The sequence below is a fragment of the Athene noctua genome, chromosome 1, assembly GCF_965140245.1.
Source record: "Athene noctua chromosome 1, bAthNoc1.hap1.1, whole genome shotgun sequence".
Classification (NCBI taxonomy): domain Eukaryota; kingdom Metazoa; phylum Chordata; class Aves; order Strigiformes; family Strigidae; genus Athene; species Athene noctua.
Window position 1 is genome coordinate 1,521,853 of NC_134037.1, and position 68,445 is coordinate 1,590,297.

At 59.9% G+C, this 68,445-nt stretch overlaps 3 protein-coding genes across 5 annotated transcripts; 1 reads left to right on the forward strand and 2 right to left on the reverse strand.

The window, feature by feature from the left end:
• Window positions 1-494: 494 nt before the first annotated feature.
• On the forward strand, window positions 495-6,166 carry CLU (clusterin). Of its 3 annotated transcripts, XM_074895394.1 has the most exons (9): window positions 495-530; window positions 1,588-1,677; window positions 2,404-2,552; window positions 3,453-3,623; window positions 3,719-4,136; window positions 4,711-4,824; window positions 5,199-5,425; window positions 5,669-5,850; window positions 5,949-6,166. In XM_074895394.1, exons 2-9 carry the CDS (start codon window positions 1,596-1,598, stop codon window positions 5,956-5,958), a joined length of 1,353 nt encoding a protein of 450 aa, XP_074751495.1. In that variant the 5' UTR covers window positions 495-530; window positions 1,588-1,595; the 3' UTR covers window positions 5,959-6,166. The 3 variants fall into 3 exon arrangements, with proteins under 3 accessions (XP_074751495.1, XP_074751493.1, XP_074751494.1); XM_074895392.1 differs by lacking the exon at window positions 495-530; XM_074895393.1 differs by lacking the exon at window positions 495-530 and having other exon boundaries at window positions 5,952-6,166.
• A 334-nt stretch (window positions 6,167-6,500) lies between these two features.
• SLC35F6 (solute carrier family 35 member F6) lies at window positions 6,501-11,707 on the reverse strand. Its single transcript, XM_074920733.1, has 6 exons — window positions 11,560-11,707; window positions 9,762-9,834; window positions 9,507-9,678; window positions 8,160-8,372; window positions 7,670-7,780; window positions 6,501-7,271 (listed from the first exon to the last, which is right to left on the reverse strand). The coding sequence occupies exons 1-6, from the start codon at window positions 11,634-11,636 to the stop codon at window positions 6,811-6,813; spliced, it is 1,107 nt and encodes a 368-aa protein (XP_074776834.1). The 5' UTR covers window positions 11,637-11,707; the 3' UTR covers window positions 6,501-6,810.
• Window positions 11,708-16,754: 5,047 nt separating this feature from the next.
• Window positions 16,755-31,753, reverse strand: KCNK3 (potassium two pore domain channel subfamily K member 3). The gene is made up of 2 exons (XM_074895395.1): window positions 31,344-31,753; window positions 16,755-19,357 (listed from the first exon to the last, which is right to left on the reverse strand). The coding sequence occupies exons 1-2, from the start codon at window positions 31,624-31,626 to the stop codon at window positions 18,468-18,470; spliced, it is 1,173 nt and encodes a 390-aa protein (XP_074751496.1). The 5' UTR covers window positions 31,627-31,753; the 3' UTR covers window positions 16,755-18,467.
• Between the last annotated feature and the right edge of the window lie 36,692 nt (window positions 31,754-68,445).

The window sequence follows — 68,445 nt, forward strand, 5'->3', positions numbered from 1 at the left end:
CGGGCACGAAGCCACTTTTTGGGCACAAATCCGCTTTTTGGGCACAAATCCGCTTTTCGGATAACAGTCCCACGCAGCCCCCCATCCCCCCGGGGGGGGGGGGGGGGTAGGGAATAAAGGCCCCCCCCCCTCCCGTGGGGGGGGTGCGCAGTGTCCGGCGAGATCTTACCCCCCAACATTGCAGCCCCCGGATTTTAGGTGACATCCCCCTCCCCTGCCCAACTCCCCCCAACCCCCCCCGAGCTGTTTTGGGAGGGCGATGCCCACCCGCGGAGTTGGGGGGGGATGCGCTGCCCAGCGGCTCCGCGCCCGTCCCCGCGGCCTCGGGGCGCCGCGCACCGGCGGGACGGGACGGGACGGGCCGGGGGCGGCACCGGCAAGGGGAGGGAACGGCGGGGGGGGCCGGGCCGCGGCCGGTCCCGCCGGTTCCAGAAAGCTCCGGGGCCGGAGCGGGGCGGGTCCGCGGCGGAGCGGCCGATAAATAGGGGCGGGCGGGGGCTGGCGGGCGCGGCGGAGCTGGCGGGGTGCAGGTACGGGGTAGATGTAAATGTATATATCCCTTCCCTTCCCTTCCCTTCCCTTCCCTTCCCTTCCCTTCCCTTCCCTTCCCTTCCCTTCCCTTCCCTTCCCTTCCCTTCCCTTCCCTTCCCTTCCCTTCCCTTCCCTTCCCTTCCCTTCCCTTCCCTTCCCTTCCCTTCCCTTCCCTTCCCTTCCCTTCCCTTCCCTTCCCCCGGGGGGGGGGACACACACTCTGCATCCCGGGCTGCCCCCCCCCGAGGCGATGTACAGCGGATGCTCATCCCGTTGCAAGGAGTTTCCCACAATGCCCCTGGACTGGCGGGATGGAGCTGCGCCGGGCTGGGGGGGTTTATTTGGGGGGCAGCACTTAGGGCAGGGGAGGGGGGGCAGCCCTGGGAGGGGGGGCCAACAGTGCGGGGGGGCTGCAGCGGGTCTGCGGGGCACTGGGCCAGCGCTGCGGGGCGGGGGGCAGAGCCATGCTGGGCTGTTGCACAATCTCACAAATTTTTTTTGTCTTTTTGGACGGGGGGGGCGCTGGGGGGACCAGAGCTGTGTCCCTTGGGCATGTCACTCTTCTCGGGGGGGGGCAGGGGAGCCAGCACTGCCTACCCCTGCCCATCCCTGCCTGCAGCCCGACTTTGCACACACCCCCCCCACCTCCCCAGCCCCTCTCCATCCCCCCGGGGGGGCCCGAGGATGAAAAAAAGCAGCCGGCGGGGGTGGTTGCCGGGGGGGGGGAAAATCCGTGCCCCGTCACCGTCTTGGCCGCCGGCCCCGCTTGGCCCCGGGCCTGGGGCTTGTTTGTCCCGCAGGAAGGCCGGGGGGGGGGGGGGGGGCACACACACACACAGGGACATACACGTCGCCCCCCCTCAGGCAGGGGATTCGAGAGGGACCCCCCCCTCCCTTGGGACCGGCCCCCCCGTCCGCCAGGGCATCATGTCATCGCTGTGACCCCCAAATTGTCCTGGGGGGGGGGGGGGGGGGCGGGGCTGGTCCCGGCTGCTGACTCAGAGCCCCGTGTTCACGGCGGGGGGGCGGCTCTGACACACAACCCCCCCCGCACAGGCAGGACCATGGCGGTGCTGCTCCCGCTGCTCGGCCTCCTGCTGGCCTCGGGGGGGGGGCAGGCCCTCGTCCCCCCCAGCGAGCTCAAGCGTGAGTGGGGGCTGTGTGAGACTGCGGGGGGGGAGCACAGTCTGGGTGGGTGCCGTGGGGTGGGGGGGTCCCAGGGGAGCTCTGGGTGGGGGACCCATGGCGGGGGGGGGGCACAGGTTTTTAGTTGGGGGGGAGGGGGGGGTCCCTGCATGCTGGAGGGGGCAAATGGGATGGTTGTGAGGTGGGGGGAGAGCTGTGCACATGGGGGTGGGGTGGATGGGGGGGCACAGGGTGTTGTCCGGGGGGTGCTGGATGGGTGGGGGGGCACAGGGCATGATTCTGAGAGAGCTGGATGGGGGGGGCCATGGAGCATCATCCTGGGGAGGTGAGGCAAGATGGGGGGGCACAGGGTGTTATTCTGGGGGGGATGGATGGCGGGGGGACATGGAGCATTATCCTGGGGGGGCACAGGGTGTTGTTCCAGGGGGGGTGGATGGGGGGGGTGACACACAGAGCATCACCCAGGGACTCAGGGGCAGCGCTGCCCAAATATCGGGGGTGTCAGGCGAGGAGACGCCCCCCCAACCCGGGTGAAATTTTGGGTCCTTTTTCTTGGGTTCTGCTCACTGGGCCGGGGCTGTGGGCGAGCAAACAGGACTCTGCACCCGCAAATATTTGCGTGCCCTGGGGGGGGGGGGTGGTCCCACTGCTGCCTTGGGTGCGACCAGCTGAGAGATGCTCTTCCTCCCCCCCATCCTGTGTGTGTGTGTCCCCTCCCCTCCCCAGAGATGTCAGCAGCCGGCAGCAAATACATCGACACCGAGGTGGAAAACGCCATCAACGGGGTGAAGCAGATGAAGACCCTCATGGACAAGACGAGTAAGGACCACCAAGCCATCCTGCACACCCTGGAGGAGACCAAGAGGAGGAAGGAGGTGAGTGAGGATGAGGAGGGGCGGCTACTCCCACCCTCCCAGCCGGGTTGGGCGCATCTGAAGGGCTCTGGGAGGTCGGGGGATTGTCTTGGTATTGTGGGAATTCAACCAGGGCAAGTGCCGGGTCCTGCCCTTGGGCCACAACCACCCCCTGCATGGCTACAGGCTCGGGGAGGGGTGGCTGGAGCTGTCTGGGAGAGAAGGGTCTGGGGGTTCTCACTGACAGGCAGCTGAACAGGAGCCAGCAGCGTGCCCGGGGGCCAAGAAAGCCAACGGCCTCCTGGCTTGGATTGGAACTGGTGTGAGCAGCAGGAGCAGGGAGGTGACAGTCCCCCTGTGCTCGGCACTGGTGAGGCCACACCTGGAGGTTGTGTCCAGGTTTGGGCACCTCAATCCCAGAGAGATCTGGAGGGGCTGGAGCGAGGGCAGAGGAGGGCAACGAGGCTGGGGAAGGGCTGGAGAATCAATCCTGTGAGGAGGCAGGGCAGGAGCTGGGAGTGTTCAGGGTGAGGAGGAGGAGGCTGAGGGGAGCCCTCATCCCTCTCTGCAGCTCCTGACAGGACATTGCAGAGAGGCTGGGGCTGGGCTCTGCTCCCAGGGGATCAGGGACAGGACAAGAGGGAACTGCTGGAAACTGCCCCAGGGGAGGCTCAGGCTGGGCAGGAGGAGAAAATGTTTCCCAGCAAGAGTGGTCTGAGAGTGGCACAGGCTGCCCAGGGAGGGGGCAGTCCCCATCCCTGGGGGGGTTTCAGGGCCGTTGGGATGAGCTGTGGGGGATGTGGGGTAGGGGAGAACTTTGTAGAGTCGGGCTGAGGGTTGGACTCGGTGATCCCGAGGGGCTTTTCCAGCCTGAGTGACTCTGGCATCCTGTGACTGGGGGTGGGTGCGGGTGCCTTGCAGGAAGCGGTGCAGCTGGCCCGGGAGAAGGAGCAGGAGCTGGCGGCGAGGCAGGATGTGTGCAACGAGACGATGCTGGCGCTGTGGGAGGAGTGCAAGCCCTGCCTCAAACAAACCTGCATGCGCTTCTACTCCCGCACGTGCCACAGCGGCTCGGGGCTGGTGGGGCGTCAGGTGAGTGGTCCCACAGCCCCCCGTGATGCTGAGGTGGTGGCGGGGGGGTGTAGGGGGTTGGATTTAGGTCTCATCCTGCTCCCCTGCCCCGGCAGCTGGAGGAATTTCTCAACCATTCCTCACCCTTCTCCATCTGGGTGAACGGCGAGCGCATCGACTCGCTGCTGGAGCGGGACCAGCGGCAGGAGCGGCAGTTGGAAGATTTGGAAGAAGGTTTTGGGTTGCTGGAGGATGGGGTGGACGACATCTTCCAGGGCAGCACCCAAGTCTCCGGCCGCATGTATCCCTTCTTCCGAGCCCCTTTCAGAGGTTTCCGCGAGGCTTTTCACCGCCCCGTCCAGCACGTCCGCCTCCCCCTGCGCAGCGGGAGGGTTTCCCGGGAGCTGCACCCTTTCTTCCAGCCTCCCCACCACGGCTTCCACCGCCTCTTCCAGCCGCTCTTCGAGATGACGCAGCGGATGCTGGAGGAAGCGCAGGGCGGCTGGGAGCACCCGCTGGGTGGCTTCCCCTCAGGTAGGGTGCTCACCACGGGCTGGGTGCTCCAGATTTCCCAGTTTGCCTGGAAACAGCAGATTTACAAGCAGCATTCCCAGCAATCCCCCCCCACCTCTGCTCCCCCTCATTACGGGGTGACTAACTTAAAAGAATGAGCTCAACCTTAATACAACACAGCAGCGAATCCCCACGGGAGCCCAGGCATCACAAGCTCCACTGTTTGCAGAGCTGGGCTGGGTTTTTCCCCCCCTCTGCTACCTCTTGCCTAATCTTGGCTGCACTGTCCCAAAAAGGTGTTTGTTTTGGGCAGCAGCGCAGGTTGTAGCCCAGCTGCTGGTGCCGTCACCGTCTGCCACCGCGGCCCCGCCTGGGAAAAGGGCGATTTCCAACCGGAGGTTGGCAAGAAACACTTTATTTTGGGGAAAAAACAGCAGGGGGGGGGCAAAATTCCCTGGAAAAAGCACTTTTACGTCCCCTCACAGCGCCCTGGGGTGTTGGCCCTGCAGCTCTGGGGTGGGGGGGTCTGTGGTGCTGCCCCCCCCTCCATCCTGCGGTGTTTTGGGGTGCTGAGGCCGTGCTGGGCTCTCTGCAGAGCCCCGTAACTCCAGCGACGAGCGCATGGTGTGTCGGGAGATCCGGCGTAACTCGGCCGGCTGCCTGCGGATGCGGGATGAGTGCGAGAAGTGCCGGGAGATCCTCTCCGTGGGTGAGCCGGGATGGGGACTGGGACTGGGGATGGGGACTGGGGACAGGGACCAGGGACTGTGGACAGGGGACCAGGGATGGGGACCAGGGATTAGGGCCATGGACCAGGATCAGGAACGGGAACTGGCACCAGGGCCAGGGACTGGGAATGGGGACTGAGGCCAGGAACCAGGATCCAGGGCCTGGGGACGGGGACTGGGGCCTGCGCTCAGGGAGGACGGGAGGGACACACATAGCGGACGAGACGTGCTGGGGGGGGCACAGGCACAGCAGGAGGGGGCTGATGGGATGTGACTCCGCTGGGGTGCGTACACCAGGGCTGGGGGTGAGCCCTGGCACCCCTAAACCTCCCCGCCAATTCCCCTTTCCCCGCAGACTGCGGGCAGACAGACCCAGCCCAGAGCCTGCTGCGGGAGCAGCTGGAGGACGCGCTGCGCTTGGCCGAGCGCTTCACCCACCGCTACGACACCCTCCTCCGCACCTTCCAGGCCGAGATGCTCAACACCACCAGTCTCCTGGAGCAGCTCAGCCGCCAGTTCGGCTGGGTCTCGCGTCTGGCCAACGTAACCCAGGGCACCGACGGCTTCCTCCAGGTCACCACGGTGAGGCCCGTCAGCACCCCGGCATGGCTAGAGGGCTCGAGCCCCCCCATTTTACCCCCCTACACCCACCCCAGCGGGGCTGGCGGCTGCGGAAAGTGGGTCAGGGGGAGAAAGAAGCGATTGTGTGCTCTGGGCACAGCAACTGGCCACGGGGCCCGGTGCCAGGGCAAGGGGCCGGCGCGGGGGCTAGCCTGGTTTTCCTAAATTTCTGTCTCCCCCTCGCCCCTGCGCTTCTTTCTCCAGGTCCTCTCCAAGGCTCCCAACCTCGAGGACCCCTCAGCCCCCCCCGACACGCAGGTGACGGTTCAGCTTTTCGATTCGGAGCCGCTGTCGCTCACGGTGCCCGGGGACATCTCGTGGGACGACCCCCGCTTCATGGAGATCGTGGCCAACCAGGCGCTTCAGCACTACAAGCAAAATGTCATGTGAGTGTGGGGAACTGCCACCCCCAAAATCCCCAGGGCTGGGGGTGACTGGGGGGGGGGTCAGACCACGGCTGACCCCCCCCCCATCCTTTCTCCAGCAGCGAGTAGGCAGACGACGCTCCCCAATCTCCCATCACGTCCCCTCTGTCCCCCCATACCAGGGAGTTGAACGTTGCTGCACCCCCCAACCCCACCCTGCCGCTGCTGGGGTCCCCCCCTCAATGCTGGGGGTCCCCAAACCAACAGAAAATAAAAGTAGAGTCGAACACCCCCCGCCTGCGCTCTCCACTGAGCAAATAAACGTTGCAGAAAAGCAGCCGCATGTGCCTGGGGCTGATCGTGGGGTGGGGTGAATTTGGGGGGGGGGCAGAGGGAAGTCAAGGATCTGCCCCCCCACACTCCCTGGGGAGGGGCAGGAGCCTCCCCCTCCCTCTACCAACCCACTGGGAAAGGGGTCAGGGTGCCAGTGTCCCTCCCTTGGGGACCCTGAGGATCACAGCCACCCCCCTGAGGAGAAGATTGGGGTTTGAGGGGGGGGTGACACATCCCTCTGCCACCCTCTTGGGGACAGCAGGACCACTGGGGGGGCCGCCCAGCCCTGCTGAACCCCCTTCCCCCCCCCCAGCCATGGAGGGAGCAAGCTGTGAGCAAATGGACTTTATTTTGGGGGGAGACAGAGGTTGGGGAGCAGCGGGGCCAGCCCCACCCCCAGACGCCCTTAGGAACCAATCTCCCCCCAACCAGCGGGCTGGAGGGGGGGGGTCAGGGGGCCACTGCCCCCCAGAAAGGACAGGCCCAGCCTTGCCCTCCCCTTGTGGCAAGGGGGGAGGTTTATCCGGCCAACAACAGCAAGACAGCAGCCGCCATCAGCTCCCCCCCTCCCGGTGGGGGGAGCAGAAAGGAGCCCCACAAATAATAAATTGTGAGGCCAGAGGGGTGCAGGGAGGAGGAGGGGGGGGCTCAGCTCTCCCCGTTAATGGCCGCGCTCTCCCCGCGCAGCAAAGCCTCCCGTTCGTCCCGGGGCCCGCGGCGGGGCAGGCGGGCGAGGAGGGGTCGGTGGAGGCCGTTGTACAGAGCAGCGCCCGTCAGCAGCACCCCGAACCCCAAAATCTCCAGCCCGTGGAAGGTTTCCCAGCCCAGGGCCAGGCTGACGGCCCAGATGACGAGGGTGCGGAGGCTGTCCAGCACCATGCGGGTGGTGGCACTGATCTCCTTGGTGACGCTGATGCCGGCGAAGTTGAAGAAGGCGATGCTGCTGATGTTGCCCAGCAGGGCCAGCGCGATCAGGGGCTGGTGGCCGATTTGGCAGAAAGCGTCGAGGGCGTCTTCCAGCATCCGGCGGGGGGGCGAGCCGAAGCTGCCCGCTGGGATGTAGTACATGGGCACCAGGAGCAGGGCCAGGATGAGGAAACCGAAGAAACCTGGGTGTGAGGGGCAGCAAGAGGGGTGTCAGGGGTATGAGAGGCATCAGGAGGGGGGTCAGAGGGGTGCGAGGGGGTGTTAGGGGCAGCAACAGGGGTGTCAGAGGGCGTCGGATGGGTGCAGGGGGGTGTCAGAGGGCATCAAGGGGATGTCAGAGGGGTGCAGCGAGGTGTCAGGGGGGTGCTGGCTCCAAGCACCATTCAGGGCTGCCTGTTCCCCCCCATCCAACCCTCCCTGCACCACGGGACCCAAACCCCCCCAGCAGCACCCCCTTTGCACCCTGCGATCCACGCCCCCCCACCAAGCTGCCCTCCCCAGGCTGGGTTTGTGGGATCCAGCACCCCTCGAGTGCTCAGCGCCCCCCCCCCCCCCCGCCCCAGCCGACATCGTGACAGACCCTCGGTGCCGACGGCCCGCAGCGGGTGCACGTCGTGCTTGTAGACAAATTTTTCCTCCAGCACCATCTGGATGGCGACGATCACCTGCGCCATGATGATGAGCAGGTCACCTGTGGGGAGAGGACGAGGATGAGGAGAGGGAGGACGAGGATGAGGAGAGGGAGGACGAGGATGAGGAGAGGGAGGACGAGGATGAGGAGAGGGAGGACGAGGATGAGGAGAGGGAGGACGAGGATGAGGAGAGGGAGGACGAGGATGAGGAGAGGGAGGACGAGGATGAGGAGAGGGAGGACGAGGATGAGGAGAGGGAGGACGAGGAGGAAGGGAGAGAGGGTGAGGAAGTGGGCAGATGAGGAAAGTGACGCTGAGCCCCCATCTCCCCGCCCACCCACAGGCAGTGCAGCAGAGCCCTGTGGGGAGATATTCGCCCCCACCTGCCATCCCCCCACCCCCGTGGCCACCCCACCTCCCCCGGGGGCCACCACGTACCAGTTATGACCTCGCTGAGCTTGTGCTTCTGGGTGGGGGAGCTGCGGAGGTCGGCCAGTCCCACCAGCACCAGCCCCCCGATGGTGACCAGGATGCCCAGCCACTGGCTCAGCTCCAGCTTCCGGCCCAGGAAGGCGACCGAGAGGAGCCCGGTGAAGATGATGACGGATCCTCGCAGCATCTGGAAGCTGGAGGCACTGGTCATGTTCAAGGCTACGTGGGGAAGAGACAGACCCATGAGTTGTGTGTGCTGCTGGAGCCGCCCCTCTGCTTAATGGTCTGCTGGTGATTAAGAGATCAGTGATGAATGAACGGGAGGAAGAGGCAGCAACACTGTCCTCCCCGCTCCTGCTTGGGGCTGTAGTGGAGAGGCTCGCGCCAAGACACAGCCCCACGCTGCCCCCTGTAAAAGGAACAGGCATTTAGAAGACTTTTTATTAGGATATTATTATGTGTAGAGAATAATTGATAAATAGTCTCATAGGTTTAATTAATAGGATACAGGTGCTCAAAGAACAACACTGACAGTGCAATGCCAACGCTGCTCATTCGCCCCCTGTGCAGCCCTCGCCATGGCCGGCTTAAAACCCAGTCAAGCTGAATTAACAAAAATCAATCTTAGGTGTTCAAGTTTTAGACCTAACAAAAGACAAGAAATGAGTGATTAATTTAGAGGGAGCAATTTAGAAGGGTTAGGCCTTTAAAGTCAGACAGAGATGAAGTACGTGTTAAACAGCACATCTGGAGCTTTGTCTCAGGACTCTAAAGGTGAATGATGATGAAGATTGTTTGAGAAGTAACTGTGGAGACCAAAGACTGCACCAGTGAGCAGCACCTTCAAAAGAGGAATTGGAATGAATGACGAGAATTAGCTGACACTGAGGGAATTAATGAACTTTGGAAATTGATGAAGAATTGGGAACTGAGAGTTTGTGCCAAACCGCCACAGACTCGTGTATTGTACAGCGTCATGTAAACTGTCTGTACAGAAGGTGCTTTTTGTTAGTCCCTGCCACTCACTTTGGTGCTGGCCCAACGCTGAGTTGTTAATAAATCCAGCCTAGAGGTACCCCCAGTCTGGCAAAATCCTTTAACAGCCGCCCCGTGCTGAACACGGCTCACTGAGCCCTGCCACAACTCGCTGCATGAGTGGGGCACGTTTGCTCAGACCCCTCTAACTGGTTTCGGGGTTATTTCCTGCCCCCCCCCCCCCCCCCCCAAAAAAAAACAAAACAAAACAAAACACCTGAATGCACCGTGGGGTTTGAGTTGAGCCCTAGGGATGGCCAGAACCCCGCAGGAAAGGGTGGGGGACGGAGGTGACCCCCCCCCATCCCCAGCACTTACCCACGTACATGATACTGGTCCCAGTCATGTCGCAGAGGGCGGGGGGCAGGAAGAGCAGCGGGCTGAAGGGCTGCGACGGGGCCATGCTGGGCTCCGGCCTCCACCGATCCCTCCACACCAGCAGATAAAACACCGCCAGGCAGGAAAATTCCCCCAGGAACATGCCCACGGCCTGTGAGAGAGGTGGGTGAGGCGAAAGGGGGGCGGCTGGCGCTGCTGGTAAGGCCCATGCGGCCCCGGGTGTGGGGGGCTCACCTGCAGGAAGGGGTGCTGGAAGCTGTGCTCCTCCGTCCCGCCGCAGCCGGCCGCGCTGAAGTTATCAGCCCACCTACGAGGCAGAGAGGGGGGGTGGTTAGAGCAGGAGGCGTGGGGGGCCAGAGCGCACGCCAAGAGCCAGCCCAGGGCTGTGTTCTGGGCCACCAGCCCCCCCCGAGGTGATAGCTCTGGGGTCAGGATGTCTACAGGGAAGGAGACGCCGTCACGGCAGCTCCTGGCTCAGCTCCCGGCCCTGAGTGACAGGCAGGGAAAGGGACACCGCGGTGTCACACAGCCCCGCGATCCGGTGTCAGGCAGCACCGGGACAGCACCGTGGGGGAGTCACCCCGGCCCTTTCCCTCCTCCCTCTGTCACCAACCTTGAAGATTTGGGGGCCCCATAAAAGATGCTGCACTGCAAGCTGGGGGGGGCAGCAGCCCCCACCACTCTCAGTCAGAGTTTTGGGGCACAACCCCCCTCTTTTGGGTATTTTAAGCAGTGCTGGATAAACACAGGATGGGGCACAGGCCCCCACGGCCCGTTTTGGAGGTCTCCTCACCACCCACATCAGGAGGGGACCGCAGCCCCTTGGTGACGGGTTACCTGCTCCCAGAACACCCCCAGTGTGGCAGCGCACCCCAACACAGGCACCCAGCTCCCCTCTGGCTCCTTTTTGCTGATGCCAAGTGGCCACAGACCTGCTGAGCTTGGGGAAAAGGGGTGCGAGCAGACGCCGGGGCAATCCGCAGCCCGAGTGGCAAAGGGTTTTTCAGCCAGGCCAGCAAGATTTTTGGCATGAGTCAGCCCTGGCTGACAGGCCACAGCCCCTCCGCCACGGGCCAGCTCGGGGCTGAGTTTCGCAAGAGGCTTTGTCGGGCCACACACGGGTCTCGTGAGCTGGCTGAGCGCTGGGTGCTGCCTCCCAGCTCTGCTCTACCCCCCGCGGGGATTTCGTGCCTCAGTTTCCCCATCCAGGGACCTTGGTCCCCCCAGCAGAGCCAGCTAGAGCTTGGCCACCCAGTCAAACCCTGCTGGCACTCACACGTCTGCCCAGCAGCACCGGGACGAGCCAGCCTGGCAGGTCTGCCTTGCTCAGCCAGCTCTTGGAAACACCATCCTCATCCTCACTGCCAGGGTCCAGAGCACCCCAGGGGGCTTTGGGGGGTTCCCCCCAGGAGGGGGCTCAATCCAGACCCTGCTCGGCCTTTGGGGCACTCACACGGCTCCTCCCCATCACCCCGGGGCCAGGTGCCCTGCACCCCACAGGAGCACCCTCAAGAGGGCTGGAGACCCCCAGTTCTCTTGGCCATGCAACCCCCGCCCCCCTTTCCTCCCCCAGCACCAAGAGCTGAGCCTCAAGCAGCAGCCCCTGTCCCTATGGGGCACCCCACAGCCCAGGCTTAACCCCCCCCAGTGCAACGGCAGCCCCCCCCCCGCGAGTCGAGGGGGACAGGGCAATTGCTTGGGGCTCGGGCTGGGGCAGCCCCAGGGGCCACCAGTCCCTGCGTGGGGCTGGGGGGGGCCAGGGGGAGGAGGCCCGAGGGGACCCCAAGCCCACCCCGGGCTGTGACACCCCCGGAGCTTGCGGAAGGGCCAACCCTGGGATGGAAGGAGGGGACCGGGGGCCTGAAGACCGGGCTCCAACCCCCCCGCCCCGGCGGGAAAGCACAGGGCCTTGCGGGGGGGGGGAGCGGGCCAGGCCGCCCTGAGGCCCAGGAGGGCCCCGAGCAGGACAGTGGGCCCGGGGCTGGGGGAGGCCGCGGCCGCTGCCCCGGGGGTCCCCGCCGGGAGGACTCACTTGGCCGCCAGCGTGTTGATGGAGCCGGTGACCAGCATGAGGGCGGCCAGGCCCAGCTGGTACCGGGACCAGGCCATGGCCCCGCCGCCGCCGCCGCCCGCCGCCTCCCGCCCTGCACCGGGGCCGCCGCCGCCACAGCCACGCCCCCTTCGCCCGCATGGCCACGCCCCCTCACTGGTCACAGTCACGCCCCGCGCCGGCCAAGACACGCCTCCATCCGCTCTGCCACGCCCCCTTGAAGGGCACCGTCCGCCCCGCGGCGCCTAACCACGCCCACAAAACACAAGTGACCTGCTCCTCATAGCGCGTAGCCACGCCCACAGACACACGCGACACACCCCACAGCGTCTAACCACGCCCACCTGCACGCACGACTCCGCCCCGCAACCTCTAACCACGCCCATAGACGTACCTTGCCACGCCCAGAACGCCTAACCACGCCCGCAGCCAGGCATGGCCACGCCCCCTCCGCCGCGCCGCGCCGCCGGTGGGTCCCGTCCCGGTGCTGCCGTGGCTGCAGACCGCGGCCCCCACGCTGCGGCCCCCGTGTCGCTGTTCCCCGTACCCTGCCCCCGGTACCCGCCGGTACCCCCCGATGTGCCCCGGTGTCCCCCGGTGTCCCCTCGGGGTGTTACCCCCCCGGTTTCCCGGGGCCGCTGTGCCCGGTCCCGCGTGTCCCCGCCGCGGCGGTGCCGGCAGATGGCGCCGGTGGTGCAGGGTTGGGCTCCCGCCGCTCCCGGGGCTCGGGCCCCGACGGCCTGACCGGGCCCCGCGGGAGCGACCGGCCGCCACCCCGGCGGGGTTACTGGCCCTGGGCTAATCCTGCCCTGCCCGGGCTAGACCCTGCCTGGCCTGGGCTAACCCTGCCTGGGCTAAACCCCGCCTGGTCTGGGCTAAACCTAACTGCGTTTAGCCCTGCTTGGGCTAAACCTGCCTTGGTTAACCCTGCCCTGCCTAGGCTAACCCTGCCCGTGCTAAACCCCTCCTGGGTTAATCCTGCCTGTGCTAAACCTCACCTGGCCTGGGCTAAACCTGACTGCTCTTAACCCTGCCCGGGCTAAGCCCTGCCCAGACTAACCCTGCCTGGTCTATCTGGTCTAACCCTGCTTGGACTAAACCCTGCCTGGTCTAACCCTTGCCGGGGTGGGTGGGGGTGCTCTCCCCGGGGTACCCCAGGGTATCAGGGCCCTTGTTCACAGACACAGCTCCAGGGCAGCCCCCCCCTCCCCCCCCAGTCCTCCCAGTCCCTCCAGCTCCCTGGGACTGGTTCGGGGGGGGCAGTTCCCCCCTCAGCCCCACTGGGGGCCAGCCCTGGCCTCGGGGGGAGGGCGTCTCACCACCCACTGCCCCAACCGAGGGGTACCGAGGGGGGCAGGGGGGGGCCCTCCCAACCTGGCAGTGGGCTCCGCCGCTGTCCCCCCCCCTCCTTGCCGTCCCCCCCCCGGGCCTCCCCGCCAGCCGGAGATAAATTGTTTTTCCATCCGACGTCAGCCCCGGCGGCTGACCCGTGGGAGGCTGCGGAAAGGGGGGGGGGGCGCAGGGGGGGGGCATAAAACCCACTCCAGGGGCCTTTGCCAAGGCTGCCTGCGCCGGCAGTTAACCCTTCCCGCGGCGGGGGGGGGCACGGGGGGCACAGGGCAGGTGTGGGCAGCACCTCCTGCCCTTGCTGCCCCCCAGGGATGATGTGGGGGGGGGGGACTAAAATGTGGCCGGGGGGGGACCCCAAACGTGTCCCTGGGGAGGGGGGTGATGGGAGGGGACTGAAATGTGGCCTTGGGGAGGGGGAGTGATGAGGGGGGGCACCCAAACGTGTCCCCGGGAAGGGATTGGGGGGGGGGAGCGAGCACTGGCTCTGGTGCCTTCATGGCGGGGGCCAGGGCTGGGGCAAAGCCACTCCCCCACACCCAGCTGCCATCGTCTGGGCCGTGGAGCTGCCCCCGGCCCCCCCCGGTGACCCCCGCAGCACCCCAAGCGCACCCCAACCCCCCGGCCCCGGCAGAGACCCCTCAGCACCCACTCGGCCACAGCCTCAGGGAGGGGGTGAAGGGCACGGGATGCGGCCGCCTCCTTCCTCCGGGCCCCCCCGACTTCTTTGGTGCAGGGCAAACCCCCCCCGTCCCCCCTCGTCCCTCCCCACAGCCTTCACCCATGGAAAATTCTGGAAGGTAAGATGGCGGCAGGCATGGGGCGCGGGGGGGGGGGGGAAGGCGGCCTCCCGTCACATGTGGCACCGTGTCACTCGCCGCTGTCACCCTGCGCTGGGCCAGGGAGGATGGGCCAGCTGGGTATGGTCCCCCGTGCCCCCCCGCCCCGTGCTGGCCCCCTCCTCCAGCCCCGGGATGGGTGAGTGGCCCAAGGACACGTGGGTGAGCGGTGGCAGAGCCGCTGACTTCCAAAGTCCCCTCCGTGATGCGCGACACGCGCCCACCCTCCCACGGTAGCACCAGCCCTGCACAGACACCCGCGTGGGGCCACCCGGGGGGTCCCCAAGGCCAGGGGGGGGGAGACGGGACACCGGGGACACCCAGCACCCCAGGACACCCCGCAGCCGGGAACCAGCGGGGACAGGCTAGCGGGTGGGGACGGCGGCATGTCCTGCCCACACACGTGTATCCCTGCAGGTCAGCGCACAGGCACCCCCCCTCACCCACAGAGCCCCCCCCACCCCGTGGCCTCACATAATTAATGAGGCCGCAAGACCCTCCCCTCATTAACACAGCGCTTAATTTTTCCATCTCCCAGGCTCCGCTCCCGTTCCCTGGGCTCAGGGCTGCAGCCAGAGCGTTCCCATCCCTCCCTGTTCAGCTCTTTCCTGGGGGGCTTTGGTCCCCTCCACCTGCCCCAGGTCCCCCCAGAAATATTTAATGAGACTTTTTTTTAAAAAAAATAAACCCTGTTTACTGAAAACGGCTTTAGAAACCAAACCAGAATGAGTTTGGGTTTCTTTTTCTTTTTTCCGCCATGAAACTCCCCAGTTTCCCCATTGTCTACCTGCTGCCCACCCCCTACCTGGCCCCTTTTCAGCCACAGTAAAGGGCCTTCGCTCCCCGCCCCTTCTCCTCCTCTTCCTCATGGCTTGGAGGAGCCTCAAGATGGGTCCCGGCCGCCCGGGGCTGAGCTTCCCCTCCGGTCGTGAACGAGCGGCCGCGCTGCTTAATACCGGGGAGGAATTTTACTGTCCAGCAGACAGTAAATATTTGGCCTATGGCTGACAAGGAAAATTTAGATGCTTTGAACGGGAGAGGAAAAAAAAAAAATTACCTGGGATGAGGCGGGTGGCTCAGGCACTCCTAAACCCCTTGGGATCTGCCCAGAGGGTCCTCGGCAGGGGACACCTCTCAGCCCCCTGCCAGGGGGGTGTCCGAGCTCCATCCCCTGCAGACGACAAGGACCATCCTCTTCCTCGTTGGGTTTTTACAGCCATGGTGAGACCCCCCTGAGCCTTCTCTGCTCCCCAGCTCCCTCTGCCTTTCCTCCTAGGAGAGATGCCCCACACCACCATCATCACGGCCTTTCACTGGACTCTCTCCAGTATATCCATGTCTCTCTTGTACTTGGGAGCCCAGAACTGGATCCAGTCCTCACCAGTGCTGAGCAGAGGGGACGGATCCCTGCCTCGACCCGCTGGCAATACTTTGCCTAATGAAACTCAAAATACCCTCAGCCTTCCTTGCAGCAAGGGCATCTTGTTGGCTCATGGTCAACCTGTTGGCTCATGGTCAACCTGTTGGCTCATGGTCAACCTATTGGCTCATGGTCAACCTGTTGGCTCATGGTCAACCTGCTGTTGGCTCATGGTCAGCCTGTTGTTGGCTCATGGTCAGCCTGTTGGCCCATGGTCTGCCCACCAGCACCCCCAGGTCCTCCTCTTCTGAGGTGCTTCCAAGTTGGGTGACCACTGCGACAGGGGCTCGTTCCTCCCCAGGGGCAGGACTTTGCTGCACTTCTCCTTGTTGAACTTCATGAGGTTCCTCCCTGACGGCTCCTCCATCCTCTCCAGGTCCCTCTGGCACTTCCACCACTCCCAGCCCTGTATCACCAGCAGCCTCCCAGCAGGTCCACCCCAACCCATCGATGGCTTGTTCCCCAGCTGCCCCGGAGCTGCTGGCAGAGGGCTGGGAGTTTGGGGGACCAGTTACACCCCAGGAATGGTCATACTGGGTCAGACCAAAGCTCCAGCTGAGAAGCACTGGAGGCAGAGGACAGGGGGATGCTTCCACCCCCTCCAGCTGCACCCCAGGGGCAGGAGGGAAGGATAACAGAGGGACCCAATGCCGGGGGAAGCACCCAGCCCCCCCGGTGCTCCCGCATCCCCATGGGCGCACCCTCAGGCAGGGCTGAAGCTGCTGCTCGGATGAGCCACTCGCTCCATCAGGTGCCACCAAGACTGATCTGCTCTTGGCAGGCTTAGCTTTATTAGATGAGCTGGTGGCTCCCACCTGGCTTTGGAGGGAGCAGGTTTTAGCCACTTAAAGGCAGGAAAGCAGCCCAGAGCTCCGCTGGTGGCCCCAGCCATGGAGGCGGCATGTCCCGCCTTATCCATCTTGATGCATCCTGACCATCAGCGATGCCCAAATCCTCTCAGAGGTTTGGATCCAGATGCCCAACACTGTTCAAGGCACCCCCAGCTCTCCTCTTTGTGCGTCTCCTGTGCCTCAGTTTCCCCACGCAGCCCAAGATGGAGGGGCTCAGCCCTTTCCCCCCTGATTCACACAGGACATCAGGACTGCTCGCAATCGTTGGATGCTTCTTGGCTGAGGCACGGAGCAGAGGGAGGTCTCCAGCCTGAGCGAAGGCTGCAGAGATGCTGCTATGGGCAAGAGCAGGAGGGATAAAGCTCTGCTGGGTTTTGGCGGTCCCCTCCAGCCTTGGATCAGTGGGTGATGGTGGGTTGGAAGAGGTCGGGGAGCCCTGAGGGGCTCTGCCCTCCCCAGAAACCCAAGACGCTTCTCCCACTGTGCCCACCAAAGGATGCTGCAGCCCTGGCAGAGCTCGAAGCTGAGCGTCTCCTTTCCTCCTCTCCTCTCCCTCATCCACGGGAAAAGTCAGGAGAGGAGCAGAGGCTTATCCCGAGGAAATTCTCATACTTCCCGGTCTCTGCAGTGCAAAGGCAGTGGCATGGGAAGGTCCCAGGGGTCCGGGACCCTTCTTTCCCAGCCCCTCGTCCTCACCAGGGAAGGAGCCGAGGTGGTGCCGAGGTTTGAACCAGCCTTTATTTCTCTCTCTAAGGAAAGTAACTCAGTGGTACAAATATACTTTGGCATGAGAACCAGAGAAACCTTGCCTGGGGGGAGTGTGGTTCCCCACGGGTGCCCTAGGATGAGGAAGATGCAGACACCCCGGAGTCATCAATAAATTTCCCCCCATGACTCCTTTCCGATAGATATTTATAGATTTCTATAGATATGATGATAGCGTCATTTATAATAAATATCCTCTCTGGTATCTAACAGTATGTACAGGTCGTCAAGTATTAGAAATACATTGGTTTTCTGTTAAAAGGTGAGAAAAGAAACAGGCGGGCTGGGTACCTCAGCTGTCCCCGGAGACCCCCCTGGCACCCCTGGGGCTCGGAGAGGGGCCAGTGCATGTCACGGTGTCCCCCAGTGTCCCTGCTGGCGAGGGGACAGTCTGTCCTTTGGGTGCTGGCAGGGGGGATCGTGGTCCTGGGGGCAATGGGGGGGCTCCCCATGGGGCTGGAGGGGTGCAAGGAAAGAAGTTTTCAGCCCCTTCTTGCTGTGATGGGGGTGGCCGTGCCGGAGGTGAAGCCCCGGGGATGTCCTGGGTCTCAGACAGGAGCGTGCCCTGCTCTGGGCTCAAGGTGTTGGGGTGAGACGGGGCGCAGGTCGAAAGGAGCAACCCAGGAATGTGAAGGAGAAGGGTCAAAAAGTCTTATAATGACCCAGGTTGTCCCCCAAAAAAAGCTCCCCAAGCGTAACGGCTCTGACCTCAGAGTGGCCGAGGCGGGGGGAGGATGGAGATGGGGGTCCCAGGGGACCGCAGTGCCGCTGCCCCTCATCCTGCCTCCCGGGGGTGGCTCCGAGCGTCCTGCTGCCTCCCCCGGGCCCGCCCAGCTTTGCCCATCTGAAAAGGGTTAAAATAACCCCCCGAAAGCTGGCGGAGAGCTGCCCACCGAGTCGCGGCAGGCGTTTTTTGGCGGCCTACGTGACTCACAGCTTGTTTTCTCGGCCGCAGGGGCAGGCTGATGTGCGCAGTGATCGAAAATGCTCCGTCTAAGCCCCTCTTAGCCTGATTTACCCGCTGATGCGTGCTCGCCTTGGCGGAGGCATCCCTCGCTGCCTTCCCTCCGGGGCGGCCCCGTGGCCGGAGGAGGCAGAGGACGGAGGGGACCGACTGGGACCCCCGCGGTGGGTGCTGGGAGCCCCACGTCCTCCTCTCCCCACGTCCCACGCGGCCTCCGGTGCACACACGGTCACTCCGTCCAGCTCACGGCCACGGCATGGGCTGCTGTGGGGCTGCCCCTGGGGCCGTGGGGGGGGTCCCCAGCTGCTTGCACAGAGGTATAACGGTGGGAGATGTAGGTCTACCTACCCCCCCACCCCATCAGGTTAAAACACTCTCCAGCTCTTCAAGTTTCACATTTTTGAGGAGTGGTTTTGCAAAATAAAATAAAATAAAATTAATTTAAATTAGAATAAAATAAACCCAGCAGCTCCCTTCTTCCTGTTTCAGAGAGGACCGGGGCAGCCTCACTGCTGCTCCTACATCCCTCCAGAGTCCCGACAGAGGACCACGTCCCCCGGCCCCCCTCGGGGGTCCCAGCTCAATGCCTCCCCCTCCACAGCCAGCCCCCCGGGGTCGTTTCCTCCTGCCGTGACCAAGAAAAGTCCTTGGCCACGGGGCTAAAGGGGGGGGTCTGAGGGGGCGCGGGTGAGGATGGAGAGGGGCTACACGGAGCTGCGGCGCTTCATGAGCCCCTGGAAAGCCGCCAGGCTGTGGAGACCGGTGGAGACGGAGCTGATGGCCGACCGGCGGGCGTTGCAGAAGCATCTGTTGGAGGGGGTCTCCGGACAGCGGCCGGGCGAGGAGTGACTCTGCTCCACGCAGGTGTCCGAGGTGGAGAGGTCCCTGGGGATGATCATAGGGATGGAGTACTGCAGCTTCTCCCGGCTCTTGTACCACAGGCACGAGCACATGGATTGGAAGTGGAGAACCTCAGCGTAGACGTTTCGGAAGCCGCCGCCGCCACCCCCCCCGCCCCCCGGTGCCACCGGCGCGGCCGAGGCGGTGTCGGCGGTGTGGATGCTGCTGGCTTGCCCGTTGCGGGTGAGCAGTGCCCGGTGCTCGGCATCCCGCTTCTCATCCTCGGCGTTCATGGTCATGAAACGCAGCACCACCAGGTTGAGGAAAGCCCCGATGACCGTCAACCCCGTCAGGATGTAGACGAAGCTGAAGGCCACGTACTGGGGCTTGTTCTGGAGGGCTTCGTCCTTCTGCAGGGCCACGTAGTCCCCGAAGCCAATGGTGGTGAGGGTGATGAAGCAGTAGTAGTAGGCATGGAAGAAGCTCCAGTGCTCGTAGTAGGAGAAGGCGGCTGCCCCGATGCAGAGGGTGCTGATGCAGGAGAAGAACCCGATGGTGACCATGTTGGCCATGGAGACCTCCGCCCGCCTCATGCCAAGGCACTTCTTGATGCGGTGGAGGAGGTACTTGACGAAGGTGTTGATCCTCTCGCCCAAGCTCTGGAACATGACGAGGGTGAGGGGGATCCCCAGAAGGGCGTAGACCATGCAGAAGACCTTCCCCCCGTCTGTGCTGGGGGCTGCATGGCCGTAACCTGGGGAGCAAAGCCACAGAGCGGGATCAGCTTGGTGTCTGAGGGGGCTGCACCTCAAACCGCTTCCCCAGCTGAGTCACCGGTGGGGGACCCCAACCCTGGCCGGTGCTGTCCTCACCCCCAGGCACGAGGAGTGACCGCAGATGCTTCTGTGGACTGGGGGGATAATGGGCTCTCCAGATGAAAATGAAGGGGAGGGGGCGGGAGCGTTAATTTTCCTTATTTTCATTTTCCTTTCTCTTTCCTTTTCCTTTCTACTTTTTCCTTTTCCACCCACTTTCCTCTCTTATTTTTTCTTTTCCCTTTTCCTTTCTCTTTTTTCCTTTACTCCTTTTCCTCTTTTCCTTTTCCTTTTCCTTTTCCTTTTCCTTTTCCTTTTCCTTTTCCTTCTCCTTCTCCTTCTCCTCTCCCTTTCCTCTTCCTTTTCCTCCCCCTTTTTTTCCTTTCCCCTTTCCTTTTCCCTTTTCCTCCTCCCCCTCACCAGCACCACACACCAAGGATGAGCCCCAGAGTGGGGCCTGCCAAGGGCTTTACCTCCAGTGACCAAAGCCCCTGGGCCAGGGCCCCAGGAGCAGACAGGGGCTGGGGCACAGACTGCCCTTGGCCCAGAGCAGGCAGGAGCAGTGGGCAGGAGGTGAAAACAAAGATGGTCAGATCCTCCAAGGAGCTGGTGGGACGTGTCCCAGCCACCAGCACTGCCAGCTCAGGCTGCGGCCACAGAGGCCAGAGAGAATCCCAGAATCATCTGGGTTGGAAAAGCCCTTGCAGCTCCCCCAGCCCAACCATGACCCTCCCCCTGACCGTTCCCAACTCCCCCAGATCCCTCAGCGCTGGCTCAGCCCGACTCTTCAACCCCTCCAGGGATCCCGGGGACTCCCCCCTGCCCTGGGCAGCCCATTCCAACGCCCCACAGCCCCTTCTGCACAGAAATCCTTCCTCAGAGCCAGCCTGACCCTGCCCTGGGCAGCTTGAGGCCATTCCCTCGGGGCCTGGCGCTGGGGCCTTGGCTCCAGAGACTCATCCCCCCTCTCTGCCCCCTCCTGGCAGGGAGTTGCAGAGGGCCAGGAGGTCTCCCCTCAGCCTCCTCTGCTCCAGACCGAACCCCCCCAGTTCCCCCAGCCGCTCCCCAGCAGACCTGTGCTCCAGACCCTGCCCCAGCTCCGTTGCCCTTCTCTGGCCACGCTCGAGTCATTCAATGGCCTTTTTGGGGTGAGGGGCCCAAAACTGAACCCAGGAATCGAGGGGCGGCCTCCCCAGTGCTGAGCCCAGGGCTCAGATCCCTTCCCTGGCCCTGCTGGCCACGCCAGTGCTGACACAAGCCAGGATGCCATTGCCCTCCTTGGCTACCTGGGCATAGAACCACCAGAGCGCATCACTGCTCTCATCAGTGCGAGGTGCCAGCCTGTCACTTCCCTTGCTGATGGAAAAGGGACTGTTGCTTGCTGTCCCCTCCCTGCCTGCTGTCCCCTCCCCAGCAACAGAAGGCACACCAAAGCAATGTCACCCCACCCGGGTGGCCACCGGCTCCCGCAGCAGAGCCAGGCAGTGCATGTCAAACCAGGGTCACATCCCTCTGCCTCAGGACAAGCATCGAGCCCTCACCCTGCCTGCCCCTGCCCTCACCTCCTGCCAGACACCTCCGCCCCCCTCCCGAGGGCCCCGATCTCCCCGTCCCTTGTGCACCAGCCGGTCAAGGATGGGGATTTAGGACTCAAGCCTCGAGCAGGACCCACAGGCCCGTCCCTGCTGACAGCTTCGCTGAGCATCCTCCTGCCTGCTCCTGCCTGCCCCGCACCGGTGCAGCCTCCCACAGTTATATTTAGCCCCGTTTCCCCAGGGAAGGGAGTTTATGAGCTCTCGCAGTGCGTCCAAGCGTCCGTCAATCTGCCAGGCCCCCCCTTTCCCGGCTTTAGCAGGCGCTGCCTGATCTCCAGCACGTCTGAGGCTGGGGAGGGGGAAGGTCGCTGGGATATCAAACCCAGCCAGTGGGATGAGGGAGAGACCCCAGGAAGGTGGCAGAGAGGGTGAACCCCCAAACCTCTCTTGCACCCGTGGTTTCATCCACCGCGGCGAGGAAAGGTGTTGGAGAGGAGGGGTCAGCTCCTGGGGGTGCAGCAGAGTCCTGCCAGGTTCAAGAGCTGCTCTGCTCGTCCCACCGCACCGAAACGCCTGACTTTGTGGCACGTCCCGGCCCGGGTACAGGCAGCGAGGCTCCCGCCGGGCTCCTGCCCTCCCTGCAGAAGGGGTTCAGCATCCCTACTCCTCTCCATCTCCTGCTTCCCCCCCCCAAACCTCCCCGCCAGGTGGGTGCTGCTCAAAGGGGTGTCCCAGGAGGGACGCTGCCAAGGGAGAGCACAGGCAGGGTGCTCCAGGCTCGCTCTCAGGGTGCTGCAAGCAGGCAGGGAGCACGGCATATGTCCCCGGGGAGAAAACATGACATGTCCCTGAGGAACGCGGCCGGCTCGTCTCCTTTTTAGGGCTGCGGAGGAGCAGGGGTGGATCTGGCCGGGGCTGCGGGGAGCAGGTGCAGGTCTCGGCTGGGCCCCCGGCCTGGAGCAAATCCCAGGCTGTCGGCAGCGATGGATGGTGGGGATTAACGGGGCAGCTGCTGAGGGTGGGAGGAGGAGGGAACTCTGCAGGGCGGAGGGGTTACAATGCTGGAGGGGGCAAAGGACTGGGAAGGCAGCAGGGGGGCTCTGGAGGCTGAGCCCTCCAGGGAGGGGGTGCAGGGAGCCAGGGCAGGGCATGGGGAGTCCCAGCTGAGAACAGGGGCTGGGAGCTGAGCTGGGGTATGACGCAGTGAGGAAACCAGTTCCCTGCTGACACAAATGGCTGCAGTGAGCAAAAGCTTGTGGCCACAAGCCATGGCCCACACCCGAACCCCTCCATGCCCAAGCAGGAGCCCTTCATCCCGCTGCCAGAGCCATCACGCTTCTCCTCCTCTGGTTCAGCAGTGAGGGACGGTCCTGGGGGGCTGTGTGCTGGGTGGGTTTCTCCACCCTCACCCCCCCCCCATAGCCGGGTGTCTGGGTGGATGCGTGGCTGGTGTCCCCTTCCCTTACCCAGCAGAGCTGCCGCCTCTTGCCCCCGCAGAGAGATGCCAGAGCCCTTCACCGTGGTCTCTGACCTGTGGCAGCTTTCACTGTCCATTGCCGGGCTGCAGGAGCCATGAGGGATGGTGGGGAAGGGTCAGGCAACCTGGCTGATGGGGGATCTACCAAAGCATTGACCACTCTGGGGGTCTCCAACGCTTTGGAGCAGGCCCAGTTTCTGACCCAGTCTGCGATGAGCCCAGCTCTGGTCCTTCCAAACCTGGGATGAGCCCAACTCTGGTCCTTCCAAATCTGGCATGAACCCAACTCTGGTCCTTCCAAACCTGGGATGAGCCCAACTCTGTTCCTTCCAAATCTGGGATGAGCCCAGCTCTGGTCCTTCCAAGCCTGGTTTCACACAGTAATGGAACCCCCCAGCGCACAGAGCACTGCCTCCCTTCCCACCCCACTTCCCAGCAGGTTCAGCAGCAGCCACCAAGGCCGGTAGGTTCCTGTGCGTTTTGAGGAGAAAGGAATGACCCAAACTCATCCACAGGTACAGCCAGGAGCACCCCAGGGATGCACCACTCTCCCAAAGCCCTTGAGCACCCAAAAGCAACCAACACCCAAATCACTGAGCCCTGAGGCCCCCCTGAACACCTGCCCCAGGCACCCCCTTCTCATGGTCCTCACAGAGACACCCCTGGGGGTCCCCCAGAGGTGGAGGCAGTGGGTGGGCAGCATGCCCTGGGCAGCATCCTCCTCCTCTTCCTTGTGCCAACCCTGCATCCACCCGCCCCACTGCTCCCAGTAAGAACCAGCATCCCGCTCACCGTTTAACAGACACCCATTTCCCAATGGTGACGTGAGCCAAGAGCAACCCAGTCTGTGCCCAGTCCTACCAGTTAACCACGGCTGGGGCTGAGTCTGGGGACCCCAGCTGTCCCCCAGGACAGGGGTGAGGACCCAGGCAATGCAGCCAACCCACGGGGTGTCCCTCAGTGCCGCCTGGGAGTCCCCCCATCTTCGCAGGGCGAGCAAACAAGCAGGCAGAGAGCGGCTGGGAAAGGCGGCACGTGGCGGCGCTGAGCAAACATGGCTCAGGCACCAAAGGGCACGGCGCTGCCTGTGCTGTGTGGGGACACACGTGTCCTGCAACGCCCCCGTGTCCCTCCCCGGACAGGGGGGGAGGGCAGTGGGAAGGGGCTGGTGCTGCTCAGGGACACCTCCTGGCCAGGGCAGGGGGGGAGGTGGCCGGAGCAGAGGGACGGGACCTGGGAAGTGGGTCCCTGGGCTGGGCTGGACTCGGGTGATGCAGGGCTGGAGGGAGCCCCGGGACCCGCAGCCCTCGGGTGGTCCCTGCCTAGTTGGGCCCCGTCCCTGGAGCAGGGACTGTCCTCACTGTGCTGCCACCAGGGCAGGTGAAGGGACAGCCAGCTCACCAGCCTCTCGCCCTGCCATCCATCTGTGCGTCTGTCCATCCCTCCGTCCCTCCGTCCCTCCATCCATCCATCATCCATCCATCATCCATCCATCCATCATCCATCCGTCCATCCATCCATCATCCATCCATCATCCATCCATCCATCCATCATCCATCCATCCATCATCCATCCATCCATCATCCATCATCCATCCATCCATCATCCATCCGTCCATCCATCCATCCATCCGTCCATCCCTCCGTCCATCCATCCCTCCCTCCCTCTGTCCATGACCCCCCCATTCCCCCAGATCTCTGCCCCCCCTCCATCCAACCCCACCCTCACCCCCATCCCCCTATTCCATCCACCCCTGCCCAGCCCAGCCCAGCAGCATCCGGGGGGGGGGGGGGGGGGGGGGGGCTGCCTTGGAAGGAGATGGGGGTCACCCTCGGGGGGGGTCACCCTGGGGAGTGGGTTCTGGGCTTGGCTGGGGACTCATGTCTCTGTGGGGTGGGGGGGACCCTGGGGTTTGAGACCCGCCATGATGCCACCTCCCCATCAGGATGGGGGGATGGAGGTGGGGGCCAGACCCTGAGCTCCCTGTGGCCCCCCCCAAAACACAACGTTGAGTTAACCCCCCCGGTGCCCCCCTCCCATCCTCTGCAGCAGCATCTGGGTTCCTGACACCCCTCCGGTGACCCCTTCCCCCCCCGATTTATCCTATACACCCGGGGTGTGTGTGTGTGTGTGTGTGACCCCCCCAAAGTCCCTCCGAGCCACCCCCATCCCCACTCCCATCGCGGGGGGGGGCAGCCCCACACCCCCTTTCCCTGCTGTCCCACCTGGGGAGGGGGCGGAGCAGAATGGTTTTGGGGGGCTGCAGCTGGTGCCTGTGTCCCCCCCCCCCCCAGGCATTGCTGCCCGCAGGCGGGAGCGGGGGGGGGGGTTGGGGGGGGATCAGGATGGTGTCATGGAAAATCCCGCGGCCGGCCAAGCGCCCTGTTTGTGCCGAAACTGGCAATTTTTCCCTCAGCCCTGGGGCTCCGCCAGGCCCCTTCCCGGCCCCCTCAGCCCCCCGCTCCAGCCCTCCCCTCCTCCTGCAAAAAGGGGGGGTGCAGCAGGGCCCCCCCCAGTGCCCTCAGGGGCCCTGCAGCGGGAAGGGGGTACCCTCTGCGCTGGGGTACCCAGGTGGGACACCCCGGCGATGGCCACAGCTGATGCTGGTGACACCCCCGACCTGACTGGCTGGTCCTAATGTTCTTTAGGGGTTTTTTTGGGGGACACACACAAACACACACATACAGCCCCCCCCCCCCCATAACCCCGTGAGACAGCACAGACCTGCAGCTGGGGACATCCTGCAGCCCCCGCGATGGCTGAAATCCAGAGCTGAGCTGCTTCACAGGGAAAAGGGGCCTCCGGGGGGGCACGGGCGGGGGAATAAAAAGTCATTTAAGGCCTTTTAGGGGGGATTTCTGCCCGCTCTGCCTGCACGGGGACAGGCAGGGCCGGGGGGGGGGGGGGGCAAAGGCCTCGAAGCTGCTTCCCTCCAACCCACACCCCCAGCACCCCCGGGACGGGGGCGGGTGCCCTGTGCTGCTCCTGGTTTACACAAAACGGGGGGTGCTGCCGGTTTTTGTCTCGGGGGGGGCGGGGGGTGGCCCCTGTGCAGAGCAGGATGCGGCTCCTTCCCCCTGGCTCGGCTTGGTCCTGGGAGTGGCGAGGGGTGTGCGCCAGCACCCAGCACCAGCACCCAGCATCGTGCACCAGCACCCAGCAGTGTGCACCAGCACCCAGAACGGCGCACCAGCACACAGCGCCAGCACCCAGAACCCAGCACACAGCATCGTGCACCAGCATCATTCACCAAGTGCCAGCACCCAGAACCCAGCATCGTGCACCAGTACCCAGCACCAGTCACAAATGCCCAGCACCAGCACCCAGCACCAAGTGCCAGCACCCAGAACGGTGCACCAGCACACAGCACCAGCACCCAGCACACAGCATCGTGCACCAGCATGGTGCACCAAGTGCCAGCACCCAGCACCAGCACCCAGAACCCAGCATCGTGCACCAGTACCCAGCACCAGTTACAAGTGCCCAGCACCAACACCCAGCACCACCCATAGACCAGCAGTGTACACCAGCACCCAGCACCAGTCACAAGTGCCCAGCACTGTGCACCAGCAACACGCACCCCCACGAGACACCCCCACACACACACTCTTGCTCCCCCTTTCCCCCCCCCCAGGCCGTGATTTATCCGCCCGCTATAAATCCTGCGCCGCGCTCGTGAGCTGCCTGATAAATATTTAAGCCGGCTCATAAATCACACACGGGCAGAACGGGGCTCCCCCGCTCGCGTCCGGCCTCTTGGCACTCGACCTGGCAGCACCGAGTCCGAGCAACCAGCCCTGGGGCTTGGTAATTGGGAAAAAAATCCCCCCTAAACCCAAAGAAATTGGAGGTTTTTTGCCCCATCTTGGGCGATGAACCCCCCCCCGCCTCGGAGCATCTGCCCCAGCCTGTGGTGTTTATGCCTTGCTCTGAGTCAGGCTTTGCTGCCGAGTTTAATGAGGCATCAGCTGGGAGAGGCCGGGGGGGGCAGGGAGGGAGCGGGTATTAATTGCTGTTATCGCTCCGGGATGGAGAGAAACCGGAATTTATGGCCTGGGTGGGAGGGGGGGGGAGGAGGCGGAGGGATGCTCCTGCCAGTGGGGCCCAGCTCCCCGGTTTGGAGGGTCCCTGGGCTAAATCCCGTGGGAGAGGACACGTATGACACCTCCCCACCCCACCCCGCCACACCACAGGTTTGTTGGACCCTCCCTGGGAAGAGGTTCTGCCTCCTCGGCGGCGGCGCTGAGGCCTGGTCGGGCGGAGCGCTGCGTCCACCACCCCTAAAACACACCGCGAAGGGCTTGGGGATGGCTCCGGTCTCGGTGATACACCCCGTCTCCCCATTCACCCTCTTGGTGCTCATTCCCTGCGAGGATCAGTTGCAGAAGTGCATATGCCATCATTAGGTTTCAGAGTGAATGCAGGCAAAGGTGGCAGGGGGTGGCCTGATGTTTAACTGGAGAGGGAAGGAGAGTGGTCCTGACCTCCTGGCGCTGCTCTCTGCCAGCTCCTGTGGCTCAGCAGCACAACTGGGCCACTCAAACACACCCCACGGCAACCCAGGAGCTGCCGGGCTGGACGGGGCCGCTGTCCTGAGGAAGAGCCTGCATGTCCCCGGGGGTGAAAGGGGTCAGGTGCTGCCTGGGCATCACCTCCCATGGGGGTCTGGGCTGAGGGGCGAGGGAACAGAGCGGTAGAGTTTTTCCCTCCGACATGTTAACTCTGAAACCTATCAAAGGCATGTTCGTAGGTGCCAATGTTAATTTCCACTGCTGGCCTTTTTAGCAGGCATGGCTAGTGGAGGATGGGAATAGAAATGTTCGGGGGGGGGGCAGAGGGAGTGCGTCCCCCCTCCGTGGCCTGGGATGTCCCCAAGTTCTTCCCCCTTCCTCTATTCCTGGACTAAGCCCCCAGGCATGAAAGGGCTTCCTGCTGGGAGAGACCTTAAGGATGTGAGGGGTTGGGGACAGGCTCACTGTCACCACAGGAGACAGCCTGGGGACAAGGAGGGGGGGGGACGGGGTGACTGATGGGGAGACCACGTGCAGGACAGAGGGTCGGGGGGGGGGGCGGTCTCACCCCGGGGTCTCTGGCCGGGGCAGAGTCCCTGCTCCCTCGATAAACAACACGCGGGGAGGGAGGAGGGCTGTGACAGATGGTGACACCACGGTGGCATCCGTCACCTGCCCTGGCCCACATGGCCCCTCGCTGTCGAGGGGAGGAGGGGGGGTGCTTTTTGGGAGCGATCCAGCGAGAGCTGTCACAGCCAGTCCCGGTGCGGGGACAGGGACCGAGGGGACAAGGGACGCGTCTGCCTGACGGTGACACCCCGCGAGGGGACCCTGGGGCCGGTGGCACACGTGCTCCGGCCCGGCCCACCCTCACCCCCGGCTTTGCGGGGGAGGGGGGGGGCAGAGGGTGACGGCAAATCCCCGTCCACCTCCCTGGTGTTTTGGGGGTCCCTGGGTGCTGGGGCAGCTCCTGGGGGGGGCTGCAGGGCTGAGGGTGACCTCAGGGAGCGAGGAGAGGGCTGGGGGACACCTTGGGAGCAGCGTTGGGAGGGCGGCTCGCCTCCTGTCTCTTTTCCCAGATAAAGGGAAAAAAACGAAAAAAAAACCCAAAATGTAAGAAAAACTTTCCAAGTGGGACCCATCAGCCTCCCGGTTTTCCCTCCTTCCCACCCGGTCACAGCACCGGGATCTCAACCAGCACCGGGGCCCCGGCACCCCGATTGCTCATCCCAGTCCCCAGCTGCAAGAGGAGCTTTACAGGTTTCCTGGAAATTTCCTATTTTTTTTTTTTTTTCCCCTCACTGGTAAAATCCTATTTCATGGGAATAATGGAATTTTCTTTCCCCTCTTGTGGCTTTTGAGGATTTTTCTCTCTTCACTGGTGCACGCCGGGCCCGTTCAGCAGCACCCGAGCTCCGTTGCAACAGGCTAGCTAAAACTGCCTTTAAAATCGTCAGATTTTGGTAAAAACAATATTTATGTCCGTGCCCCTCCCTGCTACACACCCTTGGAGGTCGCGGCGAGGCTGAAGCTGCCGGGAGAGAAGGACTTGACGCCCGCAGAGCCGTAAAGCCCAGCTTGGGGCCGTTCCCTCTGCATCTCCCTCCCGCTCCACACCTTTTTCGGGGTCCGGGTGTCATCACCCCAACCCCAGAGTGACCCCTGAGCTCCCGCATCGAGCCCAAAAGGAGATTTTAAGGTTTGAACCCGCAGCTGGTAGGATGCTTTCCTGGGGTGTAACGCCTGCGTCGGGGCTCAGCCAACACCCCGCCGGGCTCCAGGCAGCTGCAGGCAGGGCAGGGGTGCAGGGTGTCGTGGGGGGAGGCAGGGCAGGGCCCCCCCCAGCCTGCCCCGGCCTCGCAGGACCGTGCACACCGGCCCGGCTTTGTCTGGCTCCTCCATCACTGCAGCATCCTTTGTGTGGGCTGGCGAGACGCTGCTCGCTCCCGCTCGCCTCCCGCTCGCTCGGCTCCCCAGCCCCCCGCGCACCCCCTTGCCCGCTCCTCCTCCCTCTCACGTCAAACATAAGCTGCTTGTCTTCACTTTCAAAGCCTTTCCCAGCTGCTCCCGCCAGCCGGGAGAGGCCAGAGCCGGGCTCTGCTCAGCCCGTGGCTGCTCTGACATCCCCATCTGAGCCCCCGAAACCAACAGCCACCCCAAAACCCCCATCTCAGCCCCCAAAACCAGCGGCCGCTCTGACACCCCCATCTCAGCCCCCGAAATCAACAGCCACTCTGACACCCCCATCTCATCCCCAAAACCCAACAGCCACCCCAAACCCCCCGTCTCAGCCCATAAAACCAGTGGCTGCTTCAACATTCCCATCTCAGTCCCAAAAACCAGTTGCTGCTCCGACACCCCCATCTCAGCCCCCCAAACCAGCGGCCGCTCTGACACCCCCATCTCAGCCCCCCAAACCAGCAGCCACCTCAACACCCCCATTTCAGCCCCAAGCAGTCACCCCAACACACGCATCTCAGCCCCCCAAACCAACAGCCTCGCCAACACACGTCTCGTCCCCCAAAACCACTGGCCACCCCAACACCTGTGTCTCAGCCCCAGCAACCACTCCAACACCCGTATCCAACCATCAAAACCCAACAGCCGCCTCAACACCCGCACCTCACCCCCAAACAGCCACCCCAACACTCACGTCTTGTCCCCAAAAACCAACACCCCCATCTCAGCCCCCAAAACCAGCGGCTGCTCCAACACCCACATCTCCCAAACAGCCACTCCAATGCCTGTATCTCAGCCCCCCCAAACCAACAGCCACCCCAACAGCCCCATCTCATCCCCAAACAGCCACTCCAACACCTACACCTCAGCCCTGGGAGCCAACAGCCACCCCAACACTGATATCTCACCCCCAAAAGACAACAGCCACCCCAACAGCCCCATCTCAACCCCCAACAGCCACCCCAACACCTGTATCTCAGCCCCCAAACCCAACCCAACAGCCACAGCTCCTCCCGAAACAGCCCCCCCCCCCACCAGTATCTCACTCCCAAAAGCCAACAGCCACCCCAACACCTGAGTCTCAGCCCCAGGAACCACCAGTCACCCCAACACCCGTGTCTCAGCCCTGGTGCCCCCCCCCAGCCCCCCACACCCTCCAGCTTCTGCCCACGTGTCCCCAGGTGCTGACCAGAGCCAGGCCAGCCACCTGACACCCTGACTGTCCCCCAACTGTCCTCCGACTGTCCCCCGACTGTCCCCCAGCCCTCCAGGCCCTTGCCGGGCGCTGAGGACGGGGCAGTTTGGGGACCAGGGGACAGTGGGTCCCCCAGAGCACCGACACTCCCCTTGTAGGGCCAGACACATCCCCGTGTGTGTCCCCCCCCACCCCGGGCTGGGGGGTCCCACCAGGCTGTCACCCTGGAAGGGAAGGGCAGGAGAGGGGCTGCGAGGGGACCCTGTCCCAGGGGACCTTCCTCCTCCTCCTCCTCCTCCTCCAGGGAAGGGGTCAGCCGAGGAAATCGCCTGTTCACAGCCTCACTGTGACACCCCCCGGGCAGTCCCTGCCCCCACAGTCCTACCGGACTCCGGGCACCCTCCCCCCCCCGAACCTCCCTGCGGGGTTGGGAAAGGGGGGTCCCAGCTCAGAGCCCCCCTCCCCCGGGCCCCCTCAAACCGCAGAAGGGGTGGGAGTGGGTGTGAGGAGCCCCAAAGTGCGGGGGGTCCCCAAGACTGGGGGACGTGCTGGTGGGGAGCCCAGAGGCTGCAGGGATGGGAGCGGGGGGGGGGGGACCCCGGGAATGGGGAGCCCAGACACCACGGGGATGGGCAGGTTCGCCGTTCCCCGGGGACAGGGGGGACACCCGATGCCTCGGGTACGGGCGCGACTTGGAGGGTCCGGCCAGGGCTCGGGGGCTTGGGGAGAGGGACCGGCGAGTAGCCCCGGTACCGCGGGGACGGGCGCGGGAGAGGCGGGGGGGGGGGAAGGTCCGAGCGGCGGCTTCCCGGGGCAGCGGAGCCGCGGGAGGGTCGGGGGGCCCTGACGCTCCGGGGATGGGCGGTTTGAAGAGGATACGCGTTGGGGTTTCCCGGTGGTGGAGGGAAGAGTCGCCCCGATCCCGGGGGGTGGGGGTGTGTGGGAACGGGCGGAGGTCGGGCGGAGATTTCCCGGTCGGCGGAGGTGGGTAAAGCGGGATGGGCGGTTTGGGGGGGGTGCTGGCGGGGCTTTCCCAGGGGTAGCTTGGCGGCCGGGTCGCCCGATACCTCGGGGATGGGGCGGGGGATGCGGGTGGCGAGGAGGCGAGCGGGCGGGTCGCCCCGATACCGCGTGGGGAAAGTCTGCACGGTGCGGGAGGGGGTCACGGTCGCCGGTATCCCGTGACGGGGAAGCGGGGAAGGATCTCCGGGACCATCAGCAAGAACCGAGGCGGGGGGCGAGCGGTACCTATGGTAGTGATGACGGTGATGGCGAAGTAGAAGGAGCCGGCGAATTTCCACTGGACGCCGGCCTTGTGCGGCTTGAGCTTGAGGACGACCCACTCGAGTTCGCGGTAGCTCTCGGCGCTGAGGTTGTACTTGTTCTTCAGCTCTTGGCTCTTCGCCTCCAGCCGCCGCCGCTCCGCCGTTTCCTCCTCCGACTCCAACGCGTCGAAAACGGCGGCGCCCACCAGCAGGTAGGTGAAGGTGCACATGATGAGCGCCAGCGTCCGCACGTTTTGCCGCTTCATGGTGCGGCGGCGGGAGGAGGAGGAGGAGGAGGAGGAGGAGGAAGAGGCGGCGGGGCCGTCTGGGGCATGGCGGCGGCGGTGGCGGCGGCGGAGGGCCCGGCGCGGCTCGGCTCGGCTCGGCGCGGCGGCGGCGGCGGCGGAGCGGGGAGGGAGGCGGGGGGCGGCGGGGGGTGCAGGGGGCGGGGGGGGGCGGAGCTGTCCTTCAGCACCACCGCCCCGCACCCGCACCCGCACCCGCACCCGCCGGCACCGGGACAGAACCGCGCTCGGAGCGGGACCCCGACCCGCAAACCAGCGGCACCGGGAATCGAACCCGCAGACCCCGGGATCGGAATCCGCAGCGAGACCGAACCCGGCACCGGGACTCGAACCCGCAGCCAGAGAGACCCGAACCCGCACCGGGCCCGGGACACGCACCGGCACCGGCACCGGCCCCGGGCCCGGACCCTCCCCACGGCACCGGCACCGGCACCGGCCCCGCAGCCACGGAGACCCGAACCCGCACCGGCACCGGGCCCGGGACTCGAGCCCGCGGCTCCCGGTCCCGTCCCACACTCCCGCACACACGGACACCCCCGCGTGCAAGCCCCGGGCACGCCTGTGCACGCGCTGGTACACGTGTGAACACGCGTGTGCGCGGCCGCGCGCTCAGCCCCGGCACACGCGTGCAGCTGTGCCCCGCTCGGCCGGGCCTGTGAGCGCGTGGTACACGCACACACGCGTGTGCACACGTGGGCACGCTCACACTCGTGGGCGTGCACACACGCTCACGCATACACCCGTGTGCATCCCCCTCGCACACATGCATGTGCACACGTGTGCACACACACTCACACTCATGCACACACCCCCATGTGCACACACACACCCTCGCCACACTCACATGCACACGTGTGTGCACATACATGCACTCACGCTCTTGCACACACAATCTACAAACGCACACGTGAGTGCACACACACACTCGTGCACACCCCCATGTGCACACACACCCCATCACCACACTCACACACATACGGACCGTGTGTGCACATACACGCACCCACACTCTTGCACACATGTACACACCCGTGTGCACACACACCCCGCCCGCCCACACTTTCACACACACACTCACACATGTGTGCACACGTACAGGCACTCACACTCCTGAACACACACACACACATGTGCACATGCACACACACACGCTCATGCTCACACTCAGGCACACACACGCACCCACCTCACCCACACTTGCACACACACCCTTGCACACACACACCCTTGCACACACACACGTGCATATTCACACCCCCCCTTGCACACACTCACACTCCTGCACACACATGTACACATTCATGTGCACATGCACCGCCTCACCCACACTTACACACACACATGCACACATATATGCGCTCACACTCGTGCACTCACACACATGCACATGCACACATAAGCTCACACTCAAGCACACACACCCGTGTGCACCCCCTTGGCCACACGTGCACACACACACACACAAACACACACACACAGAAGCACCCATGTGCACACACACATGCACTCACACACACACGTACACACATACACACCCGTGTGCAAGCGCACCCCCCCCACACTTGTACGCACACTTGTATGTGCCTGCACACACACGCTCACAGTCACACAGTGCACATATTGACACACACACATTTGCACACAAGCACATATTCACACATACACATTCACACACATATCTACACACACATACATTTACACACATGTACACATACACATTTACACACATGTTTGCACGCACACATATTTACACACACTTACATGCACATATTTACACACACATTTACATGCACACATATGTACACGCACACATATTTACACACGTACACACCTTTACACGCACACATATTTACATGGACACGTATATTTACACACACACGTTTACACACAAGCACGTGTTTACACACACAGTTACACACACGCACATATTTACACATACACACACGCACGTATGTGCACACGCATACTTACACACACATTTACACACACGCACATGCCTCCACCCCTGTGGCCGCTCACGCCCGCGCACACGCGCCCCCCGCCGTGCATCACGCACACGCGTGTGACCCCGCGCCCGCGTTGTTCCCACCCCGCCCCGTCCCCGGGGACGCCACCGCCAGCTCCAGCCCGCTGGCAGAGGTTTTGGGGAGAAACCCCCCAAAGCCCGAACTCCCGGGGGCGCGGGGCCGCGTCCCCCCGCCTGGAAAAAGGCCGGAGCTTGGCCTCTGCCGGTGACCCCGGGGTTTTGTCACCCGCTGACACCCGAAACGGGGAACAATTGTTCGCACATGTGCTGGCACCTCAGCCGAGCTGCCGGCAAGCGGTGACGCGTGTCACCCCCCCAGGACACCCACGTCCCTCCCGGGGAACGGCCGCAGGGCCCCCGCCCTCCTGCCACCGGGGGGGACACGCACACTCAAAAATCCCGCCCCAACGGGACCCGAAGGCAGGCGACGATGCCAAAATTATTTAATTTTAATGCAATTATTTTATTTTGGCAGGAATTATTTAATATCGCAGCCCCTGGCTCTGCCCTGATGTCCAGATGTGTGTGTGGGGGGGGGGACACACAAAAATCCTGCCCCAGCGGGACTTGGAGATGCGTGACGGCTGGCAGGAATTATTTAATGGGTGGTGATGCCAGAATTATTTAATTTTGACAGGAATTATTTAATGCTGTGGCACCTGGGTCTGCCCTCATGTCCAGAGCTGGGGGGAGGACACACACAAATCCTGCCCCAACGGGGCTCGGAGACGGGTGACAGTGCCAAAATTATTTAATTTAAATGGGAATTATTTAATGTCGCGGCCCTGGCTCCGCCCTGATGTCCAGATGCGGGGGACACACACACACAAAAATCCTGCCCCAACGCGGCTTGGAAATGGGTGACGGCGCCAAAATTATTCAGTTTGGGTGGGATTTATTTAAGGTCACAGCGCCCAGCTCTGCCTTGATGTCTAGATCTGGGGGACACACACACAAATCCTGCCCCAACGGGGCTCGGACACGGGTGACGGTGCCAAAATTATCGAATTTTGCCAGGAATTATTTAATGTGGCGGCCCCGCTGCTGTGGCACAGGGCACGGGGCTCCGCGCTCGCACCAAATTCACACCCAGGGGACCTTCCCCTGTGGTGGGGGGTTGCCCTCGTGGTCTCCCACCTGTGTGTGTCCCCCCGGAATATTTCTGGTTTTGGGGCGACAAAGGGCAGGGGGGCAGGAGAGGAGGGAGCCGGGGGCCAGGCTACCCTTGCCCATGGGGCAGAGCCACGCTGAGTGCATCCAGTTTGCATCTGACAGAAAAAGGAGGAAAAAAATATATATTTTTTTTTTTCCCCAGGAGGTGAAGTGTGTAAAAAAAAAAGCTGCAATAATGGCCACGCAGGAGGCAGAGGGATGATTTCTTTGCCGCCAGCAGAACCTTTCCCAAATCCGTGGCTCCTTTGAGCACCCGCGCGCTTAATCACCAGGTTGTGCCAAATTTGGGTGGTTCCTCAGCCGGAAAAAAAGCCCGTTTATTTTGGGGGAATTTTGCCGGAAAAAAAAGCAAACTTATTTTGGGGAGTGTTTGGGAGGATTTCTGCAGGGAGACGGAGATCCCAGAGCGGCTCGGCGTGGTGGGGGCCGGCGGTGGGGACAGGCCGGGGTCACCCTGGGGACGGGCGCTTCGCCCCGCCACCAGCCCCCGGGAGGGCGCCCCGAGGGGACCCCGGCACCCCCTGATGGCTCCTTGCACCTGAAGAGTAGAGCTGGAGCGATGATTGATGGGCGCTCTGCCCGTGCCCGCTCAGCAGTGCTGCGGCTCAGGGGTGCTGCGGCTCAGGGGTGCTGCAGTTTCTGGGGTGCTGCAGATCACAGGGTGCTGTAACTCATAGGGTGCTGCGGCTGGCTGGGTGCTGCGGTTTGTGGGGTGCTGCGGTTTGTGGGGTGCTGCGGTTTGTGGGGTGCTGCGGCTGGCTGGGTGCTGTGGTTTGTGGGGTGCTGCGGTTCGTGGGGTGCTGTGGCTGGCTGGGTGCTGTGGTTTGTGGGGTGCTGCGGTTTGTGGGGTGCTGCGGTTCGTGGGGTGCTGCGGCTGGCTGGGTGCGGCGGCTCTCGGGGTGCCGGTGTTTCCGCGGCACAGCTCCGCTCCCCGCCAGCCGGAGCGGCGAGGTGTGAGCAAACACAACCCAACACAAGCTGTCACCCGCAGCTGCCGCGGCGCCCACCACCGCAGCCTGGGCCGGCTGGGAAAAGGCAGAGGCCGCCTCTCCTTCTGGGGAGCATCCAGCCCCCCGAAACGCTCGCGGTTCCCTGCGGGGTCCCTGCGATGAGCCCCAGGAGCATCCTTGGCCACCGCTCGCAGCCTCTCCCGGGCCCTGGCCCCTGGTGCAGGACCTGAGGCACCGTCCCGCTGCCAGAGCCGGGACTGGAGGCCCTGGGCCCGGCTCTGGGAAGGGACCGAGCTCTCTGCTTCCAGGGAAAACGGAAAAGGGGAGCAGCCCCGTGAGGGGGGAGAGGGGCTGGATCCTTTCCCAAGTCACTGCCTCCCCCCCCCAGCCACTCCAGATACCACTGAGAGGAAGAGGATGGTGTTAAAAGGGGCCTGAGGAAGGGGAGCAGAGACAGACCCTGCCCGACTCCCTGTGCCGGGGTGAGGACAAGCAGGGTGGGAGCAGAATCTTCATTTCTGGCAGCAGACCGGTGAGGGCTCATGCAATCGGCCCTTGGATTGCCCTGACAGCTGCTCCTCCACCCCAGCACCCTGCTCCTCAATCCCAGCACCCTGCTCCTCCACCCCAGCACCCTGCTCCTCAATCCCAGCACCCTGCTCCTCCACCCCAGCACCCTGCTCCTCAATCCCAGCACCCTGCTCCTCAATCCCAGCACCCTGCTCTTCAATCCCAGCACCCTGCTCCTCAATCCCAGCACCCTGCTCCTCAATCCCAGCACCCTGCTCCTCAATCCCAGCACCCTGCTCTTCAATCCCAGCACCCTGCTCCTCAATCCCAGCACCCTGCTCTTCAATCCCAGCACCCTGCTCCTCCACCCCAGCACCCTGCTCCCTCCAACCCTGCTCCTCCATCCCACCTCCCTGATCTTCAAACCCCTCTCCATCCCAGCACCCCACTCCTTCAACCCATCTCCTTGCTCTTCAACCCATTTTCCTCTATCCCTACACCCTGCTCCTCCACCCCAGCACCCAGATCCTTCATCCCAGCACCCTGCTCCTCCACTCTGCTCCTCCAACCCTAGGCCTCCATCCCAACTCCTTTCTCCTCCATCCCCCTCCTTGCTCTTCAAACCCTTCTCCTCCATCCCAGCACCCCTCTCCTCCATCCCAGCACTCTGCTGGGCTTGCAGCCCCTCCCTCTCCCCTTCCCTCCCCTCCGCAGCCGCTGCCCGGCTGTGACTCATGCCCTCCGCAGCGCAGAGACTCTCAAACTCCGGCCACTTCTGCCTCTTGAAAGCCACAAATGCATCCAGGCTCGAGCAAGGCCATTTACTCCCTCCCTGCTGCCATCGCAGCTGCCAAAAATAAAATAAAATAAAATAAAAAAAGAAACCAAAGAGACCTCCTAAAAAGCAAACTGTGCTGTCTCTCTTCCGGCTGTGCTGCCGAGTCACTCCCAAAAGGCTTTTTATTTTGTCTTCACGGGATCCTAATGCATTTCTGTCCTGACAGCCAGACACCGAGTCCCGCGGGGCAGGGGTGCGCTGCCAAGCTCCTGCGGGCAGCACCGTCCTCCTCGCCCGTGGCCGGGGTCCATGTCCACCCGTCCCCGCCACCACCCTTAGGCAGGTCGTGTGGAAATTTGCTTTACACCACAAAAAACACCCCCAGATATTTTTGAGGAGCTGGGAGGGGAAAGCACTCAGGTTCCCCATCCTCACGTGTCCGCGGAAAACAGAGGTGGGGCCAGCTCCCACCCCATCATGGGACATGGATTAGGGGGTCAGGACAGGACCCCTGCAAGGGGGGGTCAGGGGAGCGTGTTCATTTTGGGGACTGCCCAATGGAAAGGACATCGTGGGGGTGGCTGCTTGGCCTGGGCCTCCCAGGGCACCCTGTCCCCCTTTGGGGTTCTCCCAGGGCAGCCTGGGCAGGGGGCCAGGGGCACCGGCAGCCCTCACACCCCCAGGTCTCCTGGGTGGGGACTGGCACTGATGGGATGAAGTGAGATGGGATGTTGGGGTGGGATGTGTTGGGATGAGATGGGATGGAATGGGATAAATTGGGATGGGATGAGTTCAGATGGGATGGAATGTGTTGAGGTGGGATGGGATGGAATGGGATGGGCTGGGAAGAGATGGGATGAGATGAGCTGGAATGGGATGGGATGAGTTGGGATGGGATGAGTTGACATGGGATGTGTAGGGATGGAATGGGTTGAGTTGGGATGGGATGGGATGGGATGGGATGGGATGGGTAGGGATGGGATGGGAGGTGTTGGGGTGGGATGGGATGGGTTGGGGTGCGATGAGTTGGGATGGGATGAGCTGGGATGGGATGGGAGGTGTTGGGGTGGGATGGGATGGGTTAGGGTGGGATGAGTTGGGATGGGATGTGTGGGCGTAGGCAGTGCTGGGATGGGATGGGATTTGTTGGGATGAGGTGGGATGGGGCGGGAGGGGTTTTGCAGGCAGAACAATAACCAAGGGTCCCCTGAGACCCCAGGTCGGAGGGATGGTCCCTTGTACATCTCCCACCAGCAGTGCTGAAATGAACTCAGGAAGCCACAGCACGACTGGAGCGGTGGAGCCAGGTCCTGTTCTGAGTGCTGGGACTGGGCAGCCCAGGCCTAACGCTGACCTTGAGTCCAGGTTTCTTGGGTTTCCTTTGCTTTCTTGGGTGCTTTGAGCAGTGGCATAACCTGGGAGTGTCCTGCAGAGGACCTTAGGCTCTGAAGCTAAGCTGAGACCACGGGATCCAGACTCCTACACCTCACCCAGACCATGCTGCTTTATTCCCTGGGACAGGAACAGGCTGTACAGCCCCACTCCATCATCTGCAGAGCTTCTGCTGTATTTTCACCCGTTCCTCCTGCTGGGGTTCACACGGAGGTGCCAGGAGCCGTGGCAGCACCGTGCTCCTCATTGTATGGCCGGGGCTGTGTGGGATATCTTAATGGGGCCACTGAGCTGGGAGGTTTCCACGAGACGTCTCGGGTGTTCCTGCAGAAGGGAGTCACACAGCAGAAACAAGATGCAAAGTCCTTTTGGTGCTCCCTCACCTGGTTTGGGGGGGCTGGGGCTTCTCCCATACTGGTGATGCATCTGGAAGGGGTTTGGAGAGCAGGAGCAGAGCCAGGGCTCAACTCCGGGGTTCACAGATCCTGGGGCATCACCCCCCTGAATGCTCAGCCCCCTCCTGCTGCCCTGGTTACTCCTCACCCAAACCAGCCCAGGTCTGCACGAAGGGTTCCTGCAAGGAGAACACCCAGATCAAGGACTTGAACTTGGTCTTCTCCTCTCACCACGTCCCTGTGCCGCTGGGTTTGGGCATTCCCGCTTTGCCCTTCCTCCAGCCCGGCAGCACCAGCAGGAACTTTCCCTGCACCAGCTCATTGTTTTGGCAAGTGATTTCTCAGGGAAAATCCCTGAGCAGCCCATCATCCCCCCATTTCAGAGAGACTCCAGGAGGCTGCTCCAGGCTCCCTGGGATCGTTGGGTGCTTCAGGCTGGAGAGTGGCCATGAAAATCCCTGCCTGCATCCCAGCTGGGCATCCCGGCGGGGATGGTGGGGTGCCCCGCACCCCGAGGCAGCAGCGTGGGCCGGCAGCACGCACCCGTGCCGGCCTCGTTGGCCTCGCTGCTCCCTAATGCATCATCAGCCTCTCCAGCCAGCTCGATTTAGCTCCGGTAAATGGCTTGGTTTCCTGATCTGATTTTTTCTGACATGAAGCCATTCCTGCCCCGCGAGCTGCTCTCCCCGCCGTGGCGGCTGGGTGGACGCGGTCCCCGAGGACCTGACACTTGTCTGCAGAGGTGAGGGGGGAGCGAGGTACCTTCTCCTTCACCCCAGCAAATCCATAAAGGCAGCCAATGCGCTGTGCAGGGCACGAGGACCCCCCCATCTCCCCCCCCCCCCCCCCAACCGACCCCACTCCGCACCCCCAAAACAAACCCAGCCCGGCAAGAGTCACGTGATCCCTTAAAAACCCAACGAAAACACCAAAACGGTCGTTCGTGCCATCTGGAGCAAAAGAAAATGGAATTTTAATTAAAAACTCATGAGCTGGATGCTATAAATACATCGTCTTTCTGTAAGTTATTCACCCATCAGGAACACGGAGGTCTGATCCCGGGCTCAGCGAGAGGAGCAGGGTTGTTTGTTCATTTCTGGGGATATTTTTTCTTTTTTTTTTTTTTCCTTTGCTTTTCCCATTCAGCCCAGCTTCTCCCCGAGCTGGGGTGAACAGCAGCACCCGAGCACCCGGCCGTTTTGGGGTGCCCCGGCCAAGCTCAGAGCTCTCTGCTCGGAGGGCTGGAGGCTGGGGGAGCTTGCCAGCCCTTGGGCCATGGCCAGCAGATCTCGGCACCAGCGGAGGGAAGCATCACTCCGGGTAATCTGGGGCCTGGATTTCTTCTTTCCAGGCACTGGGAATAACACACGGATCAGACCAGCATCTACCTTGGGGAAGCAGCAAAATTTTTACAACAGACCCCAAGGTGACAGGCATGCTGCTCCCCCAAATCAGCCACCTTAATTTGCTGAGAGGAGATTCAGTCTCCCCTGCTCTGGTGATGCCTGCGGCTTCCTCGATTTAACAGAGAACCTGTTAACCCTGAAGCTTAATGATAGACATCTAGAAGTAGCAGGAAAGGAAAAACTTCCTGACAGCAGCACTGGGTGGGATCAAAAATTCACCTGGCCCAGGATTTTGTCTCTGTTCCTGGAGAACAGGGACAGCCCCAGACTGGGACAGGAGCAGAACAGCCCTACCCCTGCCTGGACACTTCCAGGTAGTTTACAGATGTCCCAAAGCACAGGCTGAAAAACCCGCAGTGTGGTGGAAATTTTAGGAAAAGTGGTTTCATCCCGGATGCTCTTCAGACCCAGAGTTTTCTTTAAGTCCTTCTCAGGGTCTTTTGCTGGGAATTAGCTGGTTCCCAGTGGCGTGGCAGGAGCAGGAGCAGGCAGCCAGTCCTGCTCCCAGTCCCGTGAGATGCAGGCGGTTCCCTGCCGTGCAAACAGGCACTGCCTCGGCATCTCAGGGAAGCTGGAGACCATCGTCAGGGAAGCGTTGACGTCCTCTCCCATGGGTGAACCCTCAGAGGGAAGAGGGACGGGAATGAGAGGCAGGTCTGTCAGAAGAAATCTCAAAGCCCTCCATGTTCACGCGCAGCAAATCTCCCCAAAAAAGAGCCCCGGATCCCTGCTTGGAAATTTTTTGCAGGGTGCTGCCAGACCCCATCACTGCCTGCTCCTGCGTAGGTCCTGTGCCAAAGCACGTGGGATTCGAGCCCTCCCCAAGCTGTTTTCCCAGAGAAGAGGGAGCAGAACTGGCCTGGATGAAATGCAGAGCTCTTCTTGCAGGGTGTTAGGGGGCAAATCCACCCCGTGGACCCCAGTTTCAGCCCAGCAACGCTGGTCTGGCTCCTGCAGCGACGCTTTTACGGGCAGAGGGTCTTGTCAAGGCTGCTCGATCCCACCTTGGGCTAAGGTGACCACGTGGCTGAGGAGTACAGAGATGTAATAAACCACTTTTTTTTTTAATAGTTTGACGGGCAAAGCATTTTCCTGGCACAAGCTTGCACGCTTCATCATTCATTTATGAGCCCTGCTGATAAATCACGGAGCTGTTTCATTGACCCCAGCCCTTCGGGCGCCGTGGACCTTCCCAGCCCAGGTCCTGCAGGAACAAGGAGGCTCTGGACAGACGCTGTCTGCTGGATCCAGCGCTGCTGGGAAGAGCAGACCCTGCTCTTAGATCTTCCCTTCTCCAGGAGGTTACTGCCCTCTTGGAGAGCTCCCAAACCCACGTCCATCAGAAGGAGCTCGGTGATTCAGCACATCCTCTGCCCAGGGTTTAAAGCAGGGTGAGATGAACCACCCCGCGAGATGCTGATTTCTCGCTCTAGGCAGCGGGGGAAGACGAGTTGCTGGGCTTCAAATAGATGTAAAACTTTTAGCTGGCTACAGGAACGACAAGACTCTCATTATTTAAGTAGATCAAGCAAACCTGTTATTCAGCTTAAAATGGGGCAAGGAAGGACTTGCCAGAGCTGATCTGAAGCTTTTTCACATCCCGTGCTCTGGCAGGGCTGGTGAGCAGAGGAATTCTCTTCTGCGAGTGCTTTTTAAAGAGCACACGCTCTGACGGGCCGAGATCAAGCTGACAGAAAACTGGAAGCCACCAGAAAACTTTCCCAAAACGCATGTTGTGATTCATTTGAAGTACATACTTTTGCTGTCACAAAAAGACAGAACCAAGAATGCTAATAAACTAAAAGCAATGTAAATATAGAGCAATGCAGTCAAAACAATGAAAACCCAGCATTTGCTCTGATTTCGAGTGACACACAAAAGCAAGAAACAGGCCAAGGGAGAGCTCCGCAAGTGGCCGATAACCCCGGCGTAGGGGTGGTTTGTTTTCACCTCAGCAGCATCGCAGGTTGGGTGGAAGCAGGCTCCCCAGCAGCGTGGTTTTCAGGACCAAAACATTTTATCTGGAGCCCTCAGTCCGAAAGCCCAAGCCTGGTATCTTGCCGTGCCACGTGCGCAGCCAGGAAAGGGTGCAGAAGGATTGGCACAGCTTGTGTTACCTCCTGCAGACCAGTATCCCTCGGGGGTGCTTTGTGCTTCCCACCGCTGGGATCTGGGAGAAGCTGGTGCCCAGCGTGTGGCTGCCCGTGCTCACCCCCGCCGTGGTCCCTGTGCATGCAGCTAACATGGGCATGGGGTGTAGACCCCCCCCGCCGCTCACCACGAGCCTAGCCACAATAAGAGCATTTCTGCTCATGAAATAAGTGGTAGCGTGTCCTATCCCCCATCCCTGAGCACCTCTCTGAAGCTGCCCTGCACCCTGCACCTGCCCGGGGGTGGGATGGAGCCGGGCACGCCCCGGGCTGGGTGAGCTGGAGGCATTGCCTGCCTTTGGCCGGGGTTATACCCCACTGAGCCTGATTCCAGAGGGGCTGCCACCCCCTGTGCCTGCTCGAGGTGGGGAACAGCCGCTGTGCCCCTCAGCCCTGTGCTCCCAGCACCGTGCACCCCAGAGCAGCATCTTCTCCCTCCCCAGGATGTCCAACGTGGCAGCAGGACCCCAAAATGGGTGCGATTCAGTTGAGGCACAGCAACCTTGGGGGTGCTCTGGGATCTGTCCTCCTGCCTGCAAGTCCCTCTGCCTCCTCACGCCAGGAAGATTTCTCCAGGGCTGTGCTGGGTTTACGTAAAGCCCAGCAAGCTGCAACAACAACAGGGCTGTTTGGCTGGCTGAGGGCAGGCCGAGCTGCGAGCTGCTGCCAAGGACCCGTTCCCCTGCCAAACGCAGAGTGCAAAGGCTCTCGGCACCTGCCGGGAGCCCGGCTCAGCCGAGGAGTCACTGCTGGCACCCACCCGGCAGCGGGGAAAGATCTCTGAGGTTTGGGACAGATCTTTGTGCTTTGGTAAAAGCCCTGGGTAACAGAGGAGAAGGACGTGACATGGTGAACAGTCACGCCGCGCCGGACCCCAGCAGTGTCTGTGGTGCTGGCTCTGGCCGGGACTGCTGCGGGATGCCCAGGGATGGACCCAGCCTAACGAGGAGGAACACAGAGGAAGGCTGGCTCAGGTGGGCTGGAGATGTTGTTCTTGTAAGAGAAGGACAGTGAAGGCACATGAGACCCCTCCTGCACCCCCACACTGGCATTTGCTGGTCACTGGTGGATGGAAAGGTGTGCAGAGCCCCTTCTTTGCTATTCTGAGACCCTACAAACTCCTACCCCCGATGAGCCAAGTGAGATCACCTCTAGCTTCTCCCTGGAAGAAGAGCATCATCCTGGTCATGCTGCTGCTCCCTTGTGAGGTGGGGAGCAAGGAGGGGACAGGAGAGAAGAGACATGAAGGAGGGTTGGTATATGGGGCTGCCATAAAACTGGGATGATGCTCTTTGCTCCTCTCAGCCAAGCCCATCCCAACTATCTCTGGGGAAGCAGAGATCCCACCAGCGAGATCTCTTTGACCTCCCCGGAGGTACGGGGGAGAGCAGCTCTAAGAGCGAAGCCCACCTTGACCCACCATTGCTGGGGAAATGCGAGGGAGGAGGCTGAAGCCTCTTTCCCTAAAACCCAGCAGTGAAGCGCATTGTGCTGCTTGCAGAGCTGAGGATTTTAATCCTATTTATCAAATCGTTTTGCTGGTTGTCACAACTACTTGGGATTTCAGCTTCCTTCCCAGAGTTTTCTCCACCAAGCCCTCTCCCTAGCAGGCTGGCTCCAGCCCTGGATGATTTTTATGAGATCTTCTGGAGGAAAGTGTGTGGGATGGGTGCTGCCAGGGCCAGGATGGGTGCTGTCATGGCTGGGATGGGTGCTGTCACGGCTGGGATGGGTGCTGTCATGGTCAGGATGGGTGCTGCCAGGGCTGGGAAGGGCCCTAGTGATGGAGACATGAAACCTTCTGCTCATGGGAGCATCCAAGTGCTGGATGCTCTGCAGAGAAGAGGGAAATCCCGTGAGGAAAGAGAGTGCAATGGGCCCTGGAGAGCCCTTGTGAGGGAGGAGAGCTCAGGTGGTGGTTTCACAGAGCAGAAGTCCTGTTCTCCTTCTCCACAGGTGCCCAACAAAGTCCCTGGGGGAGGCAGCCAGCCCAGGGTCTGAGCTGACATTGTCCCTTCCCCAAATCTGGAGTGGGGACCATTGCTCAGGTTCTCTTTTGGGTTTTCCTAAAAGGACTCTTTTTCTTGAAAGCTGAGCATGCCCAGGTTGCCAGGTTGCACAGGACCTCGAGGTCTCTGGAGCTGCACTTGGTGTGGGCAGCTGTTGGGAGCAGGACCTTGGAGCAAGGCAGAGGAGACACCAGCGGCACAGGAGATATCCTCTGGACACCAGTGTCTCCAGTCCTGGAGCCAGCAAGTGTCATCTCTTCTAGGATCAAGCCGGTCCTTGGCCATGGTTTGACCTTCGGGACCACCATGTCCCCACAGATGCTGGGAAGAGTGAAAGGACAGAGATATTCTAATAAAACCCCTGTTTTCTTCTTTCCAGTGTGGGCTGCCTCATTGCTGTCTCTGTCTGCACCAGACAGGCCACCCACTGCCTTGCACCCAGATCTTTGGAGATCGGCTGTGTCTCAGGACCGTGGCTGCAGGCAGAGCTGGATCCAGCCCCTTCCCATGTCCAGCTCAGTAATCCAGATGGCTCATCGACGGGATGCTGTGACCCAGATCACGTCCCTCCTCCCACTCTGGCTATGTGAGAGCCCTTGCTGGGAAGGCAGCAGCTTCTGGCCACCGTGGTTCATGCCATCCGGCGCTGGCATCAACCAGGACTGGGTATTTAACTGCACACGGGTATGAAGGGCAAAGCCCCAATTCATCTCTCTTTCAACTGGCTTGAAACTAGGCATCGGTCCATGCCGTTGGCAGCAGTCCATCCTCGCTCAGGCAGCCAAAGATTGCATGAAAAAGCCTGGGAAAAAGCAGAGAGAAGGGGATGGTTGTTGGACTGGGAAGAGAGGGACTCCTCGCCTCTTGCAGGCACCTGGGGAAAGTCACACTCCAGCCAAAAACCGGGCACAGGCTCCTGCGGTGCCCAGGACACTTGTGGCATTTGTATTCTGAGCAGCAAAAGGGCAAGAGGCATCACAGGTGGGTCACGGGCACGGGCATCCAGGGAAAGACGGAATTGAAATACATAACCATTTGTCCTGCTGAGGTCTGAGGCTGGGAGCCACAGTCTGCCAAGAGCACATATAAACACTGGGCTTTTTACCTTTAAAACAAAGGGAAAAAATGGAGGAGAGAGGGATTATTCAAGGATGCGGCATGAATCATAGGGTACGACTGGAGGTTGCTTTCCAGGAGGCCAGAGGAGCAAAGCACTGAGTTAAAATGCAAACTGTGACGCCTGGGAAAATGGGATGAGAGATGAGCTCATCTCTGCGGCTTCGCTCCAGGTCTGTGGGCTGTGTAGCTCTGAGCAAGGTCAAGGTGAGCTGGAGGTGAGGTGGCAGCGCCCACTCGGGGATGTCTCAAGAGGACTTTCAAAGAGTCTTTTTGCTCTTTCTGCTGCCTGGATTTGAGCACCTGAAGATGAAGGCGGTTGCAGTTTCCCAAAACATCCTGCCTGTATCTGAACTGGGAGCTGGAGAACTCAAGGGAGAATTTTCAGACCAAAAGTAAGTATCTGGTGATCCCAGGTTGTGATCCAGGTGCCCACAGGTCTGTGTCTAGTGCCAACCACGATGCCCCCAGGTCCCATCTGTTAGCCCACAGAGCCACTGCTCCCCCATGAATCTTCTGCCATCTCAGCTGGCCTATCGGGATGTCGTGGGCACCCTCCCAGGTCCCATGGGTCCCTCATGTGGATCTGGCCACCTACATTTGGGTGACTGACTTGAGTCCGTAACATCCCGAGAGGTTGTTCACACTCCTCTTCTGCTCAAAGGACGTTTCCAAAGAGCAGCTCGACTTGGTTCATCAAGGCACAAGTTTATCTTATTGCACACAGGAATTGCTGCTTTTCTCCAGGGATTTGCCACGGGTGGGAGGGTGAACAGCTTCAGTGGGGGTGTGTGAAGATGGGTGTGGAGGCTACCACGCCGAGGAGCTGCCAAGCTCCACACAGGGCTTGCAGGCCTGGACTTTTCCAGGAAATACATTTATGAGGAGCACCAGGCACTGGGATGGGCACACCGGGTCCGTCCACATGGGACCCAACCCAGAGGTGACGTTGAGGAGATGGAGTGAGTGGTGGGTTGGGAGGACAGTCCCTTGTACAAGGGTTGTGTCTGCAAGGCCTCTCGGTAGCTGGGTGCTGGTGTAACTGGTTAGTGGACCTACAGGTAACGCTGAGAAGACCAGGCTGGGTCTTCAAGAGGCTGAGTAAGCCCACTGTACCACCACTGGTGGTCACTGGGCTGGGAGATGGTTGGGGTAGCCCCAGCAATGGCTGCAAAAGAGTGACCCAGGCAAGTACCCAATGCCACGTGCCCCTGGGCAAGGAGGGGGCAGGCAGGGGGCAGGGACGAGGCTCAGTCGATGCTCAGCAGAACCTTTGTTGGCTTGGGAGGGGCTGTTGGGCCTCAAGAGCCCGCAGAGCTTAGAAATCCAGTTCTAGGGGGGCTGAGTGGTCTCTGTGGAGTAAGAGAGGATGGAAAAATCAGGATGTTCTGCTCCCAGGCAAAACCTTCTGCTTGTCCTGATGGATCTTTGTTAAGTTGTTCTTAAAAATCTTCCTTCACTGACCTTGGATGCTCCAGACCAGCAGTTTGCTCTTCTTTCTAGAAAGATTTTCCTTAGATTTCACCTCCCTTGCTGCATTTTGAGCCTGGGCTTTTCTGCTGGCCACCAGGACACCAGAGACAGGATAGTCCCTTCCTATTTGCAGACATATATTTTTTTGCATTTGAAAACCAGGGTCAGGTCTTCCTGGTCTCTTCTTCTCTACTCTCAAGCAATTCCCATTCCTCCCGACTGCTGTTGCAGGTCACGTTTGCTGAACCACTGGAAACGATCAAAGCGAAGGCACCGGTGAAGTGGTGTGGGAGCTCAGACCCTCTGCACTGGCCCTGGCAGCAAGCATGGGCGAAAAAAAGACTTGAAGACGGCTGAGCTCTCAGCTGTCACACCAAGAATTGTTTGAAGCACGAACAGAAAAGCATCGGGGAGTGGAGAGAAGCATGAAAGCCACAAGCGCCTGATATGACAGCAGAGGAATGAAATCAGAGAAAATCCAATTTCCACCGGAGAGCAAAAATAAACTCTGACAAGCGAGGGGAGGAAGGGAACAGCGCGTTCCCGAAACCGCTGCTTCCCCGGGCAAGGCAAGATGTACAACCCAACCCAAGAGGCACCAGCACCCACCCCGCAGCCCTGAGGTCGTGGTCCCCAGGGACGCTGGGGACACCGGGCTGTGCCCTGCAGAGCCAGCGCAGGCAGCCGCACGCTTGGCCCTTCGCAGCGCTGCCGCCCCAGCCCAGCTCGTTACGCGGTGCCCGTGGTTACAAACCCCTCTGAGAGCAGCAGAGAGGAGCCCAGAGGGGCTGGGGACGGGCTGCACCAGTGCTAAGGAGCCCAGATGGGCTCAGGCTTCATTCCAGCCTGGGGATGGGGGCTCAGCGGGGACCGAGGCAGCTTTGGCACATCAGCCAAAATCAGGGTGTTGGCCGCAGCGATGGAGCGGGATGTTGTTTGTTGGAGGGGAACTTCCAGGTTTTCTTAGCACGCCCACAACAATTATGCTGTAATTTTGTGTTTTCCTCTCTAATTACACAAATAACTGCACAAAGGAGGCTCCCAGCAGGTAGCGAGGAAGTCCGCTGTGGCTTTCTCGCTGCTGGCAGCACAGCCTGGCAGCGCCTTGATCCTGCGTGGCTCCTGCTGCGAGAGGTGCCTGTCTCTCTCTCTCGAGTTTTGGTGTCAGGGGAGCAGGGAACCAGGTTTCTTGACGACAAGCTATTTCCTCTCAGAGCCTGGAGGTTTCATTTCTCTTTCTGTTCATCCTTGCAGAGAAAATATCTGTTCTCACAGGCGATGCATCTCATGGATCCACGTGAGCATCTGCGCTGGGTCCTGGGCAGGGAGAGAGAGGTGCTGGGCGGGTTGGGGGCTGCAGACAAGGAAAGGATCAAGCAACAACAGCGTCTGTGAGAGCTTCGTGCTCCTTTTCTCTGGCTTTGGGGTCCTGCAGACATATGATGCTTCAAAGAGATTTCACTTCTTGTTTATTATCTTTTCAGAGCAGGTTTCTGCTTTGCAGAAACCCTCGCAAATGATCATGGAAAAGCCGTGTTCTGGCCGATCTCCTGCTGGATCCAAGGCTGCAAGAGACCTTGTCACCCTCCTGGCCTCTCTCCCTCCCCTCCACCCTGACTCCCCAAGGCAGGTCTGGACCCCACAGGGTTCCCCAGTGGGCAGGAGACCCCCCCTCCCCCAGCTGCCACAGCAGCTTCTTCATCTCTTCCCCAAACTGCATCCTCCGTCTGCTCCGTCCTGCGTGTGGCTCTGCCCCATGTGCCCTGCACCACAGGCTGCCCTCGCCATGTGCCGCCTGACGCAGCCCTGCCTGCGCTTCTGCCGGGTCCGAGCTCCCCACGTGGCAGACAGCTCCCTTCTCTCTGCATCCAGCAGATGAGAGCAAATAGGGCTGAGAAGACAGACACGGCACCCCCATCCTCCAGCTCCCCCCCATGACTCCTCCAGAACACCTTTGGGGCTCAAGCAGCACATTTGAAGGATGGGAGCTGCATCTGGCCGGCCTTGGATGCTCAGCACCAGGTTGTGGTTTGGTTGGCAGGAGGAGCATCCCCACCAGGATGAAGCCCAACCTCGACTTTGCCAGTCAGACGCTGATTAAAGCCCCGGGCGCCTCCGCCTCCCCTCTCTGATACAGGCCGATAACGCCGGTGATGCACCAGCGGACTTTAGCTCCAACTTAATTGCCCCCCCCTTTCTTTCTTTATTGTTTCGATGAAAAGAGATCTGAAGAATAAACTCCAAACAGCTATTTTAAGGGGAACAACCTAATGCATAAAAAAGCCCACGTTTCTGCCAAAATGGCATCACGACGCAGCGCCGCGCTTGGCTTCTCCTGAAACCAAGCCCCATGCCCAATTTAGGCAAAACTATTTGCCATCAGAGGCAGATACCACTGGGTTTTCCCAGACCCATCTCCTCGCATAGTCACCGTTGCAGGACACGATGGCTCTTGCCTCGTGCCCCATGTCTGTGGGGCAGGGAGCAGAGGTCTGTGGCCAGGCTGGAGGTCCCACACCCCATCACGGCCCCCTTGCTGCATCCCACCGGGATGGATGGGGTAGACGGCAGCTGGGTATGAGTTGAGGTGGCACTTTTTGTGGGGAGAGGACCAGCTTCTGGTGTGCAGGGACATGGCGCTGGCCCCTCTGTGACGTCCCAGCATGGTGCAGATGCAGGCAGGGCAGCCACAGGGGTCTGCTCTCCTTCACCTTGAGAGCAAAACAGCTGATGGAAGCCATGAAATATTGATGCTTTCCATTTACGAGGCCCTCAGAGCCGGGCTGCGGTCAGCGGAGGGGGAGGTTGATGCTTTCCATCTCTTCCAGAGCTGTGCAGACGATCGATGAGCGCTGGGAACAGCAGCGGGGCCCTCCCTGGCGCCCTTGTTCCCGTCCCATCGGCTGTGAGCCGGGGATGACACAGGTCCTTGTTCTTGCAGATGGTTGGCCACATCGTCTGGTGAAACTGGTGATTTTCTGCACCCTCCTCGGCACGTCCCAGCTTGCCATCACGCTTTGCAGGCACCCGGGGAGAAGCAAAGCCAGCAGCCCCAAGCCACAGAGACCGGCTCCCCCTCTGCGGCAGCACACGGTCCCTGCGGATGGTTTTCCATTGGGGCTGAAGGACACGGGGGGCGGCAGCGTCTAGAGCACAGGCTCAGCTCTAGAGCACGTGCTGCAAAATACCAGGGACATTTGTCGCTGAGGGATGGCGCAGGGCTGGGCAGGACTCTCCTGGCAGAGGGATTTGCTATTGCTGAAGGCCACGGGCAGGCTTGGCTGTTTTCAGGGGATGCAGAGGGTTTGGCTGGGTTTAGGGTTTCCTTCCATTTTCCAAGATTGAAGACGGGATCCTGACTCCTTGTCTTTAAGCTCTCTGCAATCTTGCATCAGCACTCAGTCCCAAGAAGCCCTCAGGGCTTCTGCTCAGGAGCCCTCAGGAGTCCCCGGGTGCCTACAAGCCCAGCACCCTTGCTGGGGTTACACCATGTGTGAAGGACACCAGAAGGTCCTCTTGGAGCACAGTCCTCTCCTGAACATTTTCTAGTGTCCCCTGCCACCATCAACACAGTCCCCGACGTCCCAGCCGGCCCCGTGGCACAGGGTGCATGCTCGGATGTGTCCAGCCCCCATCCCACACCCCCGCCATCCCCGGGAGGGACAAGCGTGGTACAAGCACCCTGGGCTATGCCACCACAAGCCTGTAGAGCAAAGCTGCTAAAAATACACCGCCTCGGAGCGGTGACAGCTAAAGCCTCCTCCCCCTGATTTACAACATCTCCAGCTGCAGCGTTGGCTCCCCGGGGCATCGTGGCTGCGCTGATCCCTGCGGGATCGTGGAGCTGGTTGACTTTCAGGGTGACTTTCCCCAATGAGAGCAGAGAGTCTCAATGCCTGGGCAGCCCTGCAGGGCTGCGTGATCCAAGAAGCCCAGCGAGAAGCTTGCGTGATGTGGCCTCTCCTCTGGGATGGGAGTGGACATCCCACCATCCATCACAGCCCCACGACAAGCCATCAGAGAAACCTGGAGGGGACATGGGATGGGAAGCAGGTGACAGGGACATGGCAAGCCTGGACAGGAGCTGCTTTGGAGCCAGATGTCCTCAGGGGACACTGGTTTGGGAGGGGGAAGAGGGTCCCCACAGCCCTGTGTGTGCACAGCTGGTTGGGGAGCGGCACCCAGAGCCTGAGATTCAGCTTCTTGTAGCCAAGAGCAACTTGATCCTGAATTTTGCAGCAGTGTGAGATGAGATTTACACGTGAGGATGCCAGAAGCCCTGTTCTGGGATCAGAAACCAGAGTGAGCTGGTGGCTCTGTGGGCAATGCCCAATGTTGGCAGGGTCCTGCCTGGCCAATTGTCCCCATCCAGCACTGCCAGTGCTGGGACATTGGGAACCTTTGTGCCTGAAGCCCTGACCTCTTCGGATACTTTCCCCTGACAGGTCCCTTGGGTTGGAGTCTTGCGCCCCTTGGCACCCCTAATCCCTCCCAAGCCTTACCTGCAGAGAGGGGGGAGGCCGGGATGCCCCCACATGTGGAGCAAGGACAGATCCGTCCACCTGAGGCGACTCGTCCTCTTCCAGGGGCCGGTATTTTGGGGGAGGCAGAGTCACCAAGGGGAGCACAGGGATATGAAGGAGCCTTGAGACACAGGTCCTCCCCTGCCCGAACCCCCCAATCCCAAAAGTCCAAGGGGAGGAGATCCTGAGTGTCATGGTTTAACTACTGCTGCTCTCCTTGAGCAGGGACACCCCAGCTCATCCTCACTTACAGAAACAGTAAATTAGACCTGGAATTACCCAGTTTGAGTGCCTGGCTTCCCCTGCAAGGAGTGGGCAGACTGGAAGATCCCCAGATCTGCAGACATTTGTCAGAGGGCTTTGCTATGTGGGAGGCGATGCTGTCATCCCCAGCCCCTGCAATCCCAACTGACTCCAGCCAGAAATCACCGATGATGCAAAAAAGAAAAAAAAAAATAATAGGAAAAGCATCTGAAATGGAGGAAACACCAGTATCCTGGTTGCCCAGACAACGAGTTTGGACCCCCTTGTCCGCACGCCTGATGAGTCAATCCTTAATAACACGACCGAGGATGGTTTTTGCCTGCAGGAGCCCCACATCACCCGAGGAGCAGAAGCAATCGCAGCCAGCGCGTGAGGAGAGACAGCCCATGTCTTCCCTCCTCCGGGACTGCCAGCGATGGCTCCCTGTTTAAAGCCAAGCACAGGGTTTTGCCCGTTAACCAAAGAACCGTCACACTGGGACTGGGGCTGGCTAAGTCCTGGGGACACTGGGGACGTGGGACCGGAGGCTCTGACTCCTGTAAGGATGCCCAGGGGCGGGCCCCCAGTGCACAGAGGTTACAAGGCTGCATCACCCACTTCTTGGAGAGATTTGGTCTTTTCATCTGGTTTTCAGCACCACGAGAAAGTCACCAGCAAGATCTGCTTGTGACTTTTATTTAAAATCACATCATGTCGTGCCTTTTTTTTTTTTTTTTTTTGGTCTTTTACGCTTGCCATCTGCCGACATCCATTCTCCCCAAACCCTGCTCCCACAAGGGGTTTGGATTGGGGAATAAAAATGCTGGGCAGGGAATAAATAATTCATTGGGCAAAGCTGCCGAATGCGGCATCCAAAGCCCACGGAGTGGTAGGTACAAAACAGTCCCGCTGCAGCACAGAGACAAAATAACATTGTTGGCCCCAGCTTTGTCCTGCCGCTGGCATCTGCCAGGGCTGGGAGCACCACGTACCTGGTGCCTCGGCTGATGCGTCACAGCACGCCGAGCCCCTTCCTCCTGAAAGCCAGGATTCCTGACACGGAAAAGAGAGGGAGTCTTGGGTTTTAAATAAGGAAAGCTGGTGGGGTTGGGATGGTGATGGTTGGGAGATTTAAGCAGGGCCGGGAGGGAGGCAGAGCTGGTGGCACAGAGGATGTGGCCCTCCAGGGACTCTGGTGGCCCAGCCAAGGTATCCTCAGCCGAACCGCTGAGCTCCACCCGCGGCCAAGTCCCCATCTCCTCGGCGGGGACCCAGGGATGGAGTCAGAGGCTCAGCTAGGGTGGAGGTGATGCCTCCCCCTCCGCCTGCAAGGCAGGGTGGGTTCAGAGGGGCTGGCAACCCTGCCAGACTGTCCCGGTGTGACCTCCGGCAGCAGGGCAGAGCCGAGCAGGAGCTGGCAACGCTACAGGCAGGGACAATGCTACAGCCCTGCTTGTCTCTACTGAGATCATCGCTCTGGTTCTCCTTCCCCTTTGCAGCCAGGGGCTTGTTACAGAGGTGACTGGTGCAGGAAGGATGCTCTTGCCGAGGGGCTGGGGGGACATCGTGGGGCAGGGGCAGCTGGGAAGGGCAGAAAGGGGCTGGGGGCAGGCGTTGATGGGGAGGGTACCTGCTCCAAGAGGCAAAACATGTCACTGCTGTCTCCCATCCTCACCCGAGACAGCACGTAAGAGCTGGCAGGAGGCCTGCCTGCTCGCTGCCAGTCCTCGGTGATGGATGGTGACTCACCCAGGTGAGGACCAGGCAGGGGCTGTGCTTGTGATGCTCACCCAGCTCCAGACACTGTCATGGGCAGCTCTGGGCTTCATCCTGTCGCCCTCACACCCTCCTCTGCCTCCTCTGGGTCTGCACTGGGAGCAGGTCGGGGCTGGCCAAAGACAAAACGCTGCAGCCCTGTCACATCCCTGCGCAGGCAGAGAGCAGGAGCAGGGACTGGGGCTGAGACTGGGAGGTTTTCCCTAAATTTCACCTGAATTTCAGAGCCATGTGCAATTCGAGCGCAGTTTGGTGCTGGATGGAGCAGGGCTGGGGACCCGAATCCTCATCTGAAGGAGGGTGAGATGGGGGAAGGGGCAGCTGGTGCATCTCCCTGCCCACCCCATGCGGCAGACCCCCAGCTGGACAAAGAGACACCAGCAGTCTTAATCAGCTGCCTAATTGCTGTTCTCCCAGTGCTTTTTTTACCCCCTAATCCAGGGGTGGTTCAGCTGGATTTATCTACAGGGTCTGAGCTCTGGGGCTTTCAGGCAGCTGGGTTTCCCCTCCAGCCTTTCAGTTTTCCTTCCAGCATTTTTGCAGTGATGTGTGTGGAGAGCAGAGGGGGTCTCACTCTGAGAACCCCCCCCGTTACAGCCTGCTCCCCTCGCCACCCCTCTCCTCTTGCAGGAGACACGCAGACCTTGGCCCGCCACCTGAATCACAGGCTCGTTTTAGCTCGGCTTGGGTGCCAGAGCTTTGGTAAAGGAAGGACTAAAGGATATTTAGGGGGGCAGGACTGGCCGCTGCTGTGTGTCCGTGACTCACTTTGTAGGAATTTGCCCCACACAGGGCCCGTCTGCAGGTCAGGACTGTAAAAACAAGCTTTAATCTGTGCCAGAGAGGGGAGATGATGGCTGCACCGGCTGCCCTGGGGCGGGTGGGACGCTGCCAGCTCCGGGCAAGCAAAGCCGTGGCCATGAGGGGCTGGGGCAGCGATGCCGGGCACCCCGGCTCCCAGCAGGGATGGCCACAGAAGGCAAAAGGTGCTAATCCAGCTGAGAGAGGCCAGATCCCGCTTTGGGATGAGCTGATCCCTGCCTGCACCATCACGTAGGGCAGAAGGAAGAACCAGGAGGGAGGAGAGGGATGCTGCAGCCCTGCGGCAGCTACAAAAAAAAATCTTTTTTTTTCTCAGTTCTTGAGAAACTTTTCCCTGTGCAGCCCCATGAAGAAGGGCTGGAGCACAGGGGTGTGCTCAAAGCTTTTGTTTTTATCATCTAAACAATCCCATGTCGGGCCCTGTATGCAGGGGCTTATCCAGTTGTTGCTGCTTGTCTCGCTGGCTGTGAGGGACAAAGAGGGTCACAGCCACCGAAACAGGACACCCACGGCCGCTGTGCATGCCCCCGGCCAGGGATGAGCTGGCAGGTTCCCTGCCTGGGATTAAACATCTCTGAAAGCTGCCCTGGCACAGGCACCTCCCCCAGGGGGCTTGGATGCTCCCACCGCGCCGGCCTGGGGTGTCTCACCCTGGGGGGGGCCTCCAGGGCTGGGGTTTGTACTCGTTTGGGGGTAGGAGATGGGTCAGAAAATGTGATTTGGTCAAGGCAGAACCTGCCCTGCAGCCTCCTCGGCACACCAACCCCCTGCCTGGATCTCCAGGAGAGCTTCCAGGGGTGGCCCAGGGCCAGTAAACCCCCAGGACCTGAGCGGGGTCCCCACAGAGGCACTTGGGTTCCTTGGCGTTGCACTCTCCCAGGCAAATTATTTGGCTTCCCCATTCCCTCAGTTATCTTTACCCTATTGCCCCAATAATGGCAATTTGGCATTGAAAAACACTTGGCTTTCTGCACTGTACAAGGAATGATGTTCTTCCAGAGGAGAGAGGAGAGAGGGGAGAGGAGGGAAAGAATAATAATTTCAGTTGTAAGGGACCTACAAGGATCATCCAGTCCAGCTGCCTGACCACTTCAGGGCTGACCAAAAGTTAAACCATGTTATCAAGGGAATTGTCCAAATGGCTCTTAAGCACAGTTTGACCACCCTCTCAGTAAAGGAATGCTTCCTCATGGCCACTCTGAACCTCCCCTGGTGCAGCTTTGAACCATCTCTCAAAGGAAACGATCCATCTTTCCAAACAGGGCTGTGGGAAACACCAGAATTAAATCCGGGCTTAAATCTGTGTGCCTGTGCCTGCGCGGGGCTGGTCCCTCTGGCTGCCCATTTCCTTGCGGACCCCGCTGAGTGCAACCAGGACGTTAAATCTGCAGGTGAGGAGGAGAGTAGTGGAAAGTCTGGTCAGGCAGTCCAAGGAGGACAGAAATTCATCCCAGTCCTGTGCTTTGGGTGTTTTGCTGCTTGAGCTCTGCTCAACTGCTGGCTCAACCCCCCCTGAAAGCCTGTCAGCGGCCTCAGGACTCTTCTGCCTGACAAGTGTTTGTTAGCTGATGGAGATGGGGAACCCAGGATTCTGTTTCTAGCCCTCAGGGGTACCTCAGATAGAATATTTTCATCTTTATTAATGCGAGGGAAGGACTGAAGCACTTGATCCTCATTCAAACTGCTCCTTGTGTGGCTCCACCGCTGCAAATGAGCTTTAGGGCTGTGAGTGTCTCAGTGTTGGCATTGCCCCCGAGTACCCCCCAGCCCTTCCAGGCAGCAGTGTCCCCCTTCACTCCATCCGTGACTCTTTCTCTGGGAGCCTGGGATAGAAAACCATCTGTCTTTCCAAACAAGACTGTGGCAAGCACCAGCATTTATCCTTGTAATGCTCAAATTTCTATGTCTGTGTCTGCACACGGCCAGTCCCTCTGGCTGCACATTATCTTATTGACCCTATTTAGTAGGATCGTGCTTTCTCATTTATCATCAAGAGCCAGTGCTGGCTTAGCCAGAGCCACGGGCTGTGCGAGCGGCTGAGCGGAGCCCTAAACTGTCTTTTTTGCCTGTGCAAGGTGGATCAGCTGCCCTCAGAGACTGGGCAATGCCACCCGTCAGCACAGCAGCCCAGCCTCCCTCCTAACAACCTCCTTCAGCCCTTCAGACTAGATCTGAGGTCACAGTCTTCCTGAGGAAAACTGATATTTATTTACAAAAAAAAAAAATCCCGATAGCCACCTCTCAGCTCATCATCTTGGTAGCAGCTGGATGATGGGCAAATAATGGGAAGAGAATAACAGTCTTTGTCCTCCTTGGTTGATTTTTGCTGTAGAAAATTCTTGTTCTTGTAGCTCAGAGCAGGGTCTGGGCCAACTTCGACCCCCCCCACTGCTGCCCAGAGCTGCCTGTGCAGCAGAGGAGGCAGGGAGAGGTGGCAAGGAAGGTCCATGGAGAAAGTATCTTCCAGACACCTCGACTCAAAAAAGGCCCAGGGGGTCAGCCCTGGAGAGCACAGGCAAAAGACAGAGTGCCCCAGGAGCTGGGATGCTGCGCTGGCCGTGTCTCACACAGCACAGGGCTCCTGCACCTGCCCCTGATCCCTCCTGCACCCCTCTCTCCTTCCTGCAGGCAGTTTTAAGAGCCATATCCCAGGCTGGTTTTTCCCTCTACCCAAGAGCCACTGGATCAAGCCGTGGAGACAAACACAGGTATGAGACCTCACCCTGGCTGCATCTGAGCATCCCTGGCCCCAGGTTCAGTAAGGATACACGGGCTGGGTTTTAAGCATCTGCAAGCCAAGGGCTGGGAGCAACCAGGTGTGTGCGAGCAGAGGCTTATTAGACCAGCCAGGTGTTCGATGGAAAGCAGAGATTGCTGCAGCAGGTTCCCCAAAATGCAATTAATGCTTTTAAACAGCCAAATCCAGCTCAGCGGGGTTGCTGCAGCTTCCAAGGGCATCACACTAGCCAGGCCCTGCAGGTCAAGGCTTGGCTGTTCAGATAAACCCTGCAGATAATGCCACCGCAGTGTCACTGGGTAAGGTTTGACATGGGGAAGGAAGATTTTAGGTGGCAGCCCAGTGGAAAAAAACAAACACAAAACACAGCCTAGGCCTGGTTACAAACCACTCACGGACGGCAGGAGAGGAGTGGAGGTCACGCGGGATGGAAGGAGGTGAGCAGCCAAAGTCCAAGCGCTTCGGTTCCCCAGCATGGCTTTGGAGAGTAATTTGTGCCAGGGAAGCGATGCTGCCACTGAGCGTTAGAGCTGAGCAGCCTCCATCCCTGGTTTTGGGTCCCAGGGTGGCCCAAAATGTCACCGTCCCTCCTTGGGCACAGCTGGCGGAGGCAGGATGGGACCTCAGCAAGCGCTGAGGTTGCTTTCCTCACTCACCGCTGTTTAGCACAAGCTCCTCTGAAGCAGACAGGGACAAATAAATCCCTTTTTGTTGCAGGTTTTGTGGGCTGGGGGAGGAAGGAGCTTTGAGCTGATCCTGCCCTCCTGCATCCTGCACATCCCTTTTCCACCTGCAGAAGGGGGATGGAGATGGGAGCTGGTGGCAGGAGGAGGATGGCGTTGACAGGTTTGAATAAAAGAAAATTAGGGCACAAAACATTCTTTGGCTGTTTTCCCCTCAAAATTCAACACCAGCTAAAAACTCCGGTCCTTCATCTTTCCATGCTGCTCCTCGTGGCAAGGCACATCAGTCCCTTTCTCCGTGGCTCTAATTGGCATCTCTGCTCTGTGTCAGGTTCTTGGCTGCTCTCAAGAATGATGAGGAATTGATTTCTTTTTTTCCTTTGAAGCAATCAAAGGGCTTATTTTTAAACTCTGCTTTCCTCTAAAGAATCCCTTTTTTCTTCTTGCAGAATCTAAAGCCTTGGATAAATAAGATCCTTGCAAAGATAGTATTTCTGACCTGGTCTGATCTGTTTGAGTCAATTTATAGTGTAACTGCTCCCTGTTTGGCTGAACGGAGAGAATAATTAATGCTCGTGTTGCACAAATCTGTCCAGGAAGGTAGAAAGAGCCTTGAGAGCCAAAAGCTATTAAAAAAAAGAGAAATATAAATATTCAAAGGCTGGGGTCAGCTGGACTTCAGGTTGCTGCTACGACCTTAAATCAGCCCCGTGGGTCTGGAGGACACTGCCATAGGCTGCTTTGGCTGGAGACCAGGGAAGGGGACTCGGGTCCGCTCAACCTGTTGTAGTTGGGACCATGTGAGCGTTGGTGCCTCTGCCAGGTTGATCTCAGACAAACTGTCCCAAAACTGCTGCCTGGAGAACAGGATTAATTTGGCAGAGGGCAAGAGATGATGCTCGTTAAGTTTGCTTCCTTACTGCTGAAGCCAAAGCTGTTAGCTACACCCCATTGTCCACCAGCATGGCTCTGGCATGGGCAAACCATGGCCAACACAACCCTTGCCACTCCTGGCTGAGGCAGGGGTTAATCCAGGACAAGCATCCCTTGTTCAACTCCGTGTCCTGATGGTATCTATATATTTTTCCTTTGGGAGAGTGAAACGGGAGCAGGACGGATTGCCACAAATCACCTCCTGCCCACAGCAACCCCAAGGATCTGCCCCCGGATAAGGTCTTTCTGCCCTTGGAGACCGTTAAGTTATTTCTGAGCTATATTTGTTTTACCCTGGGGAAAACTGAGTTCTATAAGACTACTCAGATCACTCAATTTTACGTCAGTCCTCCATCAACATTTACTATCCTATTGCCATGGTTATATTATTACTGTTTAATACTTGGTCAGTCACCAAAAACAATTCCTGGTAATAATCACAAGTTAACGGAAACGTCATCCCCTGGATCCCCTCCTGTGCCAGCACCCACCCCGGCTTTCTGGGTAAGAGCCTAATTCAGCACATCAACACCTGGGGCAGCCCCAGCCCCTGATTTCTATGGGACGCCAAGCTACGGGAACAGCACGGGGAGCAAAGGGCAGCCCCAGGAGCAGGTGATGTTCAGGCTCCTCTGGTTGTGGGTCTCCCGAAGGCAGAAGCCACCAGCATGGCGCTCGCCCGGGATGTGCTGCTGTGCCAAGGCACCATCGTGCACACACGATGCCCACGTGTGGTGTGTCCAGCTTCCCCCCTCTGCTGAGCCATGCACGTCAGCTGCTGTAATTCAGAGAGGGGCAATGTGAGCAAATCTGGTTGGACATTTCTTTTATACAGAGGTGCTGAAGGTACCTCTGTGGGTGTAGCTCCAGGTTTTTTCGTGACCGAGTCCTCCAAGTGAACGCTGAGTCATCTGGAAAGCAAAGGGACCGAGCTCCTCAGACGAGCAGCCCCTCAGGGTAAAACCATCACATGAAAGTGAAAGGAGCATCTTTTCTCCTGATCTAATATCCAGCTCAGCGTGGCGAGATGATAAGTAATTGCTGTGGGGCACCACAGGGCTTGCCCAACTTTGAGATGTCTGAGTCTCGGCGCCTACCTGGAGGTGAAGCACCTCGTGTTCCTGTTGCACAGACAGAGAGAAATGAGCTCTCCCAGGAGGAGTTTATCTCTCTCAGCTGAGAGGAATCAGTTCCTAGAAACAACCTTTTCTCCTCCTTCCTCCAAACGGAGCCAAGGCCACCGACCCAGGGAGGCATACAGATATATTTTGTCTTGTTGGGCCAATCTCTAGATGACCTCCACCCTCGTTGGGGCTAATTGGATGAGCAGTTCCTGGCTTTGGGGGCCAACAGAACAGCCCAACCTCACTCCATCCTCCCCTCAGTTAGCTTTGTCGCCCAACAAGTGATGGGGCCGTGGGCAGTCGTGGCTATGGGGTCGGTGCAGACTGGATGTTGGATGGTGGAGCTGGAAAATGTGCTGAGGAGAAGGCGGCAGATGGGCTCTGGGGTCAGGGAGGGCAGCGAGAGGGTCCGGGACTGTGCAGGGCAGTGCCCGGTAGAGTGGAGGAGTGAAGAAGGTCCGTTATCTGTCCTGGGCAGCTGTCCTGACGGAAGCAGCTGTCCCCTGTGGGCTGTGGAGCCTGAGCCAAGGAGCAGCCTCTGAGGCAGGAGGGATTTCCTACCCAAAAATCCTGAGCTGCCGTTAAACCCTGGCATGGGCTGTGGTGTCTCACTCCTTCTCACTTTCTTCTAACAGCAACGAAATGTGTGAATATACAGAGGTGGAATCTTGTGGACTGGTGTCATTCCAGTCTTATCTTTTCTCCAGGGTCCTGGAGGTTGTAATGCTGCATTTGTGCCCAGGATTGAGCCACGTCACAGGGTCCCACACTCCAAAGAGCCCCGCTCCATGGCGCCTGCTGATTTACTTCCTTCACTCCACCTCATCTGGTTCTTCCTTGTGTATCCAAGCAAAGGCGAGCAGCGCTCTTGGCACTAGAAGTGGCTCAGCTACTTTTCCACGGCTGCATGAGGCTGTTCCTGGTTGGAAACGACACACATCTGGAGAGGAGTGAGAGCTTTCACGGAAGGTCCAGGGCTTCTGGTGTCAATGGAGGACTGTTGGTGTCACGTCTTGCTGCAGATATCATGGGGATCCTCAGCCATGTCTATGGTTTGGTTTGGGGCTGTGTATCAGGACCCTTCCTCTCCAAGCTCCTGGCCCAGCTGCAGGCAAAGCCACCCTGACTACATCAGCTCTGCTTGGTGAAGAGGAGGGGGAGATGCAGAGGTTCCATGCCAAAAACAGGACCTGGAGGCCGTTGGACATAACCCTGAACCCGCTCGGGTGTTTGTACCCCTCCGTTTCTTGAAAACCACCACGGTACAGTGGAGAGACGGGCAACATCCAGCTGCTCCCTGCTCTGAGGCATTGAAAACGGTTGAGATCCAGAGCCTGGATTCAATCCAACCTTGCACTTTTCCATAAGCAGTCTGGAGAGTAGAAGATCCTGGCCTGGAGTAGATGCTTCAGGCTACACCTCATCAGCCACACGGACACCCTGGTCATGGCCCAGCCACCACCTCTGGCTGCCTTTAACTTTGATTTTAACCTTGATTGCATCTTTACATTCTTGCACACTCGGCAGCGTTGTCCACTTCTGCTTGATCTGGTCTCCCCAGTGCCACAATAAATGGTGAGTTTGCTTTGCAAACCAATCGATAATAAGCTATTTAAACAGTGTTGTGTTGAGGTAATAGCATTAGAAAGTCTGCAGGGAATTAAGGAAATAACAACTGGCTTTATTAAGGAGCTTAATTCAATTACATAGGCAGGATAGTTTAAGCTTCAGTCCTGAGCTCCACACCCGCAGCTCTCGGAGCAGGATGCTCAGCAGCAGCCAACAGAGAGCCGAAAGCAGCTCTGCTCTCCCTGCAACCGCAGCACGGTGCGACAGTGGATCCCGCGGGACACGCGAGTCCTCCCTCCACCTGGGGCAGGTGCGCTCCGTGCTGGAGCGGCGGCAGAATCGGCAGGGCTGGGGCTGGTGGGGCTGGGAGAGAAGGGCCCTGCCCCAAGCTGGGACCTGTGTGCCAAGTGTCCTGAGCCTACGCTGGGCTGGAGCCTCTGCCCCCTCCCAGTCCGTCACAGAGCTTCACTTGTCTGAGACTGTCCCTCCAGTGCGGAACCTCACCGTCCCGTGTCACATCACCCGACCTCGCTGTCCCGTGTCACATCACCCGACCTCGCTGTCCCGTGTCACATCACCTGACCTCACCGTGCTCTGTCACATCACCTGACCTCACCGTCCTGTGTCACATCACCTAACCTCACTGTCCTATGTCACATCACCCGACCTCACTCTCCTGTGTCACATCGCCTAACCTTACCCTCCTGTGCCACCTTGCCTGACCTCACCCTCCCCTGCCATGTCACCTAACCCCACCCTCCCATGCCACTATGGATGTCTTCCCCTGGTGAGCACAGAGGGAAGAGCAGGCTCTTTCTCTCTGCAGATCCTTCTCATCGGTGCGGTGGTGCCCACCCTGTTACCACTTCTATTTGCACACCCCCCTCGCACCCTGCAGCATGCTCAGAGCATCTGGGCTGACACACAGCAAACTTCTTCCAAAGTTATCCCAGCTCAGAGAGGGGTTTTGCCTGTTACCCAGCCTGTTTAACTGCAGATGGTATTTGTTACTGGTGGTTACTGGTCTGGATGCAGCCAACAGCATGGGGACAGTAGTAAGATATCCCCCACCCAGTGCTTCGAATCGCGGAGGAAAGGTTGACACTGCCCACAGCTGGTTGCAATGGAGATATCACAGAATCCGAGAATGATCTGGGTTGGAAAAGCCCTTGCAGCTCCCCCAGCCCAAGCATGACCCTCCCCCTGACCGTTCCCAACTCCCCCAGATCCCTCAGCGCTGGCTCAGCCCGACTCTTCAACCCCTCCAGGGATCCCGGGGACTCCCCCCTGCCCTGGGCAGCCCATTCCAACGCCCAACAGCCCCTTCTGCACAGAAATCCTTCCTCAGAGCCAGCCTGACCCTGCCCTGGGCAGCTTGAGGCCATTCCCTCGGGGCCTGGCGCTGGGGCCTTGGCTCCAGAGACTCATCCCCCCTCTCTGCCCCCTCCTGGCAGGGAGTTGCAGAGGGCCAGGAGGTCTCCCCTCAGCCTCCTCTGCTCCAGACTGAACCCCCCCAGTTCCCCCAGCAGACCTGTGCTCTCAGGACCCTTCCAACTGCTGCCCCAAGGCAGCCACCACGTATGATGGTGGGACTGGGAAGAAGGAGGGAAGCAGGGTGGGTGAGGCAGCATCTTGGGAAGTGTCAGCTCTTCCCAGCCACCGTGGTGGGACATCATCACCACAAAGCAGAAGTTTCTGCTGTAAACAGGTGGAAAATCTTCCAGCATTGCCACTCCATGTCTTCTGGCAGCTCTGATGAGCCTTTATGAGGATGGCCTCAGCACAGCAGCCTTTGGGTGAGCTCCTGGGCACGTGGAGAGCGGGGGTTCCATTAACAAGGGCATCTACAAAGTGTTTGCACCTATCGGGGCACAGAGCTGAGCACGTGCAGTACTAAGTCAAACCTAAAACAAAGACACCCTGCATCCAGTGCAGCACCCAGCGAGGATGCTGGCAGCAGGGTGAACACCTCCGAGTCCCAGCTCAGAGCTGCCCTGGGCAGAGCACTGGGCTCTGCCTCCCTTAGAGCTCAGAGAGCAACCAGGAGGCTGTTCCATCTCCGGAACATGGGTGAAGAGGGCTGAAACACAACAGCAGTTAAATAACCACTCCGGCAGGAACGGTGAGGGACATCTGCCCAACACACGTAACTGAATTATGTGGTAGCAAGTGGATTAAGGGATCTGAAATGGAGATGTTTTGAAATCATAATAAGGCAAGAGGCGTTGCACAACCTGATTCTGCTGTGGACAATGGAAACAAACAGATTAATCCCCGGGAGGACAGGAACCAAAATATCTGGCAGGCAGTGAGAGGGGGTCATGTTTATACAACTCAAACTACGCTGCCTCTCCTGCCTCTGCCGAGCCGCTGAAAACCCCATTTTGGGTCATGGGAGCCATTCTCTCCCTCCTTTGGTGAGGGAGGCAGTGCTAGCAGTTTGCCAGCACCCTTTGAGAGCCAGAGGCTGCAAGGCTTTTTCAGTGTGACTCGAGACATTTGGGGGAGGCTGATCCCCTGTGTCTCGTCACAAATGCAAGATGAGCCCTAGGAGCATCCTCCCACCTTGGATGCCGCCCCCAAGCGTGACCGGTAGCAGAAACCTGGGACAGGACACACGTGATGGATCATTTCTCCTGCTGCAGCCAAAGGAAGGACTCCCTGGGCCAGGCGTTTCATGCAGAGAGGACCTGTCCTCCATGAACCATCATTCAAAACCTCTATTTTGAATGCACAAACGTTTGTCATGTCCTAGGCACCATTTTAGAGGCACAACGTGCAGAAGTACTTCCCTGTTTGTGTTTGAAGCCTGTTATCGACCCTCCAGGTTGAAAGTCCAACCACCCCGGATAACACCGGGGCATCCATATGTCGGATTATTTGTCAGGACCGAAGTACTGACTTCAGGAAAGGAAAGGCAACTGCAAGAGATAAAGGGGCTGAGATAGGAGCGCTCCAAATAAATGTGTGCTGCTGAGCGCCGCGGTGGGGAGACAAGCTGTGAAAGCGACGGGTCAAGAGCGGAGAGACATGATGTAAATGAGTGAACTAAGCCTGTGAATTAGAAGAGATTCAAAACCTCAGAATGACCATTTTCAGTCCACAGCAAGGCTCATCTTGCCCAAATGTGTCCTCTCTAATTTCAGTAATTGCTCAGGGAAAGTACGTAAGACCAGGGTGTTAGTGCCCCCTCTGGATCCTGGGAACACGGTAAGAGCACCAGACAAACACCACTCTGCCCCAGTTCTCAGACATCTGCTGACGTGCTGGGACACGTAACTGGGCCACGTGGACCGTGTTCCCACACCATCCTCTCTTCTTCTGTTCTTCATTCCAGCGCAGCAGAGCTGTCCATTCTCAGCGATCAGAGGTCATCTTAAATCTTCCTGCATCACGAGTCGAACCTACATTTTTAAAGCAGAAGTCCTCGAAAAGGATTTCCTTCATATCTTGAATGGTTTTTTTTTCTCTTTCAGCAAGAAAGGGCCTGCATCAGTCTGTGGTGCTAGGTGGTGAAGGAATTCTTCCAGCTTGTTTCACAACTCGCATCAGATCGTTTCATGGAGACTATTTTCCTCATTCCAAGTGGTTCTGGAGCAAGGGGGTCAAGAAATAGTGTTCAGAAGTCTGAGTTAGTTCATGTTCTGGAGATGAGACGGGACAGGATGACATGGCGTGTCATGGCATGAGATGGGATGGGATGAGGTGGCATTAGGTATCACAGGGCCCTTGCTCCATTCTGTTCTTCATCAAAAGTCCCCCCAAGAAATGGAAACTACAGCAGCCAAAGAAGTCGTCACTTGCCAGGAGGTAAAACCCTGAAGCTGGAGCAGGGGAAGGATTCCCTGCCCTGATGGGATGTCCCAGCTCTCCCAGGCATCCGCGGGACACACTGGCCAAACACAGTAAACTGGTAATTCCTGCCTGGCAGAGCAAACTGAACCCTGAAGCAAATGTTTGTGCTGGCAAAGAAATGTGTATCCCATTTCCCCCCCTTCCCTCTCTTTTCATGTGACCCCTCTGGGAGCAGTTTCTGCACTCAGTGTTCACCAGACAGGAGTGATGTCTTCACCCCGCTGCCTTCTGGAGTCCTGCTTCGACAAAGAGGGGAGTTTAATCGTTTCTTTACTAAAACTGGATGAAAACATAACAGCCCTGCACAGCTTCATCCTCCTGAATGAAAACATCTCAGGGAAGCTGCAGTCTATTTTCTTTTATTCTTTTACACTCCTCAGTGGCTCATACATCTGCCCAACAACAATTTAATTAGAAGAGTCCTCGCTTCCTTTCACGCATGGAGGAACAGCAAACCAGGAGAGAACAACAGTTGTATGAAATTATCTCATTCCAACCTCTTCTGAGATGGAGAAAAGCAAGAGGGTGTTTTCCTTCCTGGGCTGTGAAGAGATGAAGAGGCTTAGGCTGGGCACTTGTGTGAACAACTGATGCTCAGTTGTTCTCATTGCTTCCAAATTTTTTTCTTACACTACTCCAGGACCAGGATTGCTTGGCAGAAAGGACATGACTCAACTCCTCCAGCCCCTGAGAATATTTTGTCCTTAACCCTGCAGATATCTCTACCAGTGGCTCCCATCTCGGTGCCTGGAGACCACCACCCAGGTCCCTGTTGTTGCTGCTGCCCCGGAGCCCACATGGCAGAGGGTGATTCTGCTGAGGTGGGGCCCATATCCGGAGCTCCACATCAGCACGGGATGGTCCGATGAGCCTTTTCCCATCACCCAGCTCTCCTGGCATCGTCCTCTGCTGAGGACAGGCTGAGTCATGTTCCAAGTGGAGACAGCAGGGAGTTCTCGTGTGACCCAGCTCCTCTTAGCTTTCATCTCTGACACGACGTGAAATGGAGTCTCTAAGGACCAGTTTATTACATTTTCTTGGAAATTTCACTGCCCAAATGTGTTTGATGACTGAAAGAATGCAGGCAAGCTAAGCCAAGACCGGAGAAGCCAGGGAGTGCCAACACATCCAAGTAACACACTAAAAGGGCAATAATTATCTATCCAGTTCCCTAGAGAAATTAATTCCTCCAAGTATAGCATTTGCAATGTATTACTCAGGCTACTGGTGCTTTCCACACGCAGCCTTTCAGGAGGGACGAAGCTGGCAGGAGCATCTTTCCATCCCGTTAACCAGGCTGGAGCTGTTTCCCTTAGCAGTTCTTTGAGCGAGGTTGGGATGTCGGGGATCATAACAAGAAGAGATGCCCGTGGGTAGCACAGGCATCCACATGGGGCTAGAAGGTTTTAGGGGGGAGCTCTGCCTTTGCCTGGGCTTTGGGACTGAGCCCAGATCAATTCAGCTGGCCAAGCCCAAAGCGAGCTGCACTGCTCCTGGGGTCAGCTCTCCATGGGCTGCGACGGGAGCCAGAACCCAAGAGCACGTGCAGATGCCAGGACATGGCTTGGGACCTGCATCTGGAGGGGAGTCCTGCCCCAGGCCCCAGCCCTAGCCAGGATGTTTTTAGGCAGGTGCTGATAGCATTCCTCCTCTGTCTTTTCCAAGCACTTTCTGGAAATGAGTCAACAGACACACTGGCCCATCCCTCAGTCTGTCCTCCAGCCGCCCAGGGAGGAAACGGGTGCAGGGGGGTGAAGCCTGTTTAGATTTGCTAAAAGCGCATCGGTCTTCTTGCCTCACTCACTGTTTATGAGAGGGGACAGGGCAGAGAAAAGATACACCTGGACTAGGAGATGGTGACACTGGTGAGAGCTCATGCCCCTGGGGAGGCTTTTGACTGGGAGAGCCTTTCTTCTGTCGAGTAAGGATGCTCCCAAGTACGACTCAATGACACCTCCTTGCAGAAAGAAAATCCAGGTCACAGCACCCACGTTCCATTCTCTTTTTTTTTCCCCAGCCAAGATGCAGAGGGTTAACACAGTCTTTCAAGCCGTTCAGCTTTTCACCAGCAGCCTCCAGGTCTGCCCCAGGGGGTGTCAGACCTGGGATGTCCCACTGCCACCCTTGGCCCAGGCGAGGTTCACTCCATCCCCTCTAACCAGCCTGTGCCAGAGCCCAGAGAGCTCAAGGAGCTGGTGGAGACAAGAACTATCAGAGTTTGTGTCTCCTAATGAAAAAAGGCATCAGGTAACCATGGTAACACCCAGCAAGGAAACCATGGAGACCGAGTTACTGGTACAGGGCAGCAGGTACCGCTGGGAGGGAAGTTGTCCTTGACCTTGATGGGTGCTGGGTGTCCCATGGCATGAAATGGCTCTGCTGTGTCCCAAAGGTGGTGGAGAGCAAAGACCCAGGCATGAGCAGGCAGCCAGCCCGCTGGTAAAAACACAGGGGTTGATACTGGAGGAGGCAACCCAGAACCAAGAAGCTCAAGGGGGACGGGAACAGCAGGGTCTGAGGCTGGGATGGCTGAGGAAGTGCTGGGACCCCGAAGCAGGCAGGGACCCCAGGATATGAGTGTGAGGCCAGCGGAGCAGGGTTGGGGAGCGTGGTCTGACCCCAGGACTTGGTGTTGGGCTTGGCGAGGGGGCAGAGCTGGAGTGCAGGCAGGAGGTGAAGGCAGGACCACGGAGGATGCACTCAAGGATGCTGCCAGCCTGGTGGCCCCATCCCCAGGGGGTGAAGTGCCCGTTGCACAGAGCTCTCCTGGCGTTGGGGTTTTGGTGCCATGAAAAGCTGCACAGGCTCAGAGGTGGCAGCAGAGTGACCTTGCTGCTGCCAGCCCCTTCCCAGCCCTACTTATCCCAAACTTCAAAAAAGGACTGAGCACCACTTTTCCCTTCACCCCCTCAGTGCTGGCATCCTCAGGGAGGCTGCAGAGGCATTTCGTGTCCATCCTCAGCCCTGCGTGTTGTGAGGCCCAGCTCTCTGAATGAGTAAATGCTCCAACGTCTCCGTTTCCTATGAGCAGAGCTTCTTGTTTCAAGACAAAGCCACCTGCCTGCCCGTTAATCTCCCCCAAATCCAGCAGAAGCCCAGCAATCCCGTTTAAATGGGGTTGTTTTATCTGTGGCTCT

What these genes read in the sequence shown, in the direction of transcription:
- CLU (XM_074895394.1), top strand. Translation starts at nt 1,596, where the DNA reads ATGGCGGTGCTGCTCCCGCTGCTCGGCCTCCTGCTGGCCTCGGGGGGG. An exon ending in CCCCCCCAGCGAGCTCAAGC is followed by an intron (nt 1,678 to 2,403) that starts GTGAGTGGGGGC and finishes TCCCCTCCCCAG; the next exon opens with AGATGTCAGCAGCCGGCAGC. An exon ending in GCTGGGTGGCTTCCCCTCAG is followed by an intron (nt 4,137 to 4,710) that starts GTAGGGTGCTCA and finishes GGCTCTCTGCAG; the next exon opens with AGCCCCGTAACTCCAGCGAC.
- SLC35F6 (XM_074920733.1), bottom strand. Translation starts at nt 11,636, where the DNA reads ATGGCCTGGTCCCGGTACCAGCTGGGCCTGGCCGCCCTCATGCTGGTC. An exon ending in TCCAGCACCCCTTCCTGCAG is followed by an intron (nt 9,679 to 9,761) that starts GTGAGCCCCCCA and finishes CCTCTCTCACAG; the next exon opens with GCCGTGGGCATGTTCCTGGG. An exon ending in GACCAGTATCATGTACGTGG is followed by an intron (nt 8,373 to 9,506) that starts GTAAGTGCTGGG and finishes TTCCCCACGTAG; the next exon opens with CCTTGAACATGACCAGTGCC.
- KCNK3 (XM_074895395.1), bottom strand. Translation starts at nt 31,626, where the DNA reads ATGAAGCGGCAAAACGTGCGGACGCTGGCGCTCATCATGTGCACCTTC. An exon ending in CACCGTCATCACTACCATAG is followed by an intron (nt 19,358 to 31,343) that starts GTACCGCTCGCC and finishes TTTGCTCCCCAG; the next exon opens with GTTACGGCCATGCAGCCCCC.